Source organism: Nuphar pumila, chromosome 12 (genome assembly GCF_984573655.1).
Source record: "Nuphar pumila chromosome 12, dmNupPumi1.hap1.1, whole genome shotgun sequence".
Classification (NCBI taxonomy): Eukaryota; Viridiplantae; Streptophyta; class Magnoliopsida; order Nymphaeales; family Nymphaeaceae; genus Nuphar; species Nuphar pumila.
The window spans coordinates 52,353,811-52,425,899 of record NC_143260.1 but is presented as its reverse complement, the minus strand read 5'-3'; the positions used below and the strand labels follow the sequence as shown (position 1 = coordinate 52,425,899).

General features: G+C 37.6%; 2 protein-coding genes across 3 annotated transcripts; both read right to left on the bottom strand.

Moving 5' to 3' along the window:
- Positions 1 to 17,053: 17,053 nt before the first annotated feature.
- LOC149820901 (uncharacterized) lies at positions 17,054 to 18,445 on the bottom strand. Its single transcript, XM_089981861.1, has 2 exons — positions 17,576 to 18,445; positions 17,054 to 17,401 (listed from the first exon to the last, which is right to left on the bottom strand). The coding sequence occupies exons 1-2, from the start codon at positions 18,374 to 18,376 to the stop codon at positions 17,054 to 17,056; spliced, it is 1,149 nt and encodes a 382-aa protein (XP_089837987.1). The 5' UTR covers positions 18,377 to 18,445.
- A 5,453-nt stretch (positions 18,446 to 23,898) lies between these two features.
- LOC149820900 (Cox19 family protein (CHCH motif)) lies at positions 23,899 to 52,792 on the bottom strand. Of its 2 annotated transcripts, none has more exons than XM_089982773.1 (3): positions 52,653 to 52,792; positions 24,441 to 24,581; positions 23,899 to 24,266 (listed from the first exon to the last, which is right to left on the bottom strand). In XM_089982773.1, exons 1-2 carry the CDS (start codon positions 52,742 to 52,744, stop codon positions 24,467 to 24,469), a joined length of 207 nt encoding a protein of 68 aa, XP_089838899.1. In that variant the 5' UTR covers positions 52,745 to 52,792; the 3' UTR covers positions 23,899 to 24,266; positions 24,441 to 24,466. The 2 variants fall into 2 exon arrangements, with proteins under 2 accessions (XP_089838899.1, XP_089838900.1); XM_089982774.1 differs by having other exon boundaries at positions 24,453 to 24,581.
- Positions 52,793 to 72,089: the final 19,297 nt, after the last annotated feature.

Here is a 72,089-nt window from a genome sequence, read left to right as displayed (position 1 = left end):
GTTTATTTTTAGAATTTTCATGATTTTATTATGCTTGATTTTTCAGTTCTGTTTCTTGGACTGTATTCCTGAGATGTTGGAGCAATCTCAGTTAAATTTTGAGAGTAAAATTTGATTCCTATGAGTTTTGGTGGGTTTTCCAAAGTCGGGTTAACATGGATATGAATTGCACAGTATGACATGTGTTGGTGCCTAGTTGTATTTTACTTTATGCAACATGATTATGGATGCTTAAATTAGAATTTGGTCTAATATGCATGTTAACTGAATGCATTCTATGTTATTCTTGATTAATAACCATTCATATGACATGTTAATGAGCATGATGCATTATAAGGCATGATTAGTGAAAAATAATTGGTTACATATATTGTTTTGTTTGTTAAAGCATAATCATGATTGCATGTGTGTCCATGCTTTATGTATGTATGTAGGCATATGATATGATGATAAAAATGTGTGATATGAGCATGTATGTAGCTCAAGACTGAGCCTGGGTTCAGTGGAACCTATGGGTGCTTGTAGTGCACCAAAGAAAAAAAAAATGAATATCCATACACATAATCACATAATTGCATCGTGGAGGTTGTTCTCAAGGTCAACCAATGATGGAGTGTGAACTGTGAGCTATTTGAATGGTTAGAACAACCATGTATTATGAAATCTTTGATGTGGAGATTGAACTTGTGAGCTCGGGTGTGTGTGCAGTGAGCACCTAAAATTAATTGATGAGCTTAATAATTAAATAACACCCATGACCCATTCAAACTTGTACCACTTTAGAGAAAGTAGTGGTACACATGACTGGTTGACCATTATTTTTTTGAAGAGCACCACAACTTCTTTAGTCCCCAATCTTCAGTTGTAGGGGTCTAGACTACCTTGTTTCCTGGGTGGTATGTCCAGAATCTCTGCAGAGTAGGAATCAATTTTGTACTAAACCGCTGAGAGATTCTCTCAGTCGCAAACCGTTCCAGTGAAACCTCCATGGGAGGTCACATATTCTTCAATTCAATGAGGCTAATAAAATACATGGCATAACAAACCCCTCATTTGAATTGGTTGAATCAAAGTTAGGAAATTGAGAGTGTACCTTCAAGGCAGGAAAAGAGAAACAAAAGATCAAAAATGCAATCATTGCAATATTTCAGTTTGTGCATGGATTGTTCATTAGCATGATACCTTGTAGTATGTTTGTTCTAAAAATATGAATGCAAGCATGATTGATTGTAAAATTATAAATTATGCTTATTTTTTATATGATGTGTTGCATAATTTAGATGTTATTTGAAAATGTGCCAATGCATATTTCTGTTAATGAAATATATTTGTGTTCATGTGTTTTAGTATAACCTACTAAGGTTGTTAACTTATGCCTCTACTTTTAGTATTTTAGGTAACGATTAGGCTAAAGGGCGATGACAGGAAACTCAGAGTGGCGCCAAGAGGGTCACAATTCTTTAGGGTTGTTGAGGGGACTTGATACATTTTATTATTTGATTATTTTATTGTCTTGTAAACTCATATAATTTTTTAGACTAGTATTTGATTACTTTAATGCTAATGATGGTTTGATTCAGTTATCTTAGTCTTACATGTGTGTGTTGAAAACTATAACCTGCTCAAGGCTTGAACAAAACTTAAAAAGAGTTTTTATTGTGTTCTTGAAAATTGTGTAAAAGAATTAAAAAAAAGAATTTCCTAAATTTTGGTTTAAAAAATTGGGGTGTTACATTGCTTGATTCTAAGTGAGATGGTCTTGTTACTTTCCTATTTGGGTTAAGACATGAATTTGAGCAAGTTAGGTCCACCATCTTACATAGAACCATTACCATCCCTCTTAATGATACTCTTAGAGAGGTGTACTAGACCGAGACCTAACTTGGCATGACTAAAGGAAGTAAGGAGGTTCTTATCGTGTCAATGCCCAACAACAATATTAAAACGTATATACCTTCATATTTTTTAAAAAATAACAATGGAAGAGGAAACCATAACAAAGGATAAGGGAGAAAAATTATTTATCATTATTGCTAACAATCACGATATATTAAACCAGAATGTTCCAAGCTTAATAAGAAGGTAGAAACCATTGGAGAAACTCTCAAAAGGGTGATGAAGCTATCATAAAAGAAGTAGATCTTAAAGAGTCTATTCACCATCTAGCGGAAGCATTACAACTATTCCTTAAGACTTCCTCTACATCTACTTTCAATGTTGTCGTATCTACTTTCTCTCTTCAAAGTATGCTTTATTGGATTTTTTGTTGAGAAACTCTGTTTTGATGTCACATAATATGATACACTGTCTTATTTAATGTCATATGATATGATAATATGTCTTCTTGAAAAATGTTATATAATGACTGGATATGTTTTGCCATATATCTAACGAGTATTTGATGCAAGGATATCTCACTCAAAAAGGATGGAGACCTCTTGTTCAAGTACAAATATGATGCAATCATACTCCTTGAAGAAAAAGCTTGTTGAGCCATGCACTCCTAAAGACCATCTAAAAGAGATCGGCTACCTCAAGTTGAAGATTTTTTTTCTTCTTTAGAGTCATTTGTAACAAAACCTTCAGGAACATGCATATTGCATATTACATACTCACTCATAAAAGCTATTTCATAAAAGTATACAATAGTTTCAAAAAGCTCCTTTTTGAAAACAAATAATTGTACCTTCTTACAACCCTTTATGAAAAAGGTATTTTGACATGATTTCAAAATGTAATAATTGTACCTTATATCATATACAAGACAACTTGAAAAGTAATGTTTTTAAAAGTAGGAAAAAGACAAAACATGAAATCGGCTACACAAAGAAAAACAAATATAATATGTTTTGAAAAGACTCTAGTTACCTTCTTTAAAGAAATGATTTCAAATATAAGAAAAAGATAAAACATGAAATCGACTACACAAAGAAAACAAATATAATATGTTTTGAAAAGACTCTAGTTACCCTCTTTAAAGAAATGATTTCAAATATAGGAAAAAGACAAAACATGAAATCGGCTATACAAAGAAACCAAATATAATATATGTTGAAAAAGACTCTAGTTACCTTTTTACAAACTCATAGAATGTCGACTTACTTAAAGTCATCATTCTCTTTATATAGCATTAAATACCTCCTGTAAGAAATCCTTGTTAAATATCCTTCTCAAGAATGTCGACTTTCTTGTAGTCTTCATTCTCTCTGAAGACTTTGAAAAACACAACATAAAGAAAACACTTGACATGACTATGTACAAATAAATATCTCAAAGCACTCATTGTACTTACACTCATTTAAAGTAAAGAAGTACTTGTGTGCCTCAAATCATTAATTAGAATAAAGACAAAACTACATAATAGCCTACAATCCAACGTTCAATGTACTATTGTAAGAAATGAACTTTTTACATAAGATATATATTACCTAAAAAATTACAACGACTAGTGTACCCTATATTTTACTTTTATGAAAAAAGGCTTTATCGAATTTCTCTAAAGATGTTTTTGAAATGACATAACATTTCACATCTCAAAAAGGCTACAATTTCAAAAAGTAACGACTACTTTTTTAAAAGCTATATAAACACACTCAAATAAACTATTCAACATGGAATGGACATGTGAGCTTATAACGAGAAAAATTCCTATTCGATATTTGAAAAGAGAGCCTTGAAAAAGAAAGAGAAAAAGAAAAGAAAGAAAAGAGAAAAAGTCAAGTATAGCTCTTTGAAAAAGAGTATCCTCTAAGTGAAAAGAAACAGAACATTCTGAGAATCCTTCATTCGTGCATTCATATCATTCTGAAGGTTCTATAGGAAGTATTGTAACTTTTTGTTATTCACTGTTTTCCTTCTTTGTTGAAAGAAATAGACCTCTGTGAAAGAGGGTGTGCCCTTCTCTGTTAGAGAAGAAGACCTCTGTGTAAGAGGGTGATGTCCTTCTCTGTTGAGAGAAGAAGGCCTCTGTGAAAGAGGGTGTGCCCCTTCTCTGTTGAGAGAAGAAGACCTCTGAGGAAGAGGGTGTTGTACTATTTATCCAGTGACTCGGATGTTATAGTGGAAAAGCTCAAGTGGTTTGCTTGGTGACTGGATGTAGGTCTGGGTTTTGACCGAACCAGTATAAATTCTGTGTTTTATGTGTTGTGCCTTATTGCCTGATTATTTTATTTTATCGATCTGTATCGTATTTCACTATTCACCCCCCCTCTAGTGGAATTTCATTTGGTATCAAAGCAGGTTTGCTGGTTTCGACATAACAAGTCTTCTAGCACAAATGGCATCTACCTCTTATGCTCGTGATATTGAAGGTCAACACGCATCTCGTCCTCCTTTCTTCAACGGCTCCAACTATGGATACTGGAAGTGCAGAATGACTATATTTCTCAAATTTATAGATTTTGCTGTATGGAAAATTGTTGAGCATCCATACACATCTCCATCCGCAGACTATAACTTATGGTCTGATGAAGAAAAGAAAATGGCAAACCTAAATGCAAAGGCTATGAATGCCTTATATTGTGCCATTGATCAGAATGAATTCAATAGAATATCTATATGTGAATCTGCATATGATATTTGGCATTCTTTAGAGGTTATTCATGAAGGAACCAATAAAGTGAAAGAAGCCAAAATCTCATCTCTTGTCAGGAAATATGAGTTGTTCAAAATGAACAAAGATGAACCCATCACAGAGATGTTTACCAGATTCACGAACATCACCAACGATCTGAAATCTCTGGGTGTAACATATTCCGAGACAGAAAAGGTGAAGAAAATCTTGAGATCTCTCACAACTTATTGGGAGAAAAAGACTACAACTATTGAAGAAGCTCAAGATTTATCTAAGCTTACTCTGGACGACTTAATAGGCAATCTTATGGCCTATGAAGTCCACATGAAAGAAAGAAGGGAAGAGGAACAACCGGTAAAGAAAACTCTAGCTTTCCCAGCTCTATCTGAGAATGAAGACTCAGATAAAGAATCCGAAATTACGCTACTAACCAGAAAATTCCAGCGCTTCATGAGAAGGAACCGGCTTTCAAACAAGCACAAGGAAAGAAAAGATCCTAAGGAAGATCCCATGTGCTATCAGTGTAATAAGCCAGGTCACTTAAGGCGTGACTGTCCCCTTGTCAAAAGAAAGTCCAAGACTGAGGAACCAAAGAAGAGGTTCTTCAAGAAAAAGGCTCTGCATGCTCAATGGGATGACTCAGAACCATCCACCAGTGAAGAGTCAAGTGATGATGAAGCCGAAACTGCAAACATGTGCTTCATGGCAAACGAAAGTTCTGTAAGTGAAATTTCTGATTTTTCCTTTGAAGAACTTCTAGATGCTTTCCAAGAACTATTTAAAGAATCTAGAAAATTAAGCTTCAAAAATAAAACTTTAAAATCTGAAAATTTAGAGCTTTCCCAGAAAAATGAAAAACTCAGCAGTGAAAACTCTGAGTTGAAAAAGAAAAATTTTATGCGCACTTCTGAAATCTCTTCTACTAGCTCCAAAACTAAAAATCTGCAAGTAGAAATTTCAGAATTAAAAAGTAAAACTGAGAACCTCTTGAAAACGGTTTTTAAGTTTACTAAAGGAAAAGAGAACTTGGATAAACTCTTATCCTCTCAGAAAGTCTCTTTCTACAAGAATGGTATTGGCTACTCTCATTTCAACAAGCCTTCTTGTATAAATCAAAAGACCACTTTTGTGAAAGGTTCTTCTGAACCTAAAAAGGAGTACTATAATTTTTTGAACTCCTCAAAAGTTGTAGACAAACCCAAATCAAAATGGATATGGGTTTCAAAGTCTAACAAAAAAGGACCCGATTGGGTACCAAAAAAAGGATTTACTTAATGTTTTGCAGGCTCCAAAGAAGAAGAACAGATGGATACTAGATATTGGATGTTCAAAGCATATGACAGGACATCCAGACCTTTTTGTTGTTCTTCATCATAAAGAAGGAGGAACTGTCACATTTGGAGATAACAACAAAGGTTTGATAATTGGTATTGGTAATATTGGTAACATAGATAAACCTCTTATCAAAGACGTTCTCCTTGTTAAAGGCTTAAAACATAACCTCCTAAGTATCAGTCAAATGTGTGACACAGGTTATAATGTTAGTTTTAATCATGATACATGCCTCATAACAGACACCAACAAAAACATCATCTTAAAAGGTATAAGAAAGAATAATATATATGAACTATACTTAGAAAACATCACAGAACATTGCCTCATAGCTAATAATGGCTCACAACATTTATGGCACATGAGAATGGGTCATGTCAACTCTAAGTACATGTCTAAATTAGCTAAAGATAAGTTAGTACGTGGGTTACCCAAAATATCTTTTAAAAAGGATTACTTTTGTGATGCATGTCAATTAGGAAAACTGTCTAAATCATCCTTTAAATCAAAAAATATCATTTCAAGCAAAAGACCTCTAGAGCTTCTTCACCTGGATCTCTTTGGTCCTTCTAGAGTAGCTAGTCATAATCACAATAAATACGTTTTTGTCATTGTAGATGACTACTCAAGATTTACTTGGGTAATATTTTTGAAAAACAAAAGTGATACGTTTTGTCAATTTGAAATTTTATGTAAAAATTTACAAAATGAAAAATCTTGTTCTATTGTTAAAATCCGTAGTGACCATGGAGGAGAATTTGAAAATGAACTCTTTGAAAATTTTTGTAACTTGCATGGTATTTCTCATAACTTTGCCTTTTCTAGAGCTGCACCTCAAAATGGTGTAGTAGAAAGAAAGAATAGAACCCTTCAGGAATCTGCTAGAACTATGCTCCAACACAATAATCTTGCTAAATCTTTTTGGGCAGAAGCTGTTAATACTGCATGCTACATAACAAATAGAGTTCTCATTAGACCCTTATTAAATAAAACTCCCTATGAACTATTCTATGACAGAACTCCAAGAATAGACTATTTCAAAGTCTTTGGTTGTAAATGCTTTATCCTAAACACAAAAGATAGCCTAGATAAATTTGATGCTAAATCTATTGAAGGCATATTTTTAGGATATTCAAGTCATAGTAAAGCATACAGGGTTTCAATAAGAGTTCTAAGTCTATTAAAGAATCTATTCATGTTAGTTTATGTGAATCTATTGATCAATCTATTCATAAGCAAACTAACGATGATGATGTTGAAAGTACAGATTTATTTTTAGATAACACAGCTAAGTCTAATGAAGATGATCATCAAAGAACATTTGTCGATATCAAAGATCATCCTCAAAAGCAGATTTTGGGAGAACTGACAAAGGGAGTTCAGACTAGAGCTCAGCTAGAACGGATTGCAAATATGGCATTCATTTCTCAACTTGAACCAAAGAAGATTGATGAAGCCATCATCGATGAGTTCTGGATGCTAGCCATGACTGAAGAACTGAATCAATTCCAAAGGAATGAAGTTTGGGATCTTGTACCAAGACCAAAGGATCACCCGATCATTGGGACAAGATGGATCTTCAGAAACAAGCTAGATGAAACAGGTAATGTTATAAGAAACAAGGCAAGACTAGTAGCTCAAGGATACAACCAGGAAGAAGGTATTGATTTTGATGAAACATTTGCTCCTGTTGCTAGACTTGAATCTATTAGAATGTTTTTAGCATATGCAAGCTATATGGATTTCAAATTATATCAAATGGATGTTAAAAGTGCCTTTTTAAATGGTTTTATAAATGAAGAAGTTTATGTAAAACAACCTCCAGGATTTGAAAATGAACAATATCCAGATCATGTTTTCAAACTCAAACGTGCTTTGTATGGATTAAAACAAGCACCTCGTGCTTGGTATGATAGACTTAAAACCTTTTTATTAAAAACTGGTTTTTCTGTAGGCAAAGCAGACTCTACTTTATTTGTGAAAATAGTGAATAATCATACCCTAATTGTTCAAATATATGTGGACGATATCATCTTTGGATCTTCTAACAGCACTCTTTGTGAAGAATTTTCTAAGTCCATGCAGAAAGAATTTGAAATGAGTATGATGGGAGAACTCACCTACTTTCTTGGACTGCATATTAAGCAAACCAAGGATGGAGTTTTCATCAATCAGTCTAAGTATGCTCGTGAACTTCTGAAGAGGTTCAACATGAACTCAACTGCTTCAAAATCTACTCCTATGAGCACTACTACTGTTTTGGACAAAGATGAAGATGGTAAGTCTGTTGATACAAAGCTATACCGAGGTATGATAGGATCACTTCTCTATTTAACTGCTAGCCGTCCAGATATTATGTTCAGTGTTTGCTTGTGTGCTAGATTTCAGTCAAATCCAAAAGAATCACATCTTAAGGCTGTAAAAAGAATAATGAGATATTTAAAAGACACAGTTGATTTTGGATTATTCTATTCAAAATCCTCTATATTTGATTTAATCTCATACAACGATGCTGACTTTGCTGGAAGTAAATCTGACAGAAAAAGCATAAGTGGAACATGTCATATGCTAGGGCACTCACTTGTATCATGGTTCAGTAAGAAACAAAACTGTGTATCCTTATCAACTACTGAAGCCGAATACATTGCTGCTAGCCTAGCCTGTACACAAGTTATCTGGATGAAACAAACCTTAAAAGATTTTGGTTTAAATTTTGAAAATACAACTATTTTTTGTGATAATACTAGTGCTATAAACTTATCTAAGAATCCTATTTTACACTCACGAACTAAGCACATTCAAATAAGACACCACTTCTTAAGAGAACAAGTCTTAAACAACATAATTAAACTCGAATTCATACCCACTAATCAACAGTTAGCAGACATATTCACTAAACCATTGAAACTTGAAGACTTTACACGAATTAGAAGAGAACTAGGAATATGCAAACTAAGTAACTTATAAATTAATCATACTTATTATAATACTTCTTATAAGTTTTGTTAAAATCTTATTTTAAAAGTTTTTTTTTCTTATCGATTTTTGTTAGTCAAACTAGATTTCCATATTCACGTATACTCTAAACTCATATAAGACACATTCTTTATGTCTTTCAACTTGTCATCTTTCAAGTACACATCCATAATGACTACTCTCACTCCTTCCACGCATATCCACAAAAATATTTCTTATATAAGCAATTATTACTCTTCACTCATGAATATCTTTTGTCTCCTCATTTCATCTCTCGATTACATTTTTTTTTGGTTTTTGAATCCGACTCCTCCATGTCTATTCTCATTCTTTAATCTATCATTTATCAATTCTTATTTTTTTTTTTAATATATTTTGACTCTTTCTCTTTTTGTCTCATCATCTCTCTTACCACTATTCATAGTCAAAGTGTGTCCTTCTCATATTTACGTATACTCATAAAAATTACAAATGTGAAGACACATTATTCATGACACATTTTTTAAGTCATTCTTTTCTTTCAAAAATGTCATATCTTTCAAAGTACACATCACATGATCACCCTATGACCTATTTCCTTTCACGTATATCAAAATATACACTTCTTAAATAAGAAATTATTGCATTTCCTCATACTCTCATGTTTGTCCTATTCCAAACTCCCTCTTCACGATTTTGGAATGCTTTCACATAAAGTAAATCTTTGAAAAAGTTGTTTGTTCTTATTAGGCCATTATTCACTCTCTATTCTTCATGATCTTCACAAAAATCTTTAAAAACTCTTGAATCATTCTTTCTCTTACGTTTAATATGACACTCCATACTCTATTCATGACTCTTCTCACTATTCAACAAGATTGCCCATAGAAAATTTGTTACATATATAGAAAACATTATTTCGAAACTATGTCCTTCTTAATATCTTCACTAATATAATACACTATCTTCCGAAATTGATTTGATTTGTCATTCACAAGTCTCTTATTTTACAACTCACGCATTTCCTCTTTCCACTAAACTCTAAAAATCCTTCACTTCCAATGTCATTCATTTCTTATCACCATTATATTTCTTCTTCTATTTATTAGATTGATTCATATCTCATTCCCACGATTTTCTCTATTCTCTTACAAACTCTTACTCCTTTCCAAGTCTTTCTCTCTTGCTCGTTCTTTTAGGCTCTTGCAATGGCATTCTCTTGCACATCCGACTTACCCCAAGCCTCGGAGTTGAGATTTATGGATCTCATTCACACTTATCACTACATAAAATCTTTGACAATCCTACCAGGCAGCTTGGTTCACCTTGAAGCCTTTCCAGCGTTTGACTTACAAACTTTTCTTTCTGAACTTATTCATGTTCTAGCCTCTCCAAAACAAATGTTCATCTATCATCACCTTATCAAAGTTTTCTACACCAACCTTTCTATCGACCATGATCACTCTTCTATCACTTCCATGGTACATGGAAAAATTTTCTCCTTTGATATATCTCAGTTAGGCAATATTTTGAATATTTCTTCTTACGGTATTGAACTTCCCAACATTGTTCCTCTCGACCACTCTGTGTTTCAGAAAATCCTCCTCTCCACTCGCTCCACTCACTTCCCATGGCATGAGAGCAATCTCAAACCTCATGCTCTATTGCTATCCAAAATTCTTTCCTCCAATATCGTCCCCAAGTCGCCCTCCAGGGGATTTATTGCAAATGAAGTCTCCATTCTTCTTTATGCCATCTTCTCTGCCTTTCCCATCAACTGGTCCAGTGTCATCTTCCACAACATGATCAACTTTCGTTCTTTTAAGTCTCTTCCCTTCGGATATTTCATCACACTCATTCTTGAATTCTTCCAGATTCCTCTTGCAACAGATGTCATCTACTACTCAAACAATATAATTGATGACTCCTCTCTCCATGAAGAAGAGTCCTCTACTTTAAACTCTGACGACGAAGGCCCTCACGAAGCAGATCAAGCAGCAACTTATGACCTTGACATCTTCACAGCTCTTGTCACTGTCCAGAACACCCAGGATCTCCTTCTGCAGAATCAAGCTTCACTACAACTCGGCCAAGATGCATTACTCTAAAAGTTTCACCCTTCCTCCGGCTCAAAATAAACTTATTTTTTTGGGACTATAACTTTAATCACTTTTGGTCTGTAATAACTCTGATACTCTGATCCCTTCTTTTTTGTCTGTGACAAATGGGGAGAAAACCTGTCTCCATTATTGGAGAAATACTCTCTTTAAACATGTTTTCAATATTTTATAATATTATTATTTCTATGCATAATGTCTTTTTGACAGGGGAAGCATATTTTGTCATCATCAAAAAGGGGGAGAATGTTGAGAAACTCTGTTTTGATGTCACATAATATGATACACTGTCTTATTTAATGTCATATGATATGATAATATGTCTTCTTGAAAAATGTTATATAATAACTGGATATGTTTTGCCATATATCTAACAAGTATTTGATGCAAGGATATCTCACTCAAAAAGGATGGAGACCTCTTGTTCAAGTACAACTATGATGCAATCATACTCCTTGAAGAAAAAGCTTGTTGAGCCATGCACTCCTAAAGACCATCTAAAAGAGATCGGCTTCCTCAAGTTGAAGATTTTTTTTCTTTTTTAGAGTCATTTGTAACAGAACCTTCAGGAACATGCATATTGCATATTACATACTCACTCATAAAAGCTATTTCATAAAAGTATACGATAGTTTCAAAAAGCTCCTTTTTGAAAACAAATAATTGTACCTTCTTACAACCTTTATGAAAAAGGTATTTTGACATGATTTCAAAATGTAATAATTGTACCTTATATTATATACAAGACAACTTGAAAAGTAATGTTTTTAAAAGTAGGAAAAAGACAAAACATGAAATCGGCTACACAAAGAAAAACAAATATAATATGTTTTGAAAAGACTCTAGTTACCTTCTTTAAAGAAATGATTTCAAATATAGGAAAAAGACAAAACATGAAATTGACTACACAAAGAAAACAAATATAATATGTTTTGAAAAGACTAGTTACCCTCTTTAAAGAAATGATTTCAAATATAGGAAAAAGACAAAACATGAAATTGGCTACACAAAGAAACCAAATATAATATGTGTTGAAAAAGACTCTAGTTACCTTTTACAAACTCATAGAATGTCGACTTACTTAAAGTCATCATTCTCTTTGTATAGCATTAAATACCTCCTGTAAGAAATCCTTGTTAAATATCCTTCTCAAGAATGTCGACTTTCTTGTAGTCTTCATTCTCTCTGAAGACTTTGAAAAACACAACATAAAGAAAACACTTGACATGACTATGTACAAATAAATATCTCAAAGCACTCATTTTACTTACACTCATTTAAAGTAAAGAAGTACTTGTGTACCTCAAATCATTAATTAGAATAAAGACAAAACTACATAATAGCCTACAATCCAACGTTCAATTTACTATTGTAAGAAATGAACTTTTTACATAAAATATATATTACCTAAAAAATTACAACGACTAGTGTACTCTATATTTTACTTTTATGAAAAAAGGCTTTCCCGAATTTCTCTAAAGATGTTTTTGAAATGACATAACATTTCACATCTCAAAAAGGCTACAATTTCAAAAAGTAACGACTACTTTTTTGAAAGCTATATAAACACACTCAAGTAAACTATTCAACATGGAATGGACATGTGAGCTTACAACGAGAAAAATTCTTATTCGATATTTGAAAAGAGAGCATTGAAAAAGAAAGAGAAAAAGAAAAGAAAGAAAAGAAAGAAAAGAGAAAAAGTCAAGTATAGCTCTGTGACAAAGAGTATCCTCTAAGTGAAAAGAAACAGAACATTCTGAGAATCCTTCATTCGTGCATTCATATCGTTCTGAAGGTTCTATAGGAAGTATTGTAACTTTCTGTTATTCATTGTTTTCTTTCTTTGTTGAAAGAAGTAGACCTCTGTGAAAGAGGTGAAATTTCACTAGAGGGGGGTGAATAGTGAAATACGATAAAGATCGATAAAATAAAATAATCAGGCAATAAGGCACAACACATAAAACACAGAATTTATACTGGTTTGGTCAGTATCCATACCTACATCTAGTCCCCAAGCAAACCACTTGAGCTTTCCACTATAACATCCGAGTCACCGGATAAATAGTACAACACCCTCTTCCTCAGAGGTCTTCTTCTCTCAACAGAGAAGGGGCACACCCTCTTCCACAAAGGTCTTCTTCTCTCAACAGAGAAGAACAACACCCTCTTTCACAGAGGTCTTCTTCTCTCAACAGAGAAGGGCAACACCCTCTTTCACAGAGGTCTACTTCTTTCAACAAAGAAGGAATACAGTGAATAACAGAGTTACAATACTTCCTATAGAACCTTCAGAATGATATGAATGCACGAATGAAGGATTCTCAGAATGTTCTGTTTGTCACTCAGAGGATACTCTTTGTCAAAGAGCTGGACTTGACTTTTTCTCTTTCTTTTTCAAGGCTCTCTTTTCAAATATCGAATAGGAATTTTTCTCGTTGTAAGCTCACACGTCTATTCCATTCCATGCTGAATAGTTTATTTGAGTGTGTTTATATAGCTTTTACAAAGTAGTCGTTAGATTTTGGATTTGTAACTTTTTGAAATGTGAAATGTTATGTCATTTCAAAAATATCTTTTAGAGAAATTCGAGAATGCCTTTTTCCATAAAAGTAAAATAGAGGGTACACTAGTCGTTGTAATATTTTAGGTAATACATATTTTATGTAAAAAAGTCTATTTCTTACAATAGTACATTGAACGTTGGGTTGTAGTTTTGTCTTTAATCTAATTAATGATTTGAGGTACATTAGTACTTCTTTGCTTTAAATGAGTGTAAGTACAATGAGTGCTTTGAGATATTTATTTGTACATAGTCATGTCAAGTGTTTTCTTTATGTTGTGTTTTTCAAAGTCTCCAGAGAGAATGAGGAGCAAAAGAAGGTCGACATTCTTTGAGAAGGATATTAACAAGGATTTGTTACAGGAGGTATTTAATGCTTTGTAAAGAGAATGATGATTTCAAGTAAGTCGACATTCTATGGTTATGAAAAAAGGTAACTAGAGTCCTTTAAAAAAATATTTTATTTGTTTTTCTTTTGTGTAGCCGATTTATGTTTTTGTCTTCTTCTTATATTAGAAACCTTTCTTTAAAGAAGGTAACTAGAGTCTTTTCAAAAACATATTATATTTGTTTTTCTTTTGTGTAGCCGATTTATGTTTTTGTCTTCTTCCTACATTTCTTTTTTCATGTTGTCTTGTATATAGTGTAAGGTACAATTATTACATGACAAAATATCTTTTTCATAAAAGGTTGTAAGAAGGTACAATTATTGGTTTTCAAAAAGGAGCTTTTTGAAGCTATCGTATACTTTTATGATATAGTGTTTATGAATGAGTATGTAATATGCAATATGCAAGTTCCTGAAGGTTCTGTTACATATGACTCTAAAAAAGAAAAAAAGTCTTCATCTTGAGGTAGCCGATCTCTTTATTTGAACTTTAGGAATGCATGGCTCATCAAGCTTTTTCTTCAAGGAGTATGATTGCACCATAGTTGTACTTGAACAGGAAGTCTTCATCCTTATTGGGTGAGATATCCTTGCATCAAATACTCCTTAGATTTATGGCAAAACATATTCAGTCATAATATAACATTTTCCAAGAGGACATATTATCATATCATATAAAATCAAATACGACAGTGTATCATATAATGTGACATCAAAACAGAGTTTCTCAACAGGAGGGTGTGCCCTTCTCTGTTGAGAGAAGAAGACCTCTGTGTAAGAGGGTCTTGTCCTTCTCTGTTGAGAGAAGAAGACCTCTGTGAAAGAGGGTGTGCCCCTTCTCTGTTGAGAGAAGAAGACCTCTGAGGAAGAGGGTGTTGTACTATTTATCCGGTGACTCGGATGTTATAGTGGAAAAGCTTAAGTGGTTTGCTTGGGGACTGGATGTAGGTCTGGGTTTTGACCGAACCAGTATAAATTTTGTGTTTTATGTGTTGTGCCTTATTGCCTGATTATTTTATTTTATCGATCTGTATCGTATTTCACTATTCACCCCCCCCCCCCCTCTAGTGGAATTTCATTTTTAACTCTGATGCCTCCTTTCATATGACTATTTTATAATCCTTCTAAAGTTAGAGTTGTTTCAAAACTCAATTTACATTTATTATCAAATTTTCAAATTTTGGATTATTAAGTGCAGGATCGCTAGTCAGGAAAGTTGATTGGGGAATGCAATAGGAGGAGAAATATCTACTATATGAATTTTCTTTATCTTCTTAGAGAATCTTTTTATAATTTTGTCAAGAAAAAAAATTAATTTTGTGACATCAAAGATTAAGTCACCCTAATGTATCTAAGTTAACTCTTTTTTCACTTTTATAAGACTCTTGTATTAAAGAGTTCACATGTAATGATTGTATTCTTAAAAAAATAAAGACAATTCATTTTGGCTTTAGAACTTTTATTTATACTAAACCTTTTGAACTTGTGCATTTGGATATACGAGAACTAGCTTTGATTATGTCAAAAGGAGGGCACTATTTCTTTAGGCAAAAATCTGAAGTATTCTCATGTTTCAAAGAATTTTATAATATTGTGCAAAACCAATTTCATCATTTTTTGATCAGGGGAAGAATACTTGTCTAATGATTTCAAAAATTATTTGAAAGAAAGAAAGATCTCACATAAAAAATCTTGTCCAAATACTCCTCAACAAGATGGTTTAGTCGAGAGAAAGAATCATCGTATCATTGAAATTATGAAAACTTTATTTATCTCAAAAAATGTTTCAAAAAAGTTTTGGGCCAAAGGTGCCCTAAATGTGATATACTTCATTAACCCTTTGCCTTCGTCTTCTTTACAAAACATATCCTCAATTAAAAAACTTTATTAATCTTCTCCAAATTTTAGGTAGACTAAGAAGTTTTTAATGTAAATGTTTTGTACTTATTGAAAAAGAGACAAATTATCCCCCAAATCCAATGAATGTGCATTTTTTGGTTATGCCAATAGAGCTTGGATGGGGAGTGGAGCAGCACCAAATGAATCCACTTTGATTAATTAATGCATCGGGATTGGATTTGGGCTTGCAACACTAGGATCCATTTCGAGATCTTGGGAGAACAGATGCATATTGGGTTCCTCCACAATCGGGTACACATCATAAACCATTGTTGTGCACTACAATAAGCAAAGCAAGTTTCCTAGCTTTTCAGCGGTATCCTGTTCAATTTTTGGGTACAAATGATAACTGTAGGTTGGACTTCAATTATTGGCAGCAAAATTTCTATTATTAAAGCAAGTGGAGCTGCCACCACTCAAATGGCCATGATAGCTGCTTAGCATACTGGTATCTGAACTTGATTTCAATAAAACATGTCCAAAAAACAAAATGGAGCAGATGAAAAATAAATATTAAAAACGTGTTTGGAAGCCCGTAGTTGGGGATGTAACTACAAAATCCACACTTGCTTCTAGATCCCAAACAGCTTGAGATAGAATTGCCCAATCCTTAGCTCAATTTTTTAGGCTCTCCGGAATGTGTAATGAGAACTCCAAATCTTATAAATTCTATCAGCATTTGTGGATGTAATAGTTACTTTTATCCTCAACGGTCAGATTTTGTTTATGCAGAGCATTTTGCTGCAGAAACTTGTGGCAGTGTTGCATCCGGTTGCAGATACTAGGTTCCTGTTAATCTCAGCTCAGACAAAGTGACATCTAGAATACAAAATGAAAGCTCGTTGAATGTGTTAAAAGTTTGTTTAACATGCATCGACACATTTCAGGAGGCAAAAGTTTTGCCGCTTGCTGGATGTATCATCTGCTCCTGCATACTCGACACAGATTATTAAGCAGATTCTATGTGAACGACGACTGGGCCACTGTGTTTGTGTTTGATCGTGACATAAACTGCATTTGAAAACGAAGAAATCGCCGCCCTGTATGTATACTGTTGTTTTTGCTCTGGCTCACATTGCTTAAGCATAGAGCAGGATTTGGGATTTCTTTTCTAACATAGAACTCTACAAAGCACAATTCCAGCTAGTAAGTTCACCGGTCTTTGCTAATTGGTACAAGGAAAACAAGCAAACTGAATATAGATTCAGATGAAAGTTGATACATAATCAGAATCCCAAAAAGCCATGTTTGGTTATGGTATCAACTACCTTGCAATTTTTGACCCTGTATCTGTCAAGAGGATCTTTTAGAAAAAGCCTCTGATTGTACACTCTATATGCATACTCTTGAAAAGGGAACGATATGAACTTCCTCTGTGTAGGTTCGTCATCTTCAGCATCATTATCTTCCTTTTTGTCACCAGCATTAAACTCCAGCAAAGGGAAGATGGTTTTCTCTATGGAAGAAGGCCAAGTCATAAGCATTGTCATTGGAGAGCAACACTTGTTTTCCGTGACTGACGACTTGTACACCGGCCTTCCGATCACATTACAAAACCTTCCATTGCTCCAAACCTGGAACTCAGAAAACATACGAACAGGAAGAAAACAAAAGACTCTCCATGAAAATGCTAGTTGGTTTGATGGATAGATTCTGCATATATAAAGCTTCTAAGACATCTTTTTTTGTCTTTTGAAAGTAAAACTGATAAAATAAATCGTGTTCACATTCTTGAGAATTTGGCTTGCCTTTGCAATGTCTCCAATGGTAACCAGAACAGCATCCACCTGTGGCGTAGCAGAAACCCAACCAGAACGCATCCGCAGAAGGCAGGTCCGGCTATGCACTTGGTATTGCAGGCCGATTATGTAAGGATACAACCGACTGGAGACAGGCTTGTTAGTTACCATGGCATTAGAAACCCATACCAAGGGTAAAGGACCGTTGGCTCCTCCCAGAGCTTTTTCAAAGCCCAAGATCTCCATGACTCTGAATGCAACGGCCCCAAGCTCTCCCAAGAACTCCGCCAGAAGGCCGCCGCTGGAAGCTTTGTCAAAACATAAGGTCCGATGGTTTCTTTCCTCTTCTTCTTCGTTACCATCATCTTCAAATCCCACAGGACACTCGTAGGAATCACTATTGGGATGGCTCTCATGAAGCAGAGCAGTGGAATGGAGGTGGGCAGCGTGTGCTGTTTGTGGGGATATGCTGTGGTCGATCAGCTGGAAGAAGCCACGGTCCCTGGCAACAGCAAGTACGTCGCTTGAGAGGTTCGGGTTTCCGTGGAGAGGAATGAGAGGTGGGTCGGTGGTGGGGAGAGATGCTGTTGAGAGGTTGCAGTTGGTGGGGAGCGAGAGAGAGAGGGGCAGAGAGGACGAGAGCTGCAGGAAGTTCGATAGGGGATCCAAAGTGGGGAAAGCTGAAGAGGAGGAAGAGGCAGATGAGCGGGTGAGGTTGTTGGTGTTGTTTGAAGGAGTTGGTGGTGGTGCTGCTGGGATGGTGCCGTAAGAGCTCAAGGGATGGTGGTGCTCATGGGTGGTGAAGGCCATCTCTCTCTCTCTCTCTCTCTCTCTCTCTCTCTCTCTCTGGGGTTTGGGAGGCTTTGATTTCAGTGAGAATGTTTTGGTGAGGGGGCTCAGTTGCGGAAGTGGAAATGGCAGGCCGCCAGCCGGATGCGACGGGAGATGCTGGGGGTTGAGTCCTCGATGCAATAGGTTTGGGAATCATACATGGAGGGGCATCACAGTACTTTGCAAACGCTTGGGCCCCAGGTGTCTGCTAAGGACGGACTTACATGTAGAGCCATCTCGGTGATTAGCTCAACTCCTCCGCCAATCAAGGGTGCCCAAAGAGCAATTTACACAAATCACCCAACTTATCGACCATTTAGAAAGTCGCCCAAGGTTTCAATTATACATTTAACCACCTGGTTTTATAAGTTATATTTCAAAATAATGTTTTGTGAGGGAGAGAGAATGGGTGGCACCAATCGTTATCAGTAATTATGCAAATTGACCTGAATCGGCCGACCCACATTGAATTGGCCCAAATTTGATTTTACTAGGGTCCAATTTCGCCTCCATATAGAGTTGCACGATTCATTCTCAATTCAGCCTAAATCAACTGATTTGGGCTAAATTGGGATTGAATCAACGTTTTTTTTTTAATATTATTTAGTTTTTACATTTTTTATTTAAAAAAAAAAATTGACCACTTCAGCTTGATTTTGTTTGAATCTGGATAGGCCAATTCTCTGAACTGATTTAGGTTAGAAACCGATATTGACTGCAGTTCTTCTAATTTTATGAATCTTTCTACAATGTTCTTTTCTTGAATATCATTCAAAAAAGTTTTGGATTGGCTGGTATTCCACCAATTAATCACCCAAGGTTTCATACTTTTATAAAATGAGAGAGAAATTCCCCAGGTCAGAAATACAATAGAAGATATGGTAGGGGATTCAATGCTTTCTTTTTAGTCACTTCCAATCTGATTCATTTGTTGACTATGTCTTATATTTGTATGGTAAGCTCTTGGCTCTCATCTTCTTAGCTCATCTTTTCATCACCGCCATTCTCATCCTCTACCTTGCCATAGAGCATTCGGTTTGTTGCCCAGCCAGCCATTGAGTTGATCAATAAAAATAAACAACACTGTCATTTTTATACCTCATTTGGCTATTTCAAATGCAGTTAGATAAAGCTGGCGATTAAAGGTTTGCTGACCCCTTCATCTCAGATTTGACTCTCACTGAGTTTGTGGGTGCTTTAACTGGTGAACTCTGTAAGAGCTTGGATGACCATGACTACAATGTTTAGTCATTTTGTCCGGAAACTTTTATCATAAAAAAAAAATTTAATGTTGGTTGTAAATGATTGAAGCTCAAAAATTGAGGCCAAACTTTCTAATCCCAAAAGGGCATTTTGTAACGAGGAACTACTCAACAACATTGCACTATCAATAGATGGAAGAAACAAAAACAAAAAGAAGATAAATCGGGAGATCCTCACACACACCCGCACAGTTACAAAAGACGAGTTGCCCTCTTTAAATACAAGGAGTCTAGGGCAACCTATTTTGAGTAAAATTATAAAACTACCTTTCAATAATTTTTGTCTTGGGAGCTCATTGCCCTGAACCTTTGCATTATTGGCAAAGAGCACGGCCCCTGCAACCCTATGATTGTAAGACCCACAAAATTTTAGTAAATTAAATCAAAGTGTTTTGGTATTCAAATGCAAAATATTTTATTTCTTAATTAGTATGTTTTGATGTGTGTTAAAATTCTTAAGTTCTGGGTTTGACTTAGGTGTTGTTGACAATTAATGTCTAAATTGATAATTAAGTTAAGAAATTAATTTAATTAATAATTTAAGATAATTATTAAATTATTGTTGAATAAATTGTATTAGTGATTGATTTTCAAGGTAGATAATAATTAACTATGTAAGTTAATTGAAACATGATTTATGAAAAATCAATACTAAGTATTAAAAAAAGAATAAAATAATGTATTAGCAACTTGGTTAGTGTCTAGTTGGGATTAGACCAACTAGAGGTTGGGGCATTTTCTTACGTAGGATCTCCTTGGAAAATGCATGAAGGGGTATGGGTCTCAAAGGCTCCTCCCACATTGGAATCCTAAGTAAAGATCTACCCCTTCCCCAAGACAACCTAATATGATATGCATGTGCTAAGACCTTTTTTAGCATACCATTTGCGTGTGAAATTAGAAAACGGCAAACCTTGATTTTTGTAAAAAAGGAGTCAAACTTGAAAACTCGATTTTAGAGTGGAGGGCTAGATTCCATCTCATCCCTCCATCTCCTCTCATATGCTCTCCATCACACATCTCACCTTAACTCAAAAATCTCCTATAAATACACCTAAAAAAGATGTTAGACTCATATTCTCCTTGGATTTTAGAAAATTCATTTCTCTTATCCCTCTTCTTATTCCCTCTCTCTCCACCGAATTTGGTGTTGGCTCTCCACCTTTTGCCACTTAGTGTAGTGTGAGGTACTATAGTAGGACTTCACCCTACACAATTTTGTGAAAGTTTTATTGTGTTAGTTTTTTTAATGGTGATTTTTCTCTAAAAAACTCAGTTAAATCTACGTTAGTATTTGTTCATACCTTATATTTTCATCTTCCTCCATGCATACATATACCCACGTGATATGTGTAGGTATGGGTATGAATATGAAATGAACTGCTCCTGATGAGCTTATTCACTGTTTTCATGGGTGTCATTCATTTTTAAGATGACGTAATCCTCTCTAAAACAATATTGCCTCGTTGTGTCAAATATTCAAACGCTTCAATCATGATGAGGTGAACTTGGAAAATCTTGCTAACTTTGGAGATGCAAATATTCAAGTGTTTAACCAATGGGGGGCTCAGTGCGGTTGGTGCACGTCTCCTTGTGATGGGACGTTGCATGTTTAAACCCCAGTGGTACAGTTTGCCTAACCCCCAGCTTGCCTTTAAAAAATTTATATATATATTCAAGTGTTTAGCTGAACTTGTGTAAGCTCATTTTTTTTTACGAACTCACATAAGCTGAATATAGTTTAGGTATGTTTTACATCATAAGTAGAAGGAGATGACTCATTCATTTTATTTTATATTAACATAAGGATCTCCCTTTTGGAAAATTGATATCCTTTTGTATCTGACACCGTGGACGGGTAGAGTATGAAGCATCCAAGAGGTGCTCAACACCCTTCCCATAAAGAAACAGGAAAGTCCCAACACTGTTTCTTAAACTGCAACCATGTCGAAGTAACATCAGCTATGACCCCGTCTTCTACTAGATATGGTAAGGTCAGTGTTTGGTAACAAAAGAAAGATAAAGTCAACTATCTAGGTCTATCTCTTAAAAAAATCAACCTTTTTAAAACTCTCTCAAACCCAAAATTTTGAAAACAATTTAAAATTTTTTATTCATTATAAAATTTCGCATGATTTTCGAAAGTAATTAATATGTCAACAAGTTTATTTATATAACTACATTTCAAACTGTTTCAAATACTAGATGACCCACTTGAGTGCAAGTGCGAGTGTATATTAGCCTTTCAGTATCAGATTCAATAAAGAATCATCCATAGACACAACTCGATTGAGGTTATTATTCTAAAGACTTTCATATGTAGAAAAAATGCAAAAGACAAAATTTGTTTAAGGTTTAAGACAACTGAGAAGTTATATAAAGATTTAAAAGTTTTAAAACATAAGTATAACCATTGCATAAGTGGAAAGATGAAATTCAAAAATATTCTTATTCCGACATATTACAATTCTTCCAACATAAAGATTCCGACATAACAAAGTTAAATTTTTATAAGTTTATAACCATAAAAACTTATCTGAATCCTCCAAAGATTGTAATACGTAAGAGTGAAACCCTCAACCGCGTAACAACCCGCATTTTGCTTCAGTCTTCCATGAGGTTATCTATAATGTTGTAGGACATCAACCACTTATGCATAGAAAACTCAAAACTAAATTTAAAAAATATATATCAAGATTGTAATAGTACAATCAAAGTGTGATTCTTATCATTTAAGAAAATGAGGGTCAAGAGAATCTATATCAAAACATACACATAACATTCAATTACATTTATCATCATTCATTTCATAACATTCATAATTGCGTAAGTTGTATGCATGAAACTCAAACTCATATTCATTCTCATTCATGAGATTAAACATTACATTTATTCATATCCATGATACGTGTTTACATAAATGAATGAGAATATACAATTCAAAGTATGCTTCAAAGTTAAATAAAATATAACAGTCCATGAAAATGTAAACTTTCACTTTTTTTATCTTAAAAAAAAACCATACTCATGTCCAACTCATGACTATGATACACATTATCTAAATTATTAATTCTCATGTCCATTTTCAAAACATTAATGCATTTTTGCATTCAGATATATAAGAAACAAACTCTGATTCGATCTTTCTTGTGTCGCTCACACACACAAGCACCTCATATGCAACAAACAAGCTCGTAACTTGTATCAATAGGTCAATCACATAACCATAAATATATATTTTTTATTTATATATGAAATTCATATGCAATGACATATGTAAATTTTAGTAGTCTCTACCTGTTCACACCTATATGTTTATGCATATGATAACAGTGATTCTAAAAAATCTAATTCATTGTTTTTCTTGTTTATTCAGACTCATCTGGTACAAAAGAAGGTATAGACATCCATAAACAACTATAAGAGTATTTATTATTCTATGTGCAATTACTTTTTTATTACATTGTTAAGAACCGCTCAACTACACATTTCTCTCTCTCTCTCTCTCTCTCTCTCTCTATATATATATATATATATATATATATATATATAAAGTTAGGCAGGCTAAGATTCATTCAAAGTAACATAACAAGATCCGATTATGCACCATCTTCATTTTCTCTCATCCGGATAAAGTTTTTCGAGAAAAAGGCCTCATCCTTCCAACTCATGATTGGGTCTTGTAGTCACTTTTAGTAGACTACAGGTGATGGTGGCCAGATCATGAGTGAAATATCATTCTTTGGTCTACATGTAATCTCTTTCAGTATACTACACTTGACGTCTCCTACCAATATCTCACTTAGGCGAGGGATTAGGTTGTCGCCTTTGCTAGGGGTTTAATCTGTACCATTCACTCGCTATGCTCGTTAACTCCTTCGGTCGCTATCGTTCCCTCTTATATATATACCAAGTATGGATGGGGGACTTTTGACAATCTTTTACAAATCCGACCTCGACCTTCCAGATGCGTTCAACATGTTCCACTTGTTAAGAATCAAACGTTGATCATGTTTTTTTGATGAAAAAAATCTCATTGATCGAGACTTGAATATTATTAAAATTCTGAGCTGTTGATTTTCAAGCCTTAAAATAATCAGCTCACATAGATGGGAGTGTTATGAAGATACTAAAAGACCGCCACTATGCTGCTGCCAAAGAAAGGAGGCTTTTAAATAAGGCTAAGAAAGCACTTGAAGAACCTTGTTATGAAACTTGTCGGCCATGTGGGGACTCAGATTTGCTGGCATGAAATGCAAACTTACAAGAAAGTTTTATTTCTGTAGAAAGTTAAAATTCATATGGCATATAGATAGTTCCTCTCTAATGCCAAGGTATGTGTTCCAGTTCAAGCAATCTTGTTGCTTTCTCAACAAGCAAAGAGAGCTTCATCCCTAAAAGAAAGCATAAGACCAGTTTCCACCCCTTTCTTTTCTATTTTTTTATTCATTGTCACTCTGTACATACAATTAAAAGTAAAATCTGAAAATTCCTATCTTATTCAAAACCTTTCGAGGTTTCACCAACGATTTTTGCCAATGAGCATGACGCAACTGCAGTTTACTGTCACCTTCCAAGCCAATCTCTAGATGAGCAGTTAAGAGATGCTGACAAAGTACATGCAAATCATTATCAATATGGAAACACGAGAAAGCAAAACTTCAATATTTCATATTATCCCTAAAGCTAAACACCAGAAGCTTCCAAAGAGCTACATCAACATGATGTAGCAAGTCTATAATTAGTTAGCAGACTTCTAAGCTAGTCTGCTATACCTTTACCTGAGGACATACCAAGCAAATGAAAATCAGACTTTTGCATCCTTATTTGTTTTCAAGAGGCCAGACACAGAAGCACAATGCGTTGATTTATATTTGCATTTCTCACAGCATGATTGCAGCATTTCGATGACTTTTAGGCACCTATATCAATAGAGTAGGAAATTGTTATGCTACCCATTCTATATAAACCACATTCAAACTATTGACATGAACATCAACAGTACCAAATAACAAATCAGAAAAATAGAAAGGAAGAACTTGAGCAACCATCAAGTCCTTTGTACCATCTGATGTGAGAAAACACTTAGAAGAAAATTTCCAGAATTTGTACGATCAAAGCAACCAAATGCTTCTGAAATAATTGGATGATAAGCTCAACAATTTTGGAAACAGTAAAAAAAAATCAAAGCCTCAACTTATGGGCTGTAGAAAGATAAAGCGTCCCTAAAGTACCTAAAGCGTTAGAATACATGATTCAGTAAATAAATGATGCAGAGCAAACAACTATAAACTTTCTAATATAATTTACAATCTCCTATCAGAAAATTCCAACTCATAAAATTTAAATGCTTTTAGATGTCCAGCACTGGTCTATTTGTATAATTCAAAAAAGAAACATTTTGACTTTTTTCTTTTAAAAATTTCACTAAAATCTCATTCCACAGAGAAAGCATATCCATAGGACACGTCAATTCCTACACGGCTTTTCACCAACAAAAAGTTAAAGGACAAAAGGTTATTTTAAATAATTTGAAAATATACAGAAAATACTTCTGATAAACACAACAGCCCGCACTTTGTTGTTTGTAGATCGATGAGTGGGTGGAGCAGTCCACAGCTTTGAGATTATGTTGAAATTGGTCTATCCAAAATTGTTAAAATCACAAGCTTATTTCACAAAAATAGATAAGTGTTTATGTCCAAGTTGGCCAATCCAATCCAAAATTAATAAATACACAACATTTGTATCATAAAATGGTTAAAAGCGTCGTTTTATGTGACAGAAGATATAACCTTAGAAATGCTGGACGTATGATTTGTTTGAAAAATAAGCACAGCTTCAAGGGTTCCAAGCCTCACTAAACCTATTTAGAGCAAAATTTTCATTCCTCGTACTATATTAACCAAAATGAATCAATTTTTCACGACATTTCAAATGCTTGATGACCTTACAATGGAATAATTCATTAGCAAGTCCATATTGAACTTTTAAGTTTGTCTAAGGTCACAACCAGAACAAAGTGTTAATATATATATATATATATATATATATATATATATATATATATATATATATATATATATATATATATATATATATACCCGATAGGGGTATTTATGACTTTTCACATAGTTGTTTTATAAAACAACTATATTTCTTTTAAATTAAGTTTTTTTAATTCTTTTTATTTTTTTTTTTTATTTTTCTTATTTTTGTAAAAGCCAAAAAAGGGGCCCACCATAGAGTCGTTGGGGGCTCCCAACGACTCCATGGGAGCCCCCTTTTGGGCTCTTCTTTTGAGGCTCATGGCCCTCCTTTTTACCATGATTCTTTGTATAAATAAGGGTGACCCCCTTTGTATGTTTTAGGATTGAGAGCTCTCTCTCTCTCTCTTTATCAATAAAGAGGCATTTATATTTTGCCTTTCTCAAGGCTTGCGTATGTGCTGTCCCTTAGTAGACTTGACTATTGTCTCTTTTGGTTGTCCATTGTAGGACATTACAAGTGCTTATAGCACTCTTTATATTTCCGCATATCTCATTACATGGTATCAGAGCCACTCGGTTCTTAAAGGAAGAAGCGTGGTACGTATACTTCTCATCTATTGTTTCCCTTCTTCTCACTTCTTGGTGGCATTATGGAAGCAAAAATTGACCTATCCTTCAAACTCAATGAAAAGAACTACATGATGTGGGCATCGGCAATGGAGAACAACCTCAAAGGCAAGAAACTTTGGAAGTATGTTATGGGTTTCATTCCGGAACCTAGATTAGAACTCACAAAGATCGAAAGTGGACAAGAAAAGGCTCTTGAGGGAGATGCTCGCCTCAAAGCCATTGAAAATCATCAAAAGAAAGTTGAAGATTGGGAAAACAATCACGCAAAAATCCTTGCTTGGTTTATGAACAACGTCGAACTCAAGATATGTGCTAATATAGCTAAATTTTGCCGGGACAATGAGGCTTGATTTTTTATGAAATAGATTATTTTGATAAGCTATTTAATGGAAGTCATGCTCAGGATCTTGGAGACTTCTCTATTCCTTTTCATGAGATGAATCGTGACTTCATGCGCAAGATTCAAAAGAAAGAAATTGCAGAAGCTTTGAAGAAAATGAAATCAAAAAGGACAGTTGGCCCAGGTGGTATACCTATCGAGGCTTGGAAATGCTTGGGAGAGAAAGGTTTAGAATGGTTGACAAATCTTTTTAACAAGATTTGGCGGACAAATAAGATGCCTAATGAGTAGAAGAAGAGTACTTTGGTGCATCTATATAAGAATAAGGGTATTATACAAGATTGCACAAACTATCGTGGTATAAAACTCATGAGTCATACTATGAAATTTTGGGAGAGGGTTATTGAGTCTAGGTTGAGGAAGGTTGTCATGATATCGGAGAATCAATTTCGTTTTATGCCTGGAAGATCAACTATGGAAGCTATACATCTTCTTAGACAACTTATTGAGAGAAATAGAGAGAGGAACAAAGATTTGCATATGGTTTTTATTGATTTGGAGAAGGCATACGATAGAGTACCTAGGGACGTTCTCTGGTGGACAATGATGAAGAAAGGTGTTTCTCTCAAGTACATTAGTATAATTAAAGATATGTATGAAGGAGTAGTAACCAATGGCCGCACTTGTGGAGGGGTGACAACCAATTTTCCTATAACGGTTGGGTTACATCAAGGATCTGCTTTAAGCCCTTTCTTATTTGCTATAGTGATGGATGAGCTTACGAGATCAATTCAAGAAAATGTGCCGTGGTGTATGTTGTTTGCTGATGATATTGTTTTGATTGATGAGTCTAGAGCTGGGGTTAATGCTAAGTTAGAATTATGGAGACAGACATTGGAAGCAAGAGGTTTTAAGTTGAGTAAGAGTAAGACAGAATACATGGAATGTCGGTTTAGTAAGCAACGAAGTAGTGATGGGAGTGTAGTGAAGCTTGGTGAGCAAGAAATACCGGTGGATGATTATTTCAAATATTTGGGATCTATCATTCAAAAGTATGGAGAAATTGATGGAGATGTAAATCATAGGATAAAGGTTGGGTGGATGAAATGGAAAAGTGCAACTGGAGTGTTGTGCGATCGTAGAATACCATTGCGGTTGAAGGGAAAGTTTTATAGGACGACTATTAGGCCCGCTTTACTATATGGTACCTAATGTTGGGCTGCCAAGAGACATCATATTCAAAAAATGAGTGTAGCTGAGATGCGTATACTTAGATGGATGTGTGGAAATACAATAAAAGATAAGATTCAGAATGAGGAGATACGTAAGAAGGTAGGCGTTGCACCCATTGAAAATAAGATGAGAGAGAATCGTTTACAGTGGTTTAGACATATTCGGTGAAGGCCTAATGATGCTCCAGTTAGAAGGATGGAGAAATGGGAAAATATATTAGTTAAAAGAGGTCGGGGTAGGCCTAGGAAGACATGGATGGAGATGATAGGAAAGGATATGGATGCTTTGAACCTCACTGAGGACATGGCATTGGATAGAAATGATTGGAGGAGAAGGATTCATGTGGAAGATCCAAAATGATTTTCTTTTTTGGTTTATATCGCCGACCCCAATTGTTTTGGGATGAAGGCATAGTTGTTGTTGTTGTTGTTGTTTGTTGTATGTATACCCAAAAGGATCTTGCAAAAGCATACTTTTTTGCAAGAAAAAATTAGAACCACCAAACAAGGTGATTCAAGTATTCAAGACTACTATAGTAATTTAAACCCACTATGGGATGAATTGCTCTTTTAGAGCCAAAATGGGTTGCTATGAAAGATGTCGAATTAAGACAAAAGCAAATGAAACAAAATCAATTGTTCCAATTCTTATTTGGTCTACGTCCCGAATTTGAGCAAGTGAGGTCATCACTTCTCTATAGATCCATCTTTCCTCCAATAAAGGATGCTATTGCCGAAATGACTCAAGAAGAAACAAGGCTTGGCATGAGTAAGAATGTTGATGAAGTGCTTGCTATTTCCAAACCCAGCAATAATGTAAAAGCCTATAAACCCCCCACTTTGGTAAACAAGAAAACTACAATGGAGGAAGAAAAATGATTGTATGTCATCATTGCTATGAGCTGGGTCACATTAAACTCGTTTGCCCCAAGTTCAATGAAACTTTCAAGCCTAAGGTGACCTCTCTTGAAGAATCTACCACCAAAGAAGATAAATGCAAGAATGGTGACCTCAAGGAGACCCTTGGTCATGATAAACTGTGCTGCGATTAACAGGTTTCGTTGTTGAGGAATTCGAGAAAGGTATGAGAAGGGAGGGAGAAGATAACTCGTGCTTTCTGGGAATCAGCAGCCTCTTTTCTATATGCTGCGGTAAACCTTGATTATATTAAATAGGGTTACAACATTTTTACAAGGATAAAAATGCCCTATATAGGAAAGGCAAATTACAACATTATAAAACATGATATGGATATGGATCCAATAAGGGATCCATGTCCATTCATATTCTAATACCCTCCCTCAAGTTGTGCATGGGAGTAAACCTTGTGCAACTTGTTCTTCAGATACCAGAAACGGTTCCTTGTGAGACCTTTTGTGAACGCATCAGCGACTTGGTCTTCTGAAGACACATAAATTGGTTCAATTTTTTTGTCTACTATCTTTTGTCTGATGAAATGATGGTCAATCTCAATATGCATGGTCCGACTGTGATGAACAGGGTTGATTGCAATTTGTATGGCACTTCTATTATCACACATAAGATTCGAACTTGAGACATGCTCTCCCATTTCTGTAAGTAGATACCTAATCCAGGTCACTTCAGTTGTGGCAGCTGACATAGATCTATACTTAGCCTTTGTGCTAGATCTTGCCACAGCCTTTTGTTTTCTGCTACTCTATGAGACAAGATTTTTTTCAATAAAAACACAGTATCCTGAAACAGATCTTCTTTCATCTGGGTCCCCTGCTGATACAGTGGAGGAATCGGTCGTGAAACACCAGTCGACTGAAACGTGAAGACTGATCCTTCCAGATCGTGTGATGCACAGATTTAGAGAAGAGACCGCCACCGATAATCGGTAAGGCTGGTCTTGCTTTTATTGCAAAAGTAATTTAAGATGAACAAGTAGCAACGAATTGAATGACAAACTGAAATAAAATAATGCAAAGGGGAAAAAAAACAAGCAATAGGCAAAGGGAAAAACTGCTGATAAAAAATAACAAATATGGTTGCTGCTAATGTTGAATATTCAATGCCCTGCGCACAAAACCCTAGAGGGGTTTTAAAGGCTTTTGGCTGGATCTGGGTATTGGGTCCGGTCCCAGACCCGATGCCGCTCCGGTGTGTTGCTGGATCTGGAGCTGGTCATCCCGTACTCTCTAGGCTCATGATCTGGAATTGGACCCGCTGCTTGGGTCCGATCCCAGAGTGTAGATTCGGTCCCTGGCGTGGGTCACGTTGTATGGATCCGGGTCCATTCCTACTCTGCATCATTGGGTCCGATCCCCAGAGTGTAGATCCGGTCCCCATCGTGGGTCACGTTGTATGGATTCGGGTCCATTCCTGCTCTGCATCATTCTCCCCTGGTTGGGAAAAGTCGGCTCTGACGACTTGTTGTCTCCACAGTAAGCAATTAGATCAAACACAGTAGATATAGGAGAATGGTGCCAATCTTCAGGCAGTTCAAGGAGGTAAGATCGGTTTAACAGGCCCGCAAGCCAGGGAAACCCGACCTCCTTGGTGGGAAGAAGAACTATCTTATGCCCCTTAAAGACAAATGTGTACGTGTTCCTATGGCCATCATGGGTGGTCTTACGGTCAAACTGTCAGGGGTGTCCCAGTAGGATGTGACACGCATTCATAGGGGTCACATCACACCACACTTCATCGTGGTAATGCTCTCTCATGGAGAACCGGACCAGACACCTCAAGGTGATAGGTACCTCGTTCCCTTTCTTAAACCATGCCATCTTATAAGGTTTGGACAGTTTTTCCGTTTTTAAGTTCAAGGTGGACACGACACTTTCAGACACCATATTCTCGCACGCCCCGGTATCAATAATAACATCACACACACGCCCCTGACAGCTGCACCGGGTTCTAAAAATATTATTACGCAACCAGTTTGTCGGTACTGACTCTCGGGATGTAGTCAAAACATGATAAATGGTTAACAAATTTTTGATGCTACCATCGAACTCTACGACTTTTATCCCATCATCACATTCAACAGGCGACTCGCCCTCGCTCTCACTATCGGACGCAGACTCAACAATGCCCTCTGCTAGATGGGTGTTCTTACTCATGGTGGGACACTTGGACACAATATGACCTAACTCTTGACGCCTAAAACAACGAACGATGGACTCACTGGGCTTACCCTTGGATCTGGTGTGGTACGCGGGTCCAGACTGATTGAGTTTGCTAGGGTTGACTCCTGGGGTGGACTTTGAGTCTTCTTTCCTAGGGGAGCTCGCTCCCCTGGTTGGGAAACTCGACTTGGGTTGACTGGACTGATCACTACGGGATGTCCTATGTTTTTGCCTCCTTTTCAGTTTCTCCTCCACATTCATGGCATAACTACTTGCATGATCCAATGACTCGACTGTGATGCAATTGAAGTCGTCAGAAATAGCAGGATATAGACCGGAAATATACCTCGTGACCTGCTGGCAGGCGGTCTCCTCGATCTGCACTCATAGGGAAAGACGATGGAACTCAGCGGTGTAATCCGCCGCAGTATTGGTGTCTTGAGGTAGGGTCAGGTACTCTTTGTAGGCTCTCTCGGCGTGATCTGACGGCACGAACTTAGACTATATCAACCGCTGAATCTCTTCCCAAGTTTGTACGTGCCCTAATCCCTGTCGCTCCCTCGACCTCTGCAGCTCAACCCACTATGTCTGCGCTAGGCCTCTCAATCGGGTAGAGGCTAGGGAGACATGACGGTGCTCGGCAACCTCGTGGTAGTCGAAGAAGAACTGGACGGCATATGACCAATCGAAGAACTGCTTCGCATCGAACTGACTTGCGAACTCTAGAAGCTCCAACTTCACCCCGTACGTGAAGGGGCGCTCTGGTGCTCTCTGCTGACTGGCCTCCACCATGCATGCGGGGTATTCGTTAAAATATGTAATCTCATAGACAGCTCGTATCTCATATATAATCCCACAGACAGCTCATGTAATCCCTTGTAATGTTTTTCTTTCTTTTAGTTAGTTTAGTTCTAGTTTAAACCCAACTAGAACTCACTTAAAACCCAATTTTAGGACACCTTTAGGCTTCACCTTTTTGACTAGTCAAAAAGGCCTTTTTGACCAAGTAAAAAAGGTGTCGCTCAAGGGAGCCGTTGGGAGTCCAATGATTCCCTTGAGGCTCCTCTCCCCTTCTATAAATATGGGGTTGTTTCCCCTTGTAAAGTAATTCTTTGTTCTTTGTTCTTGTGGGAGTTCTCTCCCAAGTTTATGAAATCTTGTTCTTCATTTTATGTATACCCTTTTTTTGGGTATTGTGTATGAGTGTGAGCTCTTTTGTGTGAATGTCTTTGTTTCGTAAATCCTCTTTGTGAGTGTTGAAGAAACAATCCTTGTTAGGGATTGCTACATTCTTTCATGGTATCAAAGTAAGGTTGATAGAAGCAATCAGTCCGGAGTTCTTCTTGTGCATTGGGAAGCATGCCATTCGTGTTTTTATCAAAGGAAAGAAGCCTCTTTGAAAGGCTAGTTGTGTGGAGCCTTGGAAGCTTGGAAGACTAGATATTTTTGCTCCTTGTGGTGGTGTATTTATCTCTTTTTCTTTCCTTCTTTTCCCCTTCTTCCTTTCCTAAGCTTGTAAAATGGATGACAATGATAATGTCACCATTAAACCCATAAAACTCAATGATTCTAACTATGTAACATGGGCTTCTATCATGAAGCACCTCATTTGGGGAAAGGGGCTATGGGGATTAGTGAATGGAACCGATGAGGAACCTAAACTAATGCTCACTAAAGAAGAAGGAAAAGAAATACCTCTTTCGGAGGTAGAAAAAGTTAAAGCCGTTTCCACTTATGAGAAAAAGTGGAAAGAATGGAGAATGGGTCACAACAAAATTATGTCTTGGCTCATATCTAGTGTGGATATAAAGAAGTGTTCAAGCCTTGCGAAGTTTGAACACGCTAATGATGCTTGGGACTATCTCAAGAGAATGTATGCTCTTAAAGATGTTGCCCATATATGTAATCTTCAAGAAAAGGTTCGCAATATGGTTCAAGGAGATAAAAGTATTAGAGAATACTATAATAGCTTGTCCGAGCTATGAGAAGAATTGGCTCTCCTTGAACCAAAGTGGCATTGTCCACAAGATATAGAGCTTCGCCAAAATCAAATAAATGCGGAGCATTTTTTTCAATTTATTAATGGTTTAAGACCAAAATTTGAGACAACCAAGTCCGCTCTTCTTCATCGAGGGAAGGTTCCCTCTATTGAGGACACAATTGAAGAATTGAGTATGGAAGAAAACCGACTGAAGAAAAGAATCTCAAAAAATGATGATGACTCAGTTTTAGTTGTTTCAAGACCAGGGAATCATGTTCGTCGATATAAACCTCCACATTTTGGAAGAACATATGATGAGAAATACGGAAGTAAGGTGGAAAGAAAAGAAATAATTTGTTATTATTGTCGTGAACCTGGGCACGTCAAGACGTACTACCCAAAGTTAAAGAAGCCTTATGAAAAGAAGGTTGCTACTATTGAAGCCCAGCAAAAGACAAAAGAAACATCTATTGGAAGCATGTCATTATTTAAGCTACTGGAGGCATTTCAACCACTTCTTAAAGGAGCTTCCCCATCTGCTGGAGCTGCGGTCTCTTCAACAAGCATCTCCGATCCAGGTAAACCTCTTTGGCTTCTTGATTCTGGTGCATCTTTTTATATGACCCTTAACATAGAATTATTGTCTCAATATCATAACTCAAGTGGTTCAAACGTTTTGACTGCCGACGGCACTTCTCTTGAGATTAAGGGAATAGGATGTTTTGAAAATTCTTCTCAAAACTCAAACAAATTTCGTGTTCCAAAAATTAGATATATACCTAAACTTAATTTAAACCTTTTATCCGTATCTCAGTTAACTAATCATGGGTGTAATTTTTTCTTCTCCTCTCGTGATTGTCGAGTACAGGATCACCAGTCAGGGAAGTTGATTGGGGAAGGCCATAGAGAAGGAGGCTTGTACTACATGGATTTTTTGGATTTTCCCAAGAACACAATGTGTTGCAATGTTCAAAAGTTGGATTTGGATCTTTTGCACAAAAGATTTGGACATCCTTGTATATCCAAGATTCAACACTTTCCGAACATGAAAAAAATTTGTAATTTTGAAACTTTTACATGTGAAAATTGTATTCTTGGAAAAATGAACAGATTACCTTTTCCGGAAAGAACTTTTGTTTCTACACGACACTTGAGTTGATTCATTCTAATGTATGCGGTCCTACACCAATTATATCAAAAGGTGGGTTTGTTTATTATATTATCTTTGTAAATGACTTTACATGACACACTTGGATTTATTTTCTTAAACATAAATCCGAAGTCTTCTCGCATTTTAAAATCTTTCATAATATGGTCAAAAATCAATTTAAAGAGGACATTTCAATATTTCATACCGATTCAGGGGGAGAATTCCTATCAAAGGAATTCAAAGATTATTTAAAACAATATGGAGTTATACATCAAAAGTCATGTCCCTACACTCAACAACATGGCCTAGCTGAAAGAAAGCATAGGCACATTATTGAGACAACAAGAACCCTCCTCATATCACATTAAGTACCAAAAATTTTCTTGGCTGAAGCAGCCTTAACTGCTGTTTATCTCATCAATAGGATGCCCTCTTCGTCGTTAAACAATATTTCTCCAATCGAAAAGCTTCTTAAACAAATTCCTGATTACTCCAGGTTAAGGGTATTCATGTGCAAATGTTTTGTATTCTCAGATAAAAATGATAAGCTTTCCTCTCGAGCTATTCCTTGTGTCTTCTTAGGATATGCAAGTCATCAAAAGGGTTATAGATGTTTTGACTTTAGAGATAGCAAATTATGTCTCAAGAAACGTATCCTTCTTAGAAAATGAAAGTCCATTTGAAACCAAAGCATCTGCAAAAACAGATGAGTATTCCTTTCTATTTGATTTAGTCTCAAAGAATGAAGAATGTAACGTTGAGCAAGATGATCAAAGTGATATTTCTCCTATTGAACCAATTAGTGATAACCAAGAGTTCATTCAATATTCTAGACGAGGAAACTCAGAAAGACCATGTGCCCTTGAAAGATACTTTGTAGAATCAGAACCCAAGATGTCAACAAGAAAATCTACTAGGATCTCAAAAATTCCTGAGAAATTTGTGTCATATAAATCTTTTTCGCCAAAATTTCAAGCCTTTATAGCCTTAATTCACTCCTATGAAGAACCTCCCAGTTATGCTATAGCCAAAACTCAACCGGAATGGGTAAAAGCCATGCAAGTGGAATTAGAAGCCTTAGAAAAGGCAAATACTTGGACTATACAAAGACTTCCGCCTAACAAGAAACCTATTGGTTGTCGATGGGTTTACAAAGTAAAGACTAAAAGCGATGGCAGTCTTGAGCGGTTTAAGGCTAGATTAGTTGCCAAAGGCTACGCTCAAGAATATGAAATAGATTATGAGGAAACCTTTGCTCCAGTAGCCAGAATGACCACAGTTAGAATCCTAATCGCCCTTGCCTCTATAAAGCAATGGTCCATATATCAAATGGATGTTAAGAATGTGTTCCTAAATGGTAGTTTAACTGAAAAAGTATACATGGATCCACCACCAGGAATTGATGTTCCTAAATGAAAAACTCTCCGTCTAAATAAAGCCTTATATGGACTTAAACAAGCTCCGAAGACTTGGTATGATAAATTTAGCAAGGTGATGCTTGATTTTGGTTTTCAATCTTGTCTTACTGACACTGCTTTGTTTGTTAAGAATTTTAATGCAGGTATCATTATCCTCCTTCTCTACGTTGACGACATGATCATCACTGGCAGTGACAAACAGGGAGTGTGCAATATTAAAAAATTTCTCAAAACTCACTTTGAAATGAGTGATTTGGGTTTCTTAAAGTACTTTTTTGGTATAGAAGTTGTTTATTCTTCTAGAGGATATTTGCTAACACAATCTAAGTTTGCTTGGGATATTGTTGTCAGGTCAGGCATTTCAGATGAAAGACGTGGACACTCCAGAAGTTGTAAATGTCAAGATGAAGAGTGATGATGGAGAACCTCTTGAAAACCCAACTCCGTATAGACAACTCGTCGGAGCTTTGTCATACCTTTCCATTACAAGACCTGACATTGCACATGTTGTCCATACAGCCAGTCAATTTCAACATGCTCCAACCTTTGTCCATATGGGAGCAGTTTTGCGAATTATCAGATACATTAAAAATTCTATATCTCGGGGTCTATTTTTGTCTGCTTCTTCTAATCTCAAGCTTCTTGCTTATACTGATGCAGATTGGGGAGGTAATCCGAATGATCGTCATTCAACGACAGGTTTTTGTGTCTTCTTGGGGGAATCGTTGATCTCATGAAGATGTAAGAAGCAACAGAAAGTATCCCTTTCATCAACAGAGGCTGAATACAGATCAATGGCTACTACAACTATGGAAGTAGTCTGAATTCGACGACTGCTTTCCGACATGGGAGTTGAAAGTTCAGAAGCATCCAACATATGTTGTGACAACAAGAGTTCTATCTACATTGCAAGCAATCGGACGTTCCACGAACGTACCAAGCATATAGAAATGGATTGTCATTATGTTCGGGAGGAATTCTTGCGCGGCACCATCAATCTTCCCTAGGTTGCTTCAGAATATCAGCTGCCCGATTTCTTCACCAAGCCTCTTGCTGCTCCTAGATTTCACATTCTCTTAGGCAAACTTTCGGTTATCCAACCGTAAGTTTGAGGGGGTGTTAAAATATGTAATCTCATAGACAACTCATATCTCATATGTAATCTCATAGACAGCTCATGTAATCCCTTGTAATGTTTTTCTTTCTTTTAGTTAGTTTAGTTCTAGTTTAAACCCAACTAGAACTCACTTAAAACCCAATTTTAGAACACCTTTAGGCTTCACCTTTTTGACTAGTCAAAAAGGCCTTTTTGACCAAGTAAAAAAGGTGCAGCTCAAGGGAGTCGTTGGGTTCCCAACAACTCTAATAGAGCCGTTGGGAGTCCAATGACTCCCTTGAGGCTCCTCTCCCCTTCTATAAATATGGGGTTGTTTCCCCGTGTAAAGTAATTCTTTGTTCTTGTGGGAGTTCTCTCCCAAGTTTATGAAATCTTGTTCTTCATTTTATGCATACCCTGTTTTTGGGTATTGTGTATGAGTGTGAGTGCTTTTGTGTGAATGCCTTTGTTTCATAAATCCTCTTTGTGAGTATTGAAGAAACAATCCTTGTTAGGGATTGCTACATTCTTTCACTCGTTCCAAAAAGTATCATCGTTCCACACTGCTCCATCATCGCGGTTCTGCTCGCCTGACTGCTGGTGCTGTTGTACCCCGACGACGTGTGGTCGACGCTCCGGTGGCGCCGGTCCCTACTGGATCTGCCTTGGTCTGGCGGGTCTGTGGGCGGGAGCCATATGTGGTCGGCGTTGTGGCACCAGGATGATAGGAGGTCCAAGGTAAGGTGGATGGCTATGTCACAGGGATTCAGGTAGCAGGGTGTTGCACCCGCGTCGACGCGACTCAACGCGGGTGCGGGTGAGGCACCGGGTGCGGTCAACCCGATCCTGGATGCGTTGACCGCACCCAGGGTCATTTTGGTCTATTTTTTTGGATTTTTTTTTTTAAAAAAAAAATTGCCCTACGAAATGGCTGCAAAATTTTAAAAAAAAAATCTGATGACAGTTGCTCGATGTTGTTGCTCTTGTTTTATAAAGGGGCACTTGTGTCCACAACATCTGACGAGCTTTGTTGGCATCCCATGCTATTCCTGCCTCCAACAAACAACAAACAACGACAACAACTACGCCATCATCCCAAAACAATTGGGGTCGGCGATATGAACCAAAAAAGAAAATCATTCTGGGTCTTCCACATGAATCCTTCTCCTCCAATCATTTTTATCCAATGCCATGTCCTCGGTGAGGTTCAAAGCATTCATATCCTTTCCTATCACCTCCATCCATGTCTTCCTAGGCCTACCCCGACCTCTTTTAACTAATATATTTTCTCATTTCTCCATCCTTCTAACTGGAGCATCATTAGGCCTTCGCCGAATATGTCCAAACCACCGTAAACGATTCTCTCTCATCTTATTTTCAATGGGTGCAATGCCTACCTTCTTACGTATCTCCTCGTTCTGAATCTTATCTTTTATTGTATTTCCACACATCCATCTCAGCATGCGCATCTCAGCTACACTCATTTTTTTAATATGATGTCTCTTGGCAGCCCAACATTCCGTACCATATAGTAAAGTGGGCCTAATAGTCGTCCTATAAAACTTTCCCTTCAACCGCAATGGCATTCTACGATCGCACAACACTCCAGTTGCACTTTTCCATTTCATCCACCCAACCTTTATCCTATGATTTACATCTCCATCAATTTCTCCATACTTTTGAATGATAGATCCCAAATATTTGAAATAATCATCCACCGGTATTTCTTGCTCACCAAGCTTCACTACACTCCCATCACTACTTCGTTGCTTACTAAACCGACATTCCATGTATTCTGTCTTACTCTTACTCAACTTAAAACCTCTTGCTTCCAATGTCTGTCTCCATAATTCTAACTTAGCATTAACCCCAGCTCTAGACTCATCAATCAAAACAATATCATCAGCAAACAACATACACCACGGCACATTTTCTTGAATTGATCTCGTAAGCTCATCCATCACTATAGCAAATAGGAAAGGGCTTAAAGCAGATCCTTGATGTAACCCAACCGTTATAGGAAAATTGGTTGTCACCCCTCCACAAGTGCGGACATTGGTTACTACTCCTTCATACATATCTTTAATTATACTAATGTACTTGAGAGAAACACCTTTCTTCATCATTGTCCACCAGAGAACGTCCCTAGGTACTCTATCGTATGCCTTCTCCAAATCAATAAAAACCATATGCAAATCTATGTTCCTCTCTCTATTTCTCTCAATAAGTTGTCTAAGAAGATGTATAGCTTCCATAGTTGATCTTCCAGGCATAAAACCAAATTGATTCTCCGATATCATGACAACCTTCCTCAACCTAGACTCAATAACCCTCTCCCAAAGTTTCATAGTATGACTCATGAGTTTTATACCAAGATAGTTTGTGCAATCTTGTATATCACCCTTATTCTTATATAGAGGCACCAAAGTACTCTTCCTCCACTCATTAGGCATCTTATTTGTCCGCCAAATCTAGTTAAAAAGATTTGTCAACCATTCTAAACCTATTTTTGCCTCCAAAAAATTAATTCGCAGTGTTGGAAAACATACTGTTAACTTGGAAATGATGATCCATCTTCCTCAAAAATTAAAACCAAAATTCAAGAGCCTTTTGAAGTTTTTATCCTTCAACCATCCAGATCCTTCTTCGTCAAGGATTTTCTCTCTCCATAATAAATGATAATGGTGGTGGTAGCCTTGGTGGCTATTAGTATCCACTTTTCTCCTGACAAGATGGGTGCTCTAGCCGTAGCCTTTTGTAGACCTCTCTTTTCCACATGTCAAATCCAATAAATTTCTTTTAGCTGTCATCTGTGTGCAACTGTATATAAAATGAAATTTGAAGAACCCTAGGCAGTGGCGTGGCAGTGGAGCCGTAGGCCTCATGAAGACTCTCTCTCCAACAAACCACATCAAACCTTTCGCTTATATTTTTTTTCGTGAAGACCAGGGAGTTTCAGACATGATTGAATCATGACAGTCAGCAGAACGCAGCAGGCTGGGTCGATCAGATTGCCAATCATTTTGGTTCATCAATTTTGTCTCGTTGTGCCAAAGTACACAACAAGCAGAACGTGGGTAACAAGTCTTCAAACAAACACACCAGCAAAAAAGAACTGGACCCCCGACCCGCGCTGGGGGAACCCCCGGACCCCCTTATATATATATATATATATATATATATATATTTACATTTTTGCCCCTGCCGCACCCGGGTTTTTTGGAAGTGCTGAATCCCCACACCCGCACCCGCACCCATGTGACATAGGTGGATGGGTCTCGGGTTCTAGGTGGGTAGGAATGGCATAATATGGGTTTGGGTTAGGATACTGGAGTTGGGTCGGATACGGTAATGGATTATGACTCAGGGTTGGGTTGGGTTGGTTCGGGTTTGGGTACAGGGTCTGGTTGGTATATTGTTGGGTTGATTCGCCCGATGGGATGTGGATTGGGTCTATTCCTAAACTACTCGTCGAACCCAAATGTGGATATGTTGGATCGAGGATCGAGTTGTAGGGATAAGAGGCTTGGTTTGAACTCGATCCACGATCCATATGATTATAGATCTGGTTTTGACCCGGCTCAAATCCAAACTGGAGCTCCGTCCGGGTTCGATACGGGTCTGGGTCGGCATTGGATCTATTTTGGGGCTCAAAAATAATAGGTTGGACCTGGTTCGGGGCAGTCCGCGAACCGGGCCGAACTGGATAGGTTGGGTGAAGGGGTTCGAGACCCAGACCCGCTCCCTGAGACCCAACGGATGGTCCCAGTGAACCGGGTCTGTGTCCTGTTGAGGTGAATAGTGGACCGGACCCTCTTGGGTTCAACCCAATCCCAAGAGGCCCACCTGCTCCCGCTCGCGGATGTTCTGCCACGGGGCCTCCTCGCACGGGATCTGGAGGGCAGAGAGGATCCTTACCGGGTCAGGTTGACAAACCCAGGCCTGGAATAGGACCCAGCGTGATGCTGGGGTCCTGCAGACCCGGCCCGGTCTGCGGCGCAGTCCCTGCATATCGCTGCCACGAGCCCAGGCCTGCGGCTGGACCCAGCGTGACGCTGGGGCCCTGTAGTCCTGGCCCAACCTACGACACAGCCCCTATGAGTGGTGGAAACCACGGACCTAGGCCTGCGGTAGGACCCGGCGTGACGCTGGGGTCCTGCAGGTCCAGCCCTGCCTGCGGCGCAACCCCCGTGACTCGAGGCCAGGGCAGTACTACACCCGCGACGTGGGGCTGCCCTACCCTATTTTCCTGGTTCAGCTGGAGGGTACCAACCGCGTGTGACGCCGCTGCTGTCGAACCCGGGAGTCGGGGGGGAATGTTGGTTGCGGGACAGCAACACAATCGGGTTGAAAGGGCGTCGACTGGACTGCTTTCGCGCCTGCTACGACCTCCAACTCAGCCCCCATCCTTTGTCGTGAAGTCGCGCATGGCTCCACCGGCGACTCGTCCTTCGACCCCATCAAGTTGGCGTGATATGCTTGCCACATCCCGGCTGATACGCAACACGTTTTTCTTCATCTTCGTTATCATCTCCATCATCCGCAATATTGGGTCTGTGTTGCCGGCATCCTCCTGCTCGATTTCCGTCGCCAGATCGCCCCTCACCTCTGAAACCATCTTGCTGACGAGGGAAAAGGCGTTGGCTCTGATACCACTTTGATGCAGCGGAGGAATCAGTCGTGAAACACCAGTCGACTGAAATGTGAAGATTGATCTTTCCAGATCGTGTGATGTACAAATTTAGAGAAGAGACCCCCACCGATAATCAGTAAGGTTGGTCTTGCTTTTATTGCAAAGGTAATTTAAGATGAACAAGTAGCAATGAAACGAATGACAAACTGAAATAAAATAATGCAAAGGGGAAAAAAAACAAGCAATAAACAAAGGGGAAAATTGCTGATAAAAAAAAACAAATACGGTTGCTGCTAATGTTGAATATTTTCTGCCCTGCGCACAAAACCCTAGAGGGGTTTTAAAGGTTTTTGGCTGGATCTGGGTATCGGGTCCGGTTGCCGCTCCGGTGTGTTGCTGGATCTGGAGTTGTCCGTCCCGTACTCTCTAGGCTCATGATCTGGAATTGGACCCGCTGCTTGGGTCTGATCCCAGAGTGTAGATCCGGTCCCCGGCGTAGGTCACGTTGTATGGATCCGGGTCCATTCCTGCTCTGCATCACCTGCCCAGTCTGCATCTGTGTAGGCCAATATATCATATTCTAATAGGTCAAATATCCATGGCTCTTCAATAAATCCTTAAAGCTACTTCCTCTACATCGGGTGCGGCCATTGCGCCTACATCATCGCCCGGTACGTACTCTTGGATCTTAGACTTCGAAGCATCTTTTCATATGACCCCTCATGAAAATGCTTTAGTTGATGTTTGCACCAATTCAAAAGGCTCTTGTGTTTCTACGACCGATGGAACTTTTTTAAAAATTTCTAGTATTGGAACTCTAAACTCCAAAAATTATCAAAATCCTTTTGTTCCAAAAGTTAAAGTTGTTCCAAAATTAAATTTAAACCTTTTTTCGATCTCCCAAATTGCCGACCATGGATGTGAAATATCTTTCTCATCTAATGGTTGTTGTTTTGTGCAGGATCTCCGGTCTGGGAAGCAGACTGGGCAAGGCCATAGGAAGGGAGACTTCTACTATATGGATCATCTAAACCTTCTAATAAACTATTTTTGTTCTTATGTCCAAGAGAAAAGTATTGAAACTTGGCATAAAAGGCTTGATCATCCAAGTTATTCAAAAATGTATCTTTTTTCATTTAGAAACAAATTTTGTAAGGAAAAAAACATTAATTGCAAAGATTGTATTTTTGGAAAAATGAAGTCTATTCCTTTTCCAACTAGAACATTTCTTTCATCAAGACCCTTTGAATTGGTGCACTCGGATGTTTGGGGTCCATCTCCAGTCATGTCTAAAGGGGGTTACTCTTATTATGTCACTTTTATCGATGACTTTACTTGATATGTTTGGATCTATTTCCTTAGTCATAAATCAGAAGTGTTTTCCTTCAAAGAATTTCATATAAAAATTCAAAACCAATTTCAAAGTAATATATCCACTTTGAGAACCGATTCTGGTGGTGAATACTTGTCTAATGAATTCCAAAATTATTTAACACAAAATGAAATTTGTCACAAAAAATCATGCCCTAGAACTCCACAACAAAATAGACTAGCGGAAAGAAAGCATAGGCATATTATAGAAACCGCTAGAATATTGCTTGTCTCTAGAAATATTCCGAATTTTTTTTTTGCCGAAGCCGTCCTAACCTAACATACCTAATCAATAGAATGCCTTCCTTAAAATTAAAGAATGCCTCTCCTTATGAAAAACTTTTTAAATTCTCACCCGATTTCAATCGCCTTTGCATCTTTGGTTGTAAATGCTTTGTTCTCTTACATAAAAGAGATAAGTTGTCTCCAAAGGCAATTGCATGTGTTTTTCTAGGTTATGGAGAAAATAAAAAAGGTTATAGGTGTTTTGATTTAAAAAATGACAAGCTTTATGTTTCAAAAGATGTAATTTTCTTAGAAGATGAGAATGGTTTTGAAAAAATAGAAAAATCACATGAAATTGATTATATGTTTTTACATGATCTTATTGATGACATAAATGATGATTCTATGGATCATCTTGAAAATATAAAGGACACTTGTGAAGTGTCCAATTTTGATGTGTCACCACCAAGTGATGGTACTAGTAATGAAAATATTAATGTTTACACCCGAAGAGATCAAGAAAGGCCTATTAGTGCCTTAGAGAAATTCTCTCGAATTTCTGAATCTTCAGGAGAGCCCCCCCATTAGGCGCTCTTCTAGAGAATCAATACCACCCAATAGGTTTGTATCCTATGAGTCTTTAGCACCCAATTATCGGGCATGTTTAATAACTTTACATTCATATTATGAACTATCGCTCATTATAATCAAGTTAAGACTCTACCGCATTGGGTTGAAGCAATGAAAACAGAATTAGATGCGCTAAAAAAGGCTAATATTTGAGAAATAGTCAAACTCCCTCTGCATAAAAAACCTATTGGATGTCACTGGATCTTTAAAGTTAAAACTAAAAGCGATGAATCCCTAGAAAGATATAAAGTCATGTTAGTAGCGAAGGGATATTCGCAAGAATATAAAATTGACTATGAGGAAACATTCGCTCTTGTAGCCCGAATGACTAGTGTTAAAACTCTAATAGTTGTCGCATCAACCAAAAAATGGCCTATATATCAACTCGATGTGAAAAATGCATTTCTAAATGAGAATTTAAATGAAGAAGTATATGGATCCACCACCCGGAATTAATATTGGACAAGGTCAAACCTTTAAACTTTTAAAAGCCTTATATGATCTTAAACAAGCCCCCAAGGCTTGATATGATCGTTTTAGTGATACCATGGTTAAATTAGGATTTCATTCTTGTTACACTGACACTGTTCTCTTTGTTAAAAGTGCAGGTACTAGTATTGTTATCTTATTACTTTATGTTGATGACATGATTATCACTGAAAATGATCAAAATAGCATTGTTGATGTTAAAAACATGTTAAAAAATAATTTTGACATGTCTGATTTAGGCTTCCTTAGATATTTTCTTGGCATTGAAGTCGTATATTCTTCTCAAGGATATATTTTGTCACAGATGAAGCTTGTTGCAGATATATGTACTAAGTCTGACATTTCAGATGATAAAAAGGTAGAGACTCCAGAGGTCATTAATGCCAAATTAAGGTTGGAGGACGGGGTTCTTCTGGAAGATCCCGCACCCTACAGACAACTCATTGGATCTCTCACTTACCTGACCATCACCAAACCAGACATCGCTCATGCGATTCACTCTGCAAGCAAATTTCAGCATGCTCCTACAACTGTGCATATGAGCGTCGTGCTCCGGATCATCTGATACATCAAAAACACCATAAATAAAGGGATATTTCTATCATCATCTTCTTCCTTAAATCTTTTTGCTTATACTGATGCAGATTGGGGAGGTAACCCTAATGATAGAATCTCAACTACCAGTTTTTGTATCTTTTAGGAGATTCTTTAATTGCCTGGGGATGCAAGAAGCAACAAAAAGTCTCGTTATCTTCTACTGAAGCTGAATATCGGGCTATGGCAACCACAACAATGAAACTAGTTTGGCTTTGCAGTCTTCTCAAAGACATGGGGGTTGATATTGTTGGAGCTTCAAAGTTATGTTGTGACAACAAGAGTGCCATCCATATTGCAAGCAATCACACCTTCTATGAGCGCACCAAACATATCGAGATGGTCTGTCATTATGTTCAGGATGAATATTTACGATGAACAATTACTCTTCCATATGTCACTTCAAAATATCAGTTGGCGGACTTCTTCATTAAAGCCCTTCCTGCTCTTCGCTTCATGTATCTTCTTGGCAAACTTTCTGTCATCTCCCCGTAAAGTTTGAGGGGTATATATATATAATACCTGATAGGGGTATTTATGACTTTTCACATAGTTATTTTATAAAACAACTATTTCTTTTAAATTAGGTTTTTTAATTCTTTTTATTTTTTATTTTTATTTTTCTTATTTTTGTAAAAGCCAAAAAGGAGCCCCACCATAGAGTCGTTGGGCCCCCCCAACCGTCACAAATGTGACCATTGGGGGATCCCAACGACTCCATGGGAGCCCCTTTTTGGGCTCTTCATTTGAGGCTCTTGGTCCTTTTTACCTTGATTCTTTGTATATATAGGAGTGACCCCATTTGTATATTTTATGCTTGAGAGCTCTCTCTCTCTCTCTCTCTTTATCAATAAAGAGACTTTTATATTTTGCCTTTCTCAAGGCTTGTGTATGTGTTGTCCCTTAGTGGACTTGGCTATTCTCTTTTGGTTGTCCATTGTAGGACATTCCAATTGCTTATAGCACTCTTTATATTTCCGCATATCTCATTACACAAAGACCCCTCACTTTATATTCTGGAATGGGGACGCATTATGCATGTGCAGATAAATTGAGCATACAAAATGCAACCTTTAATAATTGGATCTCTACAGATAGAGATATAGGTCAGCCTCTGCATGATTACAAGGAAAAACACCCTTATACTTTGGTCATAGAGGCTTTTGAACTTTATGATCTGGATCAATTTGTCAGGAAATCTCACTCTTTTGACTTGTTGCTTATGAGGCCAGACTGCCAATGAAGATTAACATTTAAAATTTTCTGTCTAAGGCAGATAAAATTAATAATAAATAACAAATAAAGTCATCATCATCCTGCAAATTCAAAGATCAATGAACTCTGATTTGGCAATTCACTCATAACCAATGCATAATAAAATCACAATGAAAAATTAACTTGTGAATATCAGAGAAAAAGGCATGGAAGGCAATTAGTGTACCCAAAAAAAAGCAGACTCAATCTAAGAAATCAGATAATAATAGGTAAGAGTGGTTTCCTATATAATTAACTCATTACATGCCTGCCTTCTTGAAAGTGACATCTATTCATGCATATAGTCCCTAGGGTTAGCAGGATTAACATGTGTTGAAGCCAGTTGCTTCAGTTTTTTGCTTTCACAGTACATTGATTATGAAATGAGGGAGGATCAGGTGCAATGTGATTGCACAGTTTGTGTGCTGCTGCACCTGATCACCCTCCATGTTTTGGATACAGCCTGCCAGCTGTGGGGCCAACAGCAGATGGAGGGTGACCAGATGCAGCAGCACACCAAAAGTGTGAAATCATATTGCACCTGATCTCTCGTAATCTTGCTACTAATTTAAATATCAGTTTCTTTTATAGCCAGTTTTACCAAGGAAACTTTCTTCAGCCAAGTTATACTAAAAAGAGATGAATATAATATACCAATATAATAACAAAGAATCACAAACCAATATTTCTTCTAGATGAGACTAAATCCTTCTCCAAAGCAAGAACTGCCTTGTATGATAGGTAATAGAAAAAGTGTTTACAATGGCCAAGAGAGAGGTGATACAGAAATTCATAGTTCAATGATTCAATACCTCCTTTAATGAACTTTAGAATTTATAATTAAGGAAAACCAAAAGTATATGATTCATTCAGTCTACTATCAAACCTTCAGGAGGCTGTTACCAAAAGGTACCAGGAGTCCCCAAATTGTCTAATACTCGAGTAGGAGCAAGAAGTCAAGGGCTACAGCAGCAAAATTTGTTCTTAAACTCACCATCTTAGGCAGAATATCCCAAATAAGTAGCATGAATATATTCGAGTGCAACTTCATTCAACTTTTCCTTCACAATGGACAGCCTGTGATTGGGCAGCCAGTCTCCTCAATCCTGCAGTAGGGAGTACCTACTTTCATGATGCTGTATTGATAGGTATGCAAACTCATTCCAGGTTAACTTTGTCCTTCATGACCTAGACCACCTAAACTTCCTCCTAGAGAGCCCTTAACCTACCGTTCCATTCATCACACATGAATTCAGATACCAGAGAGGAGATTAAAAGCCTAAGTTCCCACAAAGCATCGAGTTCATCAACCGTATAGCCGATATTTAAATTCTAAATTCTTCAAAGAGATCCATCAATTTTGCAAAGAAGACTCTTTACTTCACCCTGTTGAGAGGCTGAGAAATTAAGCAAGATCCATCAGCAAATAAATTCCAGTTTCCAGCATCATTTGAAAAGTGAAGGCACAACATTGAATGATATGAGGAAGGGTGTGTTTAAACTATTACAATCTTCAGCTTCTAGTTCAGCAATCCTTAAAAGATCTTCTTTCCTGGATGAGACTTAAGCCCAGTTTTCATTCAACTTAGGCAAAATATCCCAAATAAGTAGCATGAATATATCAGAGTTCAACTTCATCCAACTTTTTCCTCGCAATGGACAGCCAGTGATTGGGCAACCAGTCTCCTCAATCCTGAAGTAGGGAGTGCCTACTTTCATGATGATGTATTGATAGGTCTGCAAACTCATTCCAGGTTAACTTTGTCCTTCATGACCTAGACTCCCTAAACTTCCTCCTAGAGACCCCTTAACCTGCCCTTCCATTCATTACACATGAATTCAAATACCAGAGAGGAGATTAAAAGCCTAAGTTCCCACAGAGCATAGAGTTAATCAAATATATAGCCAATATTTCAACTCTAAATTCTTCAAAGATAGCCACCAATTTTGCAAAGAAGATTCTTTACAGCACTCGGTTCAAAGACTCAAATTAAGCAAGATCATCAACAAATAAATTCCAGTTTCCACCATCATTTGAAAAGTGAAGGCACAACATTGAATGATAAGAGCAAGAGTGTGTTTAAACTATTACAATCTTCAGCTTCTAGTTCAGCAATCCCTATAAGATCTTCCTTCCTGGATGAACTTGAAGCCCAGTTTTCATTCTGAAGAGAATATTCATCCAGTTTCTGGACATCTAATGAAATAGATTTCATTACAGTTTCTGGATGAACCATTAGCAGGTACGGTACATTCATCATTTTTATCATGTCATAGTAGCAAAGGAACCAAGGTACATGTTACAAAAAATCATGAAGGGCATAGAGTATGGCTGGTGGAGTCCATTTCATTGATGGGATGGTATACCGAAAACTGCAAACTGTGGACGAGATTGATAATTACTTGGTTGATAGAAAATGAAATATTATAATCCTAACAAATTATAAAAGATGGCGTGCAACCATTCAGCCAGCAATTGAAGGCAGCAGACGTTATATATGTTAGAAATACACGTCTTATGTTGTAAAGGGCATTCTTGTAATTTCCTGTAATATGTTTTATTCTCAATATATAAGCCCAAGAGGCGTCCCAGCCAGGGTACGACCTCAGTTATTCTCCTATCTCTTTCTTTCTCTCTGTTTTCTCTATGTAGCAGCCCACGCATGTTGAGGGACTCAGCAGCCTTCACATGGTATAAGAGCATGTCGAGGCGTAATCATCAAGTTGTGTTCTTCCTCTTTCTTCCTTTGATTCTAAATTTGATTTCGTCAAATCAAATTTCATCCTCTTCCTTCCATAAAAATCGATTTGATCATATTGGGTCAAATCTTTTTTTTCTTTTCTTAAAATCGTTTTAGACATCTTCCTTCTTTTCTTAAAAATCTATTGTTCTTAAAATCAAATCTGGTTACGTCAAATTGATTTTTCCCTTTCAGCAGCGTCAAATCAAATCTGATTATACCAGATCAGATTTGCCTCTTTTTAAATCTCGATTGTTTCTTTTTTTCTCTAACATCAGATCTGATCGTTCCAGATCAGATCTTATCGTTCAAAGTCAGATCAAATCAGATCTGATCGATTTCTTTGAAAATCTTGACTTGTTTTTCTTCAAATCTCTTCCATTAATTGTCCTTTTCTTTGCCTATATCGTTGAATCAAATCTGAATCAGATCCCAAAAGGCTTCTAAGTTGATTTGTTCAGATCTGACCTAACCCATCATCCCAACGTGAAGTCTCCTTTCTTACTTTCACATTTGTTTCTTTTAAAACTCAAACCAAGGTTTCGAACCAATGAAATTCCAGTTTTCCATCGGAAAATATCGAATAGTCATTAGACTAAAAAAAAAATCCGAGACCTGCGTGAAAAGGGTTCGGATTCTGGGATTAGCTTAAGTATTTCAAATTCAGATTTCTTATTCAAGATTCTGATTTTCGTTTGAGTCGTCATCACTATTCTTCTTATTTCAATGTCTTCCTCCCAAAGCAGTAAGTGTGAAGTTAATCGAAGATGATCCTCAAGACTCTCTGATATCTCATCCAGAATAGTTCAGGAGTCTTGTTGGAGACCTTCAGTATCTCACCTTTACGCGGGCAGACTTGGTCTTTGCTACCAATCAAGTCTCCCGCTTTATGCAGTCTCTTCGTCACACTCACATGGAAGCAGCAAAATGGATTCTTCGTTATGTGAAGGGCACAATTAGTGATGGTTTGGTTTATAGAAGACATCCTCCTAGCCTTTCTACCGGGTTAGATCTTATTATTCTTGCCTATTCGGATGCGGATTGGGATAGCGATCCGATTTCTAGGCGTTCTATCACAGGTTATGCAGTCTTTTTGGGCCAGCATCTCATTTCATGGTCTAGCCAAAGGCAAAAGACCGTTGCCCGATCCAGTACCGAAGTGAAGTATTGTGTGATGACAACCGTCACAACAGAAGTGTTATGGACCAAGCATTTATTGGTCAATCTATGTTGAAGGATTTCACGTTCTCTTCTATACTATGATAATAGAAGTGTGGTTGCTATTGCCACCAATCCAATGCAACATGGCAAAATGAAACACGTGGAAATTGATGAACATTTTGTGAGCGAAAAGGTCGAAAGTCAAGAGATCCATCCTACGTATCTCTGTGGTGAAGATAAAGTGGTAGATCTCTTCACCAAACCCCTTTCTTCATTGCATCAATGGTTTCTTAAGAGCAAACTATCCAATGTCATTCAGCACCCATGCACAGTTTGAGGAGGGCTTATAGAAATACACGTCTTATGTTGTAAAGGGCATTCTTGTAATTTCTTGTAATATATTTTATTCTCAATATATAAGCCAAAGAGGTGTCCCGGTTAAGGTACGACCTTAGTTATTCTCCTGTCTCTTTCTTTCTCTATGTTTTCTTTGTGTAGCAGCCCACGCAAGACGAGGGACTCAACAACCTTCATAGTATAAAAACTCTAATCAAGCATGTTACCTGTTACATTGAGACAATTCCACTAAAAGACCTTTTTAGCCTTTGTTATATACTAAATTTGTATAGATTAGGCAACAATAAGTAGTGGAACGATAAGCCCCCTAATTGGACCCCATTATGCTGTTATATCACTGTACAATGTGCTGTCAATCATTATAATGGAAAGGAGGGGACTGAAATTCCCCGAGTGACTGTAAAAAAAATAAAATAAAAAGATTCATTAAGAAAAGGGGGTTCTTCTATCAATCTAAATATGATCAACTGATCTGTTATGGAGATGCCCAATATTTAAGAGCAATTAAACTCACTTTAACTCAGCTAGAGGGCACCCCACCTACTTCACCAACCCTTGGTCTAGACCCTAGTCCTGAAAACTCGTCTCCTATAGCCTATGCAAGACCTGACTCATACCATGGTTACCAGATCCCAAGATGGAACCTTGAAACCAAGACTCTTTTTATCCAACCGATATCCCTTAAGTGTTGCCTTGATAAGTGAGTTGTCTCAAGAGTCTACACCAATGACGTTTGTTGGCAAAGAAAAAAAGTAACATGTATGCAGGAAGAGTATGACGCTCTAATCAGAAATGAAACCTGGGTCCTAGTCGTTGTATCACCTACCCATAACCTAGTTGGGTGTAGATATATCTATAAGATCAAGAAGCATGATGATGGGTCTATTGCCAGGTATAAGGCCAGACTTGTAGTTAAGGGGTACAACCAACATGAAAGAATCAACTATTTTGAAACCTTTAGCAACCTACTACTATTAAAACTGTCTTGTCTCTTGTCGTGAGCTTTGGCTGGGTCATACATCAATTAGACGTGAACAACGATTTTCTGCATAGGTACCTTCAGGAAGAAGTTTACATAGCTCAACCATAGGAGTTTGAAAATAATCAGTATCCTAGCTATGTTAATAAAATGAATCGAACTTCATATGGGTTAAAACAAGCTCTCCTGGTTTGAACGGTTGCATAACTATCTCATCCACCTAAGCTTTGTTGAGCCAAAGGCTGATATGTCTCTTTTTCTTAAAAGAAATAAAGAATTCACATTATTTATACTTGTATATGTGGATGATATCATCGTGACAGAAAACTCTCGTGTAGAAGTTCATAACATTATCAATAAGTTTGGAAAAGAATTCTCTATTAAAGTTCTTGGGCCTCTGCGTTTTTTTCCTGGGGATTAAGACAATTCCTTTGTCAAATGGATTGATTTTCCCTCAAAAGAAATATATCCTAGATGTGCTCAAAAGAAGCCAAATGCTAGAGGCCAAACCACTAACTACTCCAGCTCCAAGCTGGAGTTATCGTTGCCTTATCCAAGTTTCAAGGAAAACCATTAGCTCAATATCGATCGATAGTTGGGGCACTCCAATATATCACATTTACACACCCAGGTATAGATTAAGCCATCAATAAAGCCTATCAGTTTATCCATGCCCAAGACCACTGGAACCATGTCAAGAGAATCATTCACTATCTCAAGGAGACAGTGATGCACGGTCTTCATATTCAATCCTTACAACTATCAGGTACACAAATGGTGGCATATGGACACCTTACCTTCAATGGTACAAACTTAATTTCTTGGAACTCATCCAAGCAAGAGACTGCTGCCAAATTAATAAAGCCTGTCAGTTTATCCATGCCCAAGACCACTGGAACCATGTCAAGAGAATCATTCACTATCTCAAGGAGACAGTGATGCACGGTCTTCATATTCAATCCTTACAACTATCAGGTACACAAATGGTGGCATATGGACACCTTACCTTCCTTGGTACAAACTTAATTTCTTGGAACTCATCCAAGCAACAGACTGTTGCCAAATCAAACACTAAGGCCGAATACAGAGAAGAAATTATTAATCGGTAGCTAAGTTGTTGGCCTGCTATGTTTTATCCTATCAGTTAGTCAATGCAGGGCACGCACCCGAATAAGCTGCTGTTTCCATCGTGAACTAGAAGAACAAGAAGAAGAGGAAAACGCCAACGTAGCAGAAGTACCACAGTTGATAAAGAATGATCTCTGATCACACCATAAGCGTGTGATGGCTGTTGGTTTGTGCGCAAATTGTTTCAAACATCAGGAAAATCAAAATCAAGTACTCTCTAGAGAGAGAGAGAGAGAGAGAGCATTCACCATTCAACATTACCAAAATACATCCAACACAATATTGGATGAGAGAGAAACAAAAGAGAAACATAAGAGCAAAACAGCCACAATCTAGATGGTGATTGTGCATAGTTCAGAGTACAAGCAGAGAGAGAGAGAGAGACCAATGAAGCAACTAACCATGCCTACGGCCCCTAAAAACTTTGGGAAACAATCGAAGGGGAAAAACTATAGTTTATATGTTAGAACCAATCGAAAGGGGAAAGACAGTTTCTCACCTCTGAGGAATGAAATTGTTCTTTGTAAGACATGACTGAATGTCACAGGCCTCTTTCTTGCAAGGTTCCGTATCCTTCTTCTTCCCCCACATAATCTCTCTCTCGACGAGATCAGATACCACACTCCACAGAGACAGTCTGCGTTTATTTTCGGTCAGCAAGGCCGGCGAATATTACAGAAAGGCATCTAGAAGTTACTTGAGAAGAAGCCTAACTTTTCGCCTGTTCCATTTCAACGGCCGCTTGTTTTTTAATTAAAAATGAGGAGCAGAGATTTTTTTTTACTAAACAGTGGTACCAAGGTGTCCAGTAACAAAAACTAAAAAAAAAAAAAACTTAATCAATGGATTTCGTGTCAGAATCTATGTATAACGTGTCAATGGGACACGTGAATATTTACGTGTAAAAAATGACGTGTCCTATGAATTAGCTCTTACCTTAGTTCTTCCTCCCCAAGGTCTTTCTATTTGTTCAACAATTCAGTTTGTACACATCCATTTCTTCACGTTCGATGCTCGGCCCAGCTTTGTATAAGATAATGCTAAGAAGGTTATACGTTCCCCCCCTCTCCAAACCCCCCACTCCCCCCCCCCCCACCCCGACGCATTGTTTGCTACAGTGCATGTTGGGGTCCCAATGGGCGCAGCGAGAAAGGAATCCTCCCTGAAGAAGGCCATGAACACCAACCTTCTCTTTCTACCTTTGTGCACATCCAACATATGATCCTCCACTGCTCCATTAAGCATTGACTAACCTGCACACTGACTGTAGCATGGTTCAACTTGATGAGTTGTGGAGCCTGATTCAGAATTTTTGCCCTTGGGGGGTTCGGGCGCTCCCCCAGCGCGGGTCCTGTTGCGTGTTCAATGGGCAGGGGTCGAGGGGGGGGGCGCCCCTGGTGGGGGCCTCTGGGAGCCAGCATCCCTCAGATTTTTTTTTTTTTGGGTCTTGTATAATTTTTTTTCTTTTTTTTCCTCTTGTAACTGTCGAAAAAGAGCAATAAAGTTTTTTCTCTGGGCGGCCATGGCTTTTTACTCCCTCTCAGATTTAAGGGAAGGTTTTTCCATGTAAATTTGTGTGTCATTCTATTTTCCTTGATCGTTCTTGTTTATTGTTTTTTTCGGTTGTTTCTTGCTCACGGTTTTCGTAACACCCTTTTCTGCCATTGGTGTCATGAAACGACGATTCTAGAAAAGGACAAAATTTCTTTCTTTTTTTCGCTACGCGATTTACGAAAATCGTGTTGCGATTTATCTTTTTTTTGCAACGTGATTTAGCGATTTATGAACATCACGTAGCGATTTGCAGGATTTTTTTTCGCTACGCAATTTTCGTAAATCGCTACTTGATTTAGCAATTTTTTTTTGTTACGTGATTTTCGTAAATCGCTACTCGATTTAGCGATTTTCCATTTTTTTATATGCGATTTTCGTAAATCGCTACTCGATTTAGCGATTTTCTATTTTTTTTGCTATGCGATTTTCGTAAATCGCTACTTGATATAGCGATTTACGAAAATCGTGTAGCGATTTATCATTTATTATTTTTTTGCTACGCGATTTTCATAAATCGCTACTCGATTTAGCGATTTGTTAGTTTTTTTGCTACACGATTTTCGTAAATCGCTACTCGATAGTGATTTGCCATTTTTTTTTGCTACGCGATTTTCGTAAATCGCTACTGTGTGTAAATCGTGATGCCGAACTCCGCCCCCCTTGAGCACGATCTTCGTCGTGATCAGGTTGTAGTCGTCAACCATCCTGATGATAGTCTTGAGATCCGTGATGGGGAAGCCGGAGAGGAACGTGTCATTCCCGACGTTGGCGAGGAGGTGAGTCCTATCAAAGAGCACAACACCGAAGGTCGAGATGAGGACCTCGCAGTGCCAGAATCCAACAAATGCCCGCCAGGACTTGAGGGTGTGAATGCCTGTGTTGAGCAGCGTCAAGGTGTCCTGGAAGCCATAGCTCTGATCGAAAGTATTGCCGAAGTAGGGATAGACGGATTGTACTTTGAAAGACTCCGTTGTAGGTGTACTGGAGGAAGATTTCGTTGTAGGTGTCCCTCGAAGGCAACGGAGGGACTGCCGCAATCGGTTGCCCGCTGGACGAGGGCAGCATTCCGCCCACTGCTAGCAGGAAGAAGATGACGATCGTCATCAGATCGCTGGCTCTTTGCCTCCCTTAATTTTTTCTCTAGAGTGAGAGAGAGGGTTTTACAGTGTTTCACAGAGAAGAAAGAAGAATAAGATGACGACGAAAAGTTCAAACGAAAAAGAAAGAGAAAGTGTTTCAGGTTCATTTCGTTGTTTGGACTTTGAAGAGTTAACATCATCCTTGACTTTATGGATGGATGACATTTTTGTTTTTTTTTAACCATCGTTTTCCTTTTTTTTTAATGAACATTTTTGTCATTTTTTCAAATTGTCGTTTCGTAGCAAGAATACCAAGAAAGGGTACTTAAGTCTTTGCAACCGCACCGGACTCTGATGCTACGTTGATGCCAACACACACGAGAATACGAGCCCCACATGCTTATATATGCGGCGCTCATTCGAACCCCCGAACATGCATTGTAGCAAACAGTGCATCTTCGGGGGAGAACACACAACACCCGTGGTTCATGGTGAGGGGACGGGAGTTCTTGGTGGAGAGCATCCTTGAAGACTGATACATGAAAAACAAAATGAGCAAGACAGTTATGGGTTTATATTTCGTAGAATCGATTGTACCTGAATCTCATCATGAGAATTGTTTTGACATAATCTAATCTCACGAATGTGTTCAGCATGGTCGATTTAGTAGGAATCTGACTCTTGAATAATCTTTTCTACATGGAAAAATGTTGAAAAAACATGTTTATATGAGTCAAAAAAAAATCAATGCCTTCATTGATTTTTTGATCGTTGAAAAAAGTGTCGGATTCTAATGATCCAAAAGTTGGTTTTCACTAAACAAAACCTATAGATCACATCTATGGTGTAAGACGTTGATAAAGGCCCGCAATACCTTGGGGATAACTTGTAGGTGATATTGTAGTGCAAACAGGGCTGGTAAACAAGCATGATGAACGGAACAGAGGATGTTCAAGCTTGAATCATTTGTTATGTTGAGCCAAGCCAAGCTTGAGCTCATGAAAGAGTGTTTTTTCAACTTTTAAAAAGTATAATTTTTATTATCCATCCATACTTGACGTGGTATTGAAAATGGTTGTATCAGTCCGTGGGGTTGAAGGTTTCATATTTCTTTTGACATATCTCACGTCTTATTTTTTTCTTTGAGAGAATACAAATTTCGTTGATACAGAGTTGAGCATTAGAGAATTGTATGGTTGTAATGACGTATCATACCCAAAGTAATGAGGTAACAGAACAGAAAATAAAACAGCAAAGAAAGTTAAAATAGAACCAGAAAAAGAATGCAGAGGCCGACAGAGAGCGCTAGAAGATGGTTTGTTATTCTCAATCCATTCAACATGTTGGCATGACCATTTACGGCATGCTTTCTCAGTGATTTCCCATCTAAGCTGATCAAGCAATCCCCCCTAGGCCACTGCGCCAACTGCTGAAGATTTAGTTGTTACGTTCTAGCCAAATCAGTTTTCGTGCCGTGAGGATCCAGACACACCATATGAGCTTCCAATGCTTCCCTCTTAATGCCATGTGCCTCACGATTAGTAGTCCCCTAGGGAAGACCAACTATCCCATTTCAGATTCAAATTTCCCCAGGCATGATTTAATAGAATACCCATGAACTCGCAATCCCAGAACAGGTGCTAAAGTGATTCATACTCCCTTAGGCATAAGGCGCACCTACTTGCTAGATGAACTCCTTGGTGCTTCAGTCTTAGCCCCGTATTAACCCTCCCTTGAAGTATAGTGAAAAGATCAGGTGCAATAACGACCATTGGATGGAGTCATCATGCTACATTAATAAGAAGCTTGTCAGTTCGTTTCTGAGAACCATCAGATGGGTGTTTTTCTCAAAACAATATCCCAGGACCGTCGATATCTCACATGATGGAATAAACTTATTAATGTGTTGTGTATTCCTTTCCTATATGCTGGTACCTATGTCACATGGGTGCGGGTGCGGGTGTGGGTGTGGGTGCAGGTGCGGGTGCGACACGGGTGCGGCACAATTCCAAAAAATTTGGACATGGGGACTTTGCTATATATATATATATATATATATATATATATATATATATATATATATATATATATATATATATATATATATATATATATATATATATATTAAAAAATATATATGTATTTTAAATATATATAATTATATATAACAATAAATTAACACATAAAGATTGTAAAATTTAAAGCAAAAATAAAAAAGCAATTCTTAACAACACAAACTTACCAAAATATAACACATAAAGAAGCTTGTGAGTGTGATAAACAACAAAACTTATCATAAATCTGCCTCATCGTCTGAATTAGAGGAAAAAACATGATCGAGGTAGTCCATGTTGAGAGTATGCAAATTATGTTCTCCCTCCAAGTCAAAATCTTCTGGAATTACATCTCAATTCTTGGATGGTCCACAACTGCAACAAAAAATGAATATATTAGTATCTAACTTAAAACTTTGAATACAAATATTTAAACACAAACTTTGAATACAAAGAAAAAAAAATACTTATACTCTTCTTTGGTGCGGCGAGAAATTAATCGTAGATTTGAGTGAACATAAACTAAATCCTCTGCTCTTTTACTAGTGAGTTTGTTTCTTTTAATGTTGTGAATTTGAGCATATGTACTTCAATTTCTTTTACAACAAGATGATGTAGCAGGTTGAGATAACAACTTCATTGCAAGACGTTGCAGATTTGGTGTCTCTGATCCATATGTTGCCCACCAATTAAGGGAATCTTCCTCGTCCCTTGCCACGAGTGCTGCTAAAGAATCAAATCTCTCAGTAGAAAACTTGCCAAACTCACTATTTACAACCTTAAACATGTGAGGATCATTAAAAAGTCTTCCCAAATATATCATTTTATTTCTTGATATCTCAGGATCTTCATTTGGAGAAACACGACCAACACCTGCTGTCAACCATTTTTTTGCATAATATTTTGGATTGAGAGAGTGTGTCATGCAATGCAAAGGTGTATTGCTTTTATCCCATCTTCTCACTAAAACTGAATGTACATGATTGTAAAATTTTGAATCATCAAGTGCAATATCTTTCTACTCATGTTTAAAAATAATATTTTGAACTTTTTCAATCATATTGTCCCATATTTCATAAATTCTATGAAGCATAGGTACATCTCTGTCAACTTCTCTCAATATTTCCCAAATAGGCTCTGTAAATTCAACAAAATATGTAATTTTATCCCACCAAAAATCATCACAGATGCATTTTTTGATAGTTTGAGCCTTGACATCATCTTCAGTACGATAAAAATCTCAATCTTGATCAACCACCATCATCATCAATGCATTCTTGAGTTGCTTAATTCTTTTCATCATAACAATGAGAGAAGCAAAATGAGTTTCAGCAACTTTCAGTAACTTGAGATCTTAATGCCTATTAAATATAGAAAGAGTATGATGATGGCTTACAACAAAAATTCTAATATTTTGAACATCATGCTCTATTTTCTCAATCTATAAACACATTTCACGTGCATGTGTATCATCTTTTGATGGATTGCATATACTCTTAAGTGCCAAATTTAAACTGTGTGCTGCACAAGGAGTCCAAAAAATATGTGAATATGTATCTTCAATTGCCAAATTCATTCCTGCACGATTGCAAACTGGAGCATTGTCAGTAATGATTTGCACCACACTTTCTTCACCCACTTCTTTTATCACTTCGACAAATAATCTCTTTGAATATTCAACATCTTTATACTCTCCAGATGCATCAACAGTCTTTAAAAAGATTGGCCCATTAAGTGAGTAAGCAATGAAGTTTATCAATGGTCGCCTTTGTATATCAGTCTACCCATCAGAAACAATCGACACTCCATGTCATTTCCATGCAAATTTTTTGGTCTCTAACAAGTCTTCAATTCTATTTTTTTCCTCTTCAAGAATGACTGTTCTTAGTTTTTCTGAACTAGGAGGCACATAACCACTCAAATTACAATTAGCCAAAGATGTAATCATATCTTTCCAGTATGGACTTCTAGCTACATTAAAAGGAATTGAGCTTGAGTAAAAGAATCGACCAATCTTTTTATCAATTTCTGCTCTTGTCGTGTTTTTGAATAAAGCTTGTATTGTTTTATTGCTTTCCATCTTTCTTTTCTTTAAAAGCTCTTCTTGTATATCACTAGCAATAGGAAAAGACGAATTAATCGAATTGCTTCTCATCTCTGCAATTTTTTTTTTCAGCTTCCTCTTGTTCTTTTTTTAATTGCTTTAACATGTCTTTGTCAACCCTAGAACATGCCCTAATTCCTTGACCACGAATATGCAAAAGATGTGCTTTCGCACGCGTATAAGAACCTATGAAAACAGTCTTACATAGATTACAATGAAACTGCACATTCCCACCACCACCACTACTAGCTTTTACCCCTTTTGTCACAAGCCTCCAAAGTGGTTGAGAAACTTTTAATTCAGGGTTAGAACTTGAACCAAATGTATTGACACTACCGCTAAAACTCGCCATTATATCTGAAAAGTGAAAACTGAAAAGAAAATAAGTAAATAAAATAAAGTTAATAAACACTTCAAAATAATAGTAATAGGAGTTCCGGGTTCGTTCCCCCTGTGAAAATCAGGTTCAAACCAGGCCCTCCTCTACAAACCAGGTCTGAGATAGGGGGCCTACCCCTTATCTAACACAAAAAGGAGGGGCAGGGCAAGCCCCTGCTGAACCTTATTAGTGCTAGGGGCTTCACCCTTGCCAAAAAGCCAAAGGTAGCAGGGAAAACGAGGAGAGGCCGAGCCTCTCTTCATTTCCCTTTTGTTCGACAGGGGTAAGAAGTAGTGGGTGAAGGAACCTCATAGAACAACTATCACTAAGTTGGCTATACCGGTCAAAGTCGTCTATGGGTGTAGCAACCTCGTAGAACACCCCAATTCTACATGTTGGCCAGACAATAAACCATACACTCTCAGTGGTTTTCGGACCACCAGGCACTGCAGTGAACCACTATGGGAACCCCACAGGTAGCTAGCTAGGAAATCAAGCTCTCAATCTCGGTATGATTCATGCTACATCATAACCATGATGGTTATCAACCATCCCTGGTCCTCCAGAGTCCCAACCCGATGTGAGTGAAACCCTAAGTCATAACTAAGTTCAACCCATTAAACCATATTCTCAAACTTCTCATACACTCATTCTCTCATGAGTGATGTAAACTTTTCACAACGAATCTCATTTTGAAATCTCATGATGACTTTAGGACTCACATGTCTCTTACTAAGCACGCAAAGATGTAGGGTCTCTACATCGTTAAATCATCGGTGGCCCACTCTCCGTGGTGACTGTACTCTAGCCGCGAACCAGGTAGCCCTTGCCACAGGTCGTCACTTCCGGGATTTAAGGGGTTATGAATGCTGATCTCAACACATCTATTCATACAACATGAATAGACTATATGAGACTCCAATCTAACATACTCTCATCACAATGCATGATATTAATGAACATTTAGACATGCAATTACAAATATAATCTCTTTTAGTCATGCAGGACACGCCACAACTAACATGGATATCACAACCACATGTATAAAATCAACTCATAATGTCAAGCATGATAATTTTTATGCATGTCATGGTATCATTCGAAAGCTATCATGCTACTCATATTAATACACAAAACCACAACAATATGCAATGTAAAATATTTATTCACTTCTAAAATTACTTATAATATCCCTTACCTTAAAGGCAAATCATGTGCTCCCCCTCAAATCGAGCCTCATGAAGCTCTAATAGTATGATCTGGTTACACAATATTCTTATATTAATACACAAAACTTCACATATTATTACTAAATTATCAAAATTCTCTTTCCCAAATTTATTCATGAACCCTTAATTTCTGCGTCACTAATTTGACTGAATTTCATGGACTAGTAGATTCCTTTCTATGATACGAGTCCAACGCACTAAACCTCACTCGATTCTAAGTTCAGGGTGCAAAGATATGCTCATTTTACTAAAATTGATCTCGGGTATCCCAAAGGATATTTAGGTCATTTCAGATTTGGACCGTTCTAGGATTTTCTGATCCAGATCCATCTATGATATGGATCCAGAAGCGATCATCTGGATCCAAATCTGCTACTCACCCAGATCCAAGACTGTTGCCTGGATCCAGACCTATCTGACTGGATCCAGAACAATCTGACTGGATCTGGGACAGTCTAACTGGATTCAGACCTGCCTAACTGGATCTAGGACAGTCTGACTGGATCCAGACCTGTCTGACTGGGTCTAGACCCAAGACTGATCCAATCAGATCTAGAAAAGGGCTGGTTCAGATCAGTTGGTTCTGAACCAAGAACCCTAATCCAGTTAGATTAAACTGATTCAGTCAAACCCGGTTTGGTTCAACTGGTTTGGCTCAGACCCGGTTTGGTTCAACCGGTTCAGCTCAGACCCGGTTTGGTCTGAACCGACCTTTATAAACTGGTTCGATTAGAACCAGTTCCTATTTTATTTATTTACTTTCTTCATGACCCAGACTCAGGTTCTGGTCTAGTCGAACCCAAACCGACTCGGTCTGGGTTAGACCCAGACCGAACCTAGTCCCCCCCCCCTTTTTTTAACCTTCCTTGGTCTGGGTGTGACCCAGATCAAGCTCGGTCTCAATAAATGAGTCGAAAGGGGCAAAGCCCCTTTCATTCACAAAGAGGGGCAGTGGCCACCGACCAACCACTGCTCTGTACCCACCGGGTCCGGACCGGCACCGACTGACTCTCCCCTGCGACAGGGGATCAGCACCGGCGTCGGTCTGTCGGTTGACCCTTCTCACTCCCTCTCTCTCTCTCTCTCTCGCTACCTCTCTGATTTTTTTTTGACAAGTGCTCGCCAGCAGCCATGGTTGCCGACCACCTTTGCCCTGACAGAAACAAAATGAATAAGAAGAGAATGTGGGAGGACTCACCTACTGTCGATGCCAGATTTCGGTAACCACCCCTGCAACTCTCTCTCTCTCTCTTGTTCAATCTCCCTCTCACTCTTTTTCTCTATATGCGCTCTCTTCCTACTCGAATGCAGGAGAGGGCACACCGTGAGGGCTACTTATAGCCCTCATGGTGGGGTGAGGATACCCCCCCCCCATGGGGGGTGAGGTTTATCCTCTCCCCCCCTCATCGCAAATCGGGGAAAGGGGGTTCCCCGATTTTTGAGGAACCACCTTTCCCCCCTTTTTCCTTTTTTTTTTTATCTTTATCCCCTCCGACGATTTTTACAATTCTATCCCCCCTTAAAAGAAGATTCGTCCCGAATCTTACCTGAAAATACTTTTGGAAATTGCACACGAATATCTGATTCACGCTCCCATGTTGCTTCTTTATTATTGTGACGACTCCATCTGACCAATACCAGATGTATCTTCTTATTTCTCAGTTTTTGTACCTTTGTATCCAAAATCTCTATGGACTTTTCTCTCATGTTGTATATCCAATACAGACTCAACTGTATTCAATATGTGGGAGGGATCCGACACATACTTCCGCAACATGAAAACATAAAACACATTATAAATTCGAGATAAAGAGGGAGGTAAGGCTAAACGGTATGCCGTCTAACCAATTCTCGCGAGTATCTCAAAGGTTCCAATATATTTGGGATTCAACTTTCCTCTTCGATCAAAATGCATCACTCTCTTAAACAGAGATATCTTCAAAAATACGTGGTCGCCTTGCTCAAATTTCAACTCACGACGCCTTTGGTCTGCATAACTTTTCTGTTGACTTTGCATTGTGAGAAGACGCTATCGAATGAATCTCACCTGGACTGCCAATCGCTGCACCATCTCGAGCCCTAACAATCTTCTTTCTCTGACCTCATCCCAATACAAGGGAGTTCGACATCGTCGACCATATAGTGCCTCAAATGGAGTCATGCCTATACTTGCTTGAAAGCTATTGTTGTAGGCAAACTCCATCAATGGTAGAATATCATTCCACGAGTCGATATACTCCACACTACATGCCCGAAGCATGTTCTCCATGGTATGAATGGTTTGCTCTGACTGCCCATTTGACTGAGAGTGAAAGACTGTGCTCATTCTTAACTGCGTCCCCATTGCTTCTTGAAAACTTTGTCAGAATCACGATGTGAATTTGGAGTCTCTATCTGAAACAATCGAATTAGGTACTCCATGGAGTTTGACGATCTTTCAGATAAATAATTGAGTCAATTGGTCACAAGAGTGAGTTGTCTTACGTGCCAAAAAGTATGTTGACTTAGCCTATCAACAATCACCAACACTGAATCCATCCCATTTTTTATCCTTGGAAGCCCTGAAATGAAGTCCATTGAGATATCTGCCCATTTCCACTAAGGTATGGGAAGTAGTTGCAAAAGACCATCTAGTCGTTGGTGCTCAATCTTCACCTCCTGACATACTAGACACTTGCTAACAAACTCAGCAATGTCTCTCTTCATACCACTCCACCAAAATGTATCTTTCAGATCTCGATACATTTTGTTGTTGTCCAGATGGATGACATATCTAGAATAATGTGCCTCCTCCAATAATTGATTTCTAAGTTGATTGTCCTTAAAAATACACACTCTTTAACAAAATATAAGAAGTCCTTGATCATCAACTTTGAATTCTGACTCCTCATTTTCTGAAATTTTCTTTTCTTATTTAGGCGATTTCTGGGTCCAAGGGTTGCTTTTCTCTACTTTTCTCTCATAATTCTGATCTCATGGTGGTTTACATGAATAGCAACCGACCTGGTAAGCATTGAACTTTTGCCTTTTGATAAGCCACCGAAGAAAATAACTCTCAATCTGTGAGTCTAGCCAGTGCTCTTGTCTTTCTGCTAAGGGCGTCAACGATTACATTCGTCTTTCCTAGATGATATTTCAACGCAAAATCATAATCTTTCAGAAATTCTAACAATCTCTTTTACCTCAAGTTCAAATCTCTCTGCAAAAATAAATACTTAAGGCTTTGATGGTCGGTAAAGACCTTAAATTGCTCGCCATAGAGGTAGTGTCTTCATATCTTGAGGGCGAATACGTCCGCTGCAACCTTTAAGTCATGCGTTGAATAATTGACTTCAAGTGTTTTGAGTTGGCGAGATGCATAAGTTATCACATTATCATGTTGCATCAAAACGTAACTCAATCCCTTATGAGAGGCATCACTGTAAATAGTAAAACCTCCGGATCCATAAGGTAAGACCAATACAGGAGTAGTGGTCAAACACTTTTTTTATCTCCTGAAAACTCTGCTCACACTTGTCATTCCACTCGAAGTTTACGTCTTTCTTAGTGAGCTTTGTCATTGGAGCTGCCAACAAGGAAAACCCTTTCATGAAATATCGATAGTACCCAGCCAACCCCAAGAAACTACGAATTTCTGTAGGGTTCTTGGGTCTAGCCCAATTGATGATTGCTTCAATTTTCGCAGGGTCTACCTGTAAACACCCTAAATTTTCCTCATTCATTTCTGGATAACCCTCCTCATGCAGTGCCAACCCTGTTAGGTCAGTGTAGGAGTCAAACCCCGAGTCAGTTTCAGAAAATCACCACTTTACCCATTTTCATTAGGAAAATTACCATTTTACCCCTAGGTCATCCCAGACCCAGTCAGTCAGAGTCAACCAGGCTCATTGGTCAGTTCAGAACAGTTAAAATATCAGTCATTTTAAGCTCATCTGACCTCACAACGAACAAACCATTTTTATTTCTCACCATTCCTGCCAAAATGGGATCATTTCTTCAGAAATGAGCTCATTTCTCATTCAAATCCAAGTCAATTGTCTCTGAGTCAGTCATTCACAGTCACTCATATTCTCTAGAGTCTAACTTGAGCTCACCATGAGTTCAAGTGCTCTAGTTTCAGTTCAAAACCATTTCCAAGTGTCCAGGAGCCCATTTTAGCCCGTTTTAGCTCTTTCAGCTGAAATTGAGCTGAATCCAGTTAATTGAGCTAATGTTCGAGCTTCAATTTTAGATTATCTCAGTACTATCAATCTTTATCCCAGCTAAAACCCAGCTCAGATTCGTAATTCACTTCACTCTAGTGACCATTCCGTACTATTTCTCTAAAAATAGCAACTTTTCTAGAAAATTTAGTCGGAAAGGTCAGTTGAGTCAGTGTCTGATCAGTTCATTTGAGTTCTGAAACTCTAAAACCCAGCTCAATCCATCTCATTTCAGTTCAATTCAGCTCAAACCCTAATTTTCAGTGTCACTCTAGCCCGACAGAGCTCGAAAACCATTTCTTCAACCATTTTGCAATTTTTGTCAATTTCAACACTTTTTGAACTGATACAAGTGTCAATCAAGGTCTAACATCCAAAATTCTTCATTCAGGGTTAGCATTTCGCATATCATTTCATATCATTTCTCAATATTTCATAACATCACATTTCATTTCATTTCATTTTCGAAGTCTAGAACTCCAGTTTTATAAATTTCAATCCAGATTAAGTTTTAAAAGTTTTCAGAATTCAATTTCAAACCCTGGGTTTTTAAAATTGACATTTTTACCCCCGGAAGTCTAAATTTGGAAATATTTTCTCGAGAAACACAATCTGGATTTATTTCAAACTCAAATTTTCAAATTCTACACTGGATTTGCGTCGCAACGAGGTATTGAACTCCAAAATCCGAGCTGGTTTCAAAAACTGCCAAAAATAGCTCATTTCGTCTGGAAATTTTCTGAAAAGACTATTTTACCCCTCTAATCGTCAAAATGAATTTCAAAACTGCAATTTGGAACCGCTCTGAGATGGCCCATCCATTTGCATTTGCCTTTTTAATTTATATATAAAAAGAAAAAAAATTTATTACCTTTTCTTTATTTTCTTTATTTTTTTATTTTTTTATTATCTTATTTTATTTATTTATTTATTTTACCTAAGGTGGGACCCACAAGGGGGTCGACCCTCTTAGCCCCCCCTCTATCTTCCTCTTCATTTTCTTTCTTTCTTCTTCTCCTTTCCTTTTTCTTCTTTCTTTTCTTTCCTTCCTTCTTTCTTCTTTTCCTTCTTTCTTTCTTTTCTTCCTTTCTTCTTCTTCTTTCTTTTCTTTCTTTCTTTCTTTTTCTTCTTTCCTTCCTCCTTTCCTTCTTCTCCAGCCCACTCACATAAGGCTCTTCTCCCCCTCCTTCTTCCTTCTTTCCTTTTCCCTTCTTCCTTCTTTCCTTTTCCCTTCTTCCCTTCCTTTCCCTATTTTCCAGCCCATCACACGTTGAAACCCCTCTCACACAAATGATCTCACGCATAACCCATTCTAGGCCCTAAGTTTATTTATCATTAAGACCTAAGTTTTTGGGTTGGAAAAAAAAATAACACACATACGGCTGGCCTTTTCCAGCCTCTTCCCTCCCATTGTTGCAGCTATCTACCTCCTTCCACCTTGAAGCACTTCAACAACTTGCAGCCACACCTCCACCTTGAAGGTCCAGCACCATCTTCTGTAACTTTTGCTCCAGTCGGTCCAGCCTCTATCTTGAAGTAGCACCTCCAGCAAGATCAGCACCTACCGCCAACCACCTTCTATTAGCAGCCTTCATCACTACCTTCAGCCCTCCTCCAGGAGACGCCCAACAGACTCAGCACCATTCTCCGGCAAGACCAAGTTGCTTCAGCCCCTTGGTAGCAACCCTCTCCACTCTACCTTCAATCGGTTCAACCCAAGGTTCCCTTCCCAAGGTAAAAACTCCTACCTCTACAATTTTTTTACCATTCTATTGCGAATCCAGTTTTAAAGATGGATTCACATGGTCGAAAGAGCTATATCAGGGATTCATAATCTTGATTTACTATAATCAAAGTGGCATAGAGGTGGGGATCCATCCAATGGATAGATCGGATCCCCTATCATCAACAACCAACATCAAATAAAACTTGTGTCTCTCCTTTTGTTCTTTATTTCAAGTTTTGTTCTCACATGACTCGCAAATTTAGGCATTCTACTTAAGTCATTTTATTGCTTCATGGGTAGTTTAACTAGCTGCATTAAAGTTTGCCTGATATTTTGTAGGTTTTGATTCCTGCGCATGGTCTAGTTGTCATTTCATTTAAAAAAATTTTGCAATAAATTCTAAAAAAAAATATTTGTGAATGCCTCCTTTTGTTACTGATATCCTGCAAAAAAATCAGTTAGAATCGAGTTTTGAAGCCCCATTAAACAAATCAGATGTTACATTGGGTTCTGAACCCTCCAGAAATTTCAATTTATGTCTTAGCAGACAAGAACCTATGGGATCTCCTAGATGAACGATCTGAATCTCTCCCTAAAAATTATAGTAGATTTATGGTGAAATCTACTAATTGTCTGAAAATTTTGGAATCTTTATAAACAGATTTGTTCTCTATTAAAAATCTATTTTCCCATACCCCCTGGGAAAACCTTTATTTTTCCTTGTCAGGGTATAGACAGACCCTATTGTGCTGTGTCCGCTCAACCCGCAGCTTGAATGCAAAACCTTTTAACATGAAAGTTGTTTCTAACCCTTTCCCCTATCATTTTCCAAAATTTGGAAATTTTTTGGATTGTCCAAGTATTTTTCCTAGAATTATTTTTTCTGTCTAACAGATTCCAATATCCAGAAATTCCAGAGATCCAGGTCTCTGATAACAGTGTGCCCATTTCCAAACCATAACCCGAATCCCAATTTTGTAAAAATATGAAAACTTCCTTTGTTTGTCAGGGACATTTTACCACAATTTAAGATATTTTTTCATCTGTCTGTTATTTTTCCCATATTTTCTCCCGAAACCTGTCTGTTTCTCTCAAATCCTAGAGTCGTCGGATTCCGATCCGACTTGTCGGAGCTGTCCCGCTTCGACCATAGGTAAAAACCAGAATGTGTAAAAGGTAAAAATCTTTGCCTAACTTTCCTATGTCACCCCATAAAATTTGGGAAATTTTTATGAAAGTTTGATATCCGAAATCCCATTTAGAATCAACATTTTAGGCAAAATTCTGATTTTTTAGGATTTTTAGCTATATTCTATATTAAGAAAATACCAAAAAAAAATATTTTCAGATTCTATTCTGTTCCTAGGATTAGTATAGGTGTCCATGCCAAATTTTGCTCAATTCCAAGTTCATTTTCTTTATATGTTAGTTTATTTTTAAATTCAGAAGCGAAAATCATAAGAAAATCAAGTTAAATTTGATTATTTATGATATTTTCGCCATTTTAGGGTTTTATTCATGTAAATAAGCATGTCATGTCATATTAGGGTTAATTTCAAATCTCATTTGCATTTCAATTTCTCATTTTTGCAAAATTTATTTTCAGAAAACCCTGGTTTCAAGGCCATAGTCTTGTTATCAGGGGCATTTTGGTCATTTTGACCACAATTTTGAAATTCCAAACTTTAATTCTCCAAATTTTCATGCATATCATCATATTTTATCATATTTGTTTGATTTATTTCAGTTGATTTTCAAAATTCCAAATTTTACAAAAATTCTTTCAGAAAACCCTCATTTCAAGGTTATTAGGGGCATTTTGATCATTTTGAACCTACTTTCAAATTTCCAAGTTTATTTTCGAAATTTATTCATTATTTCTCATATTTATATCAAAGGAAGTATGATTCTGGGTTTATATCTGAATAATATTCGATAATTTCCAATATTTTTGGATAAATTTAGAAGAACCTACATTTCTGTGCTAACATTGTTTTCTAGTTTTGCAGGAACATTCAAGAAGAAGACTTAGCTTTTATTTTTTTATTTTTATTCAATGTAAAGATGTAATAAATTGGAATAAGAATTTATATTTCTACTTAAATAGGACCACATTGAATATAGTTTAATTTCTGCAAATTCAGATATATGATGCATCATTCATGCACATTTTTCCAAAATTCACTATGGTTTACATGAATGGCACATGCACAAGCTCTTATGGAGTTTATAAACTTGGTGGAATTCGTATTTATGGCCATAGTCAGAATACGAAGAAAACTTAGATTTATAATCTTCGTATTAGCCACATTCAGCCTACACTCTTAGGCTAACTTCAAAAGTGCATTACATTTCTCAAAACTCAAAAGAATTCCCAATTTCTCAATAAAATATCTTTCAAATTTATATTCATTCATTTAATTTGCATTATTTTTAAACTCTTTTCCCAATTCCATTTCAGAGAAATTGATTTTCCCAAAAATTTCCAAGTCTTTCTCAGGATTTGATTTTCTCAGGATTCTGAGTTTTCAAATGAGATTTCAAAACATTTTCCAAGTTCAAATCATGATTTCCCAAGATTTACACATTCTCAATTCCAAGTTTTCAATCTCAAAATAAATTTTCTCAAGTTTTCCATTTTCCTGAGAATCCATTTTTCATTTCAAAAATCATTTTCCAATGAATTTCCTAATTTTCTCAGAATTCTCAAATCTATTTCCTCAGAAAAGTAATTTAAATCTCAAAATCGATTTTTCCAAAGTTCAAGTTTTCCTGAGAATTCATTTTTCAATGCAATTTCTGATTTCCAATGAAATTCAAAGATTTTCCCAGGAATTCTCCTTTCAAGCACTTTTCCAATCATTTTCCAAATGCATCTCAATTTTCCAAAGCAAGCATCATATTTTCTCAAACTTGCATCTTTTCAAAAATCCATGGCACATGCCTGATTCTTTATGCATTCTAGAAAAATAGAGCATAATTTAGATAATTTAACTTAGTCAAAGCACATATTTGATCCTTGGTTCGATTACCCCTAGTAAAGGCGCCAGGAATGGTTGAACCTCGTACCGACAGGCAGATCCCATTCCACAAAATTTTCTCACAAATTTTCAAAATGGAGGCGAGTGTTTTTCAAAACCAATTTTTAAAACTTTGGTCAAGTTTGACTCACAGAATCGTTTCTTCTCACTCTCGTAGAGGGAGAGGGGAAAAATTTTGCGATGATAACAGGTTTGGCGACCGAGATGGGACATGTCTTCGTCTGATCAATTGTGTGCTTTAACTTAGCTCAATTATCAAAATCGTGTTCTATGAAATGTCAGCTTTTACTTTCTGATATCATGTGAACCTAGGAGCCTAGACTTGAACCTAGCTGACATGAATTGCATGTAGACTAGGCATGGTTTGGTAGGACCAATTGAGGAGAATTATTCATGCTTACTTAGACTTAGGTCTGAAATACAATACTCCTCAATCCAGGACTTGTATGAAAACAATGTTTGTTTCTTCAAAATTTTCAAAATTTTCAAAATTCTATCTCTGTAGGACTTAGAGTCCTCGGTTTGCTTGCATGTGCTCATATTTCAAAAACCACCCCACCTATGTCTACCCGGTCTTCACGTTGCTGGGCTCTCTTTCAGAACCATAGTTCGGGACATAGCCTCACAACTGGGCCACTTATTTGGGCTAACGCCCCCTGCCACGTACCAAGGGCCATAGTCCAACGTATATCGGCAGGTGCTCAAGGATGTTGGGAAAACACAAGCTTAGAACAAGAGATGAATTTTTATGCTGCGTACATCGAGCCTCGGCTCGAGTATATCGGCATAGCATGATTGGACACAGCTGATCTGAATCTAGAGTCAGGATTAGGATCTTAAAGCTTTTTTAAAATTGATGCATTTAGAGTCAGCTTCTTAGGGAATGTTGTATGTGCATAATTGTTTATGATTGAATATATGATATTCATTTTCGTCTTATCTTCTCATATTTTTCCCAATTTTTCCAAAATACCGAACATATTTTTCAAAATACCTCATTTTCCATCTTTTGTGAAATATCTCCTTTTTCTCAAAAACCCTGTACGATTTTTCTAAATTATCCACCTTTTCTTCAAAACTCCAGGTGATTTTCCATTCTTCTGTTTCTCTGGACTTCAAATTTCCAGCTTTTCTTTTTATCCTGCCTGTAATTTTTAAAATTCTTGTATTTTTCCTAAGTCTAATTCTAGTCTTCATGTCTTTTAGTCCAATGGCATCCAGTTAGCTCGACTCTGTCTTTTCCGAGGGTTACATCTCCTACGAGGTGCGATAAAGTCTTCTCGAGCATCGAGCTCTCAGCACCAGACCTTTCTTTCCCCGGTGGTACTATACTTGGTTCAAGAACTTCTCTTGTATGTTTCTGGACCACTTGAGTGATTGCAAGTTGGAATTGGCATCCGCAGTGGGAAAGTTGATAGTTAACGACAATCTGATCTATGCATTGGCAGAGCTATGGAATCTGCGCACTTGCACATTTTGGTTCCCATGGGGCAAGATGACCCTGCTGATGGATGAACAGAGATCATGGGATTGCTCGAGCGAGCCGGTCAGCCTGGAGATCCATTAGAGCAGCAGTTTCTGATCAATGTCAAGGGTCTGGATCCTAAAGATGTTGTAGCTCGCATGACAGGGCATAAGTCGCGACCACTGATTGAAGAAAATGAGAATGAATATGTGAGCCTGATCGAGATCTACCGACAGTACGAGGCATTTATGGAAGTCAGCTCGCTATCCAGAACAGCTCGAGAGAGAATTCAGCATGCGATGGTTCTGTGCACTGTGGGACTCGCTTTCTTTCTAGACGAACAAAATTATGTGAATGTCAGAATAGTACAGCTTCTGAGAAGATGGGAAAGTCGACAGACCAGTCGCCTCTCGATAGCCATGGCCACACTTGCTTTTCTATACAGAGGATTGACTCGCTTCACGCTTGGAGAGTCCATTTTAGTTAAGGGATGTACATATGCTCTTCAGTCTTGGTTCCTCCAGCATGTGCCGACCAAAGCTAGTTAGTTCAGATGCAACGGCAAGGAGCTTCTTCCAGTTGCGCAGTACCGATTCCTGATTGATCATCTGCAGGAAGAAGAAGTGGTGTGGGACTACTTTGATCGAGAGCTTTCACCTCCCAGATACACCTATGCATACGACAAGCGATTCAAGCTACTTGGTCCATTCTTTTGCACCTACTATCATCCGGAGCGGTGTGTTCGACAATTTTCTCAGAGACAGAAATGCATAGAGATGCGTCTGCTATCAGGAGTCATGTCAGAATTCGACCTTACATCAGCACAGTGGTCCGGAACATACCATTCTGCCAGATATGGCTGAGACTCTTTTGTTACTCTTCCACTTTTTCCCGGTCCTCGTGTCTCTGTTGATTATAAAGAGTGGTGGAAAATTGTTTGTCCGCCCCCTCTTTCCCAAATTTATTATTGATGCAATCATGTTTTCCTTTCAATAAATAAAAATCTTGCAAATTCTTCAATTCTTGGTTTGACGACCTCGTCTAGGTAACAACGCATAATTCTCAGTTGTTTATTTTCTTTGCGAAGGAATGGCAACGCAATT

Bases quoted from the DNA above. Each gene is read 5' to 3' on its own strand.
- LOC149820901 (XM_089981861.1), bottom strand. From the start codon at position 18,376: ATGGCCTTCACCACCCATGAGCACCACCATCCCTTGAGCTCTTACGGC. The intron at 17,402-17,575 runs GCAAGCCAAATT...TCTGAGTTCCAG, and splicing joins CCATTGGAGACATTGCAAAG to GTTTGGAGCAATGGAAGGTT.
- LOC149820900 (XM_089982773.1), bottom strand. From the start codon at position 52,744: ATGTGGGGGAAGAAGAAGGATACGGAACCTTGCAAGAAAGAGGCCTGT. The intron at 24,582-52,652 runs GTGAGAAACTGT...CTATTGATATAG, and splicing joins AACAATTTCATTCCTCAGAG to GTGCCTAAAAGTCATCGAAA.